Raw genomic sequence first — 72,089 nt, 5'->3', positions numbered from 1 at the left:
GGGTGAGAGCAGATGTGCGTGAAATGGCAGAGATGTGATTGAGAGCAGAGTTGATGGTGGAGGAAGGGAAGCCCCTTTCTTTAAAAAAGAAAGACATCTCCTTCGGCCTGGAATGAAGAGCCTCATCCTGAGAGCAGATGCGGCGGAGATGGAGGAATTGCGAGAAGGGGATGGTATTTTTGCAAGAGACAGGGTGAGAAGAGGAATAGTCCAGATAGCTGTGAGAGTCCATAGGCATCAGTAGATAATATAGTAGACATCAGTAGATAAGCTGTCTCCAGAGATAGAGACAGAAAGATCTAGAAAGGGGAGGGAGGTGTCGGAAATGGACCAGGTAAACTTGGGGGCAGGATGAAAGTTAGAGGCAAAGTTAATGAAGTCAATGAGCTCAGCATGCGTGCAGGAAGCAGCACCAATGCAGTCATCGATGTAGCGAAGGAAAAGTGGGGGACAGATACCAGTATAGGTTTGGAACATGGATTGTTCCACAAAGCCAACAAAAAGGCTACACATGGCTACACCTTTAGTTTGGAGGAAGTGGGAGGAGCCAAAGGAGAAATTATAAAAAATACCAAGAACACATGAGGTTAAGTCTCCTTTGCCTAGAAATTCAAGAACTTAACAATTTTTTTGAGGTTCATGTGATTTCAAAATCATCTTTTTTTGGGAATAAATACTATCATAACCCTTTGGGTCATAACACGTCACTTTAGGAATACTGCTGCAAAAACCACACAAGTTATGCATGTACTACACTCTCTATGGGGTACTACAGGGAAGCAAAGATATTCTGGAAGCAACCGTACTTGAACACTCCAGGGTAAACCATGTTTTACTGTCCCTTACTAGATTGGAACCTGTAAGGTAAGTCCCTCAATTAACACTGATAACTCAAGTCTCCAATATAGAACAACAGACCCGCCCTCACACCTAATTTATCCAAATCCCTATGCATGAATTCTCAAACCTCCAATGTCCACCAAGGCAACCTTATGCTTAATGCTCCACCCCTGCCACACCCAATATTCTTCCAGAGTCCCAACTTGCTGATCCACCACTTTTAAAATCCTCTATCAATCACATGCCTCACCTGCTGATCTTCTTTGCAGAGCACCCCTCTCAGTCAATGGTCACCCAAACCCCCAATTCCACCTTCTCACAATGGCTTACCCACTTTTCATCCCTCCAGTCGGTTACCTCTCCACCCAGCAGGCCCTTCCCATGTTTCCCTCATGAACTTGACTTCATTCCTGTGTGGTAAACTTTTAATTATATATGTATTCAATGTTGGGTGTCCATTAGAGAAATGTGATAGGTGCCTTGATTCAGTATCAGTTGGATGCACCCCAGAATTTCCAGTCACATGATCCAGAATATATTTGGATTTTTTTTCAGTATGCATCTGGGAACAATGTGAACAATGCTATAAAAGTTATTTCTTGTAACAATACAAACCTCTGAAGGATTCCTGAAACAATCAAATTACAGGAATGTTGTGTTACTGCATAAATATCAATTCAAATAATAAGATCCCAATCTAAGCCCTGCCAGACTTGCAGAGAACGGAGAAACAAGGTTAAAATGGTGGACAGGTAGAAGCCTGATTTCCTTTCCCTCCATTTTAACTATTAGGACTCTGAGAGCAGATGGCAAAGCTGTTATCTTGTAGCAGCAGAGACCTGGCTTCAATCCAGATCTCAGGTGCTGTCTGTCTGAAATCTGTATGTTCTTCCTGAGACTATTAGGGATTTCCTCTAGGTGCTTTGGTTTCCTCCCCCATCCCAAAGATATGAGGGTTGGCAAGTTAATTTGCCACTACAAATTGTCCTTAGTGTATGTAATCTATTGAGAACTGATAAGGAAGTGGGGAGAATAAAACAATAAATTAGTGTAGGATTCACATAAATGGATGTTTGATTGTCATTGTGGATTTGGTGGACTGAAGACCTGTTTCCCTGCTATCTTTCCCCATTACTCTTAACTAAAATGTGTGCATTACCTGATGGCATCATCACTGCAGCAAGATTTTATCATAAAATCACAAGTGGCCCATGCAGCTCCAAATGTACAAACTCCACACAGCTGTGGAGTCAGGTAACCAGCCTCCCCTCCATCACCTCTATCAAAGCTTTTTTAAAATTGTCTTCTTTCCCCACTTCCAACTGGGCAGATTTTTAAAAAAAAAGCCTGAAAGCACGTACCACCAAGCTCCAGGACATATTTCTATCATTGTTACAAGACTATTGAATGGTCTCCAATACAATAATATGGACTTCTGACTTCACAATCTACCTCATCATGGTCTTACACCTTACTGTCTGCCTGCACTTCACTTTCTCTGTAATTGTAACACGTTATTCTGCATTATATTGCAACTTTTCCCTTGTACTACCTTAATGTATTGATGTAATGAAATGATCTGTATGGAAGGCATGAAAAACAGATCTTCATTGTATCTCAGTACGTGTAACAAAGCTAAACTAATTTGCCAATTTCGAAAACTATACTTCACATTGTGCAGAATGGACTGGAGACAAGTTTCTAGTTGTTCTTCTATCCCATCACGAGCCTTGTTAACTTAATAACATTGTTACAAATCCCAAATTGAAGTTTCTAAAGACTATGGACAACAATTTATACCTGCTTTAAGACTTTGCTAGAATCCAAAATAAATTCAACTGTCCTGTTCTCTCCCAAAAGCAGTATGTCTCAATTTGAGATGTTTTTCTGCTTATTTATAGCAGTTGCAATAGCCCACCCCACTGAAAAGGTGTTCTTTGTTCCAACATCTATTTTAAAAATGTTCTTCTTACCTCCCTCCTCACATCTTTAATAACAATTTTAAGTTGATAACTTTTTATCATGAACCAAGTCAATTCTTTTTGTAACTTTCATAACTGTCATTATTTCAAGGAATTAGTATTACATTTCTCTACCGTAGTGAGCTTAAACTAGTATTATCAAACTCTCCTTATGATTATGGTCTCCAACAATGTAAAAATTGGAGCAGGTTATCTAGTAACTCAAGCACCTTTTGTGGATCTGTGATGTACTGCATATTGCTTAATAGTTTTCATTAGCAATTTCTGGCAATTTTATATTTGAACAATTGTGCCTGAGTCCCAGCTAGGGCAGCTGAGGAAATGGTAGAGAGAGGGATAGGGGAATTGCAATGAGGATCAAGTACAGCAACAATCTACATGGTGGAGAAGCAATAATGGATTGGAGATTCCAGCCTTTAGCTGTCAAATCACAAGGTTAAGATAGAGATTATTGAATGGTGACCAGGGTTTTATGCAAACAGACCGAAAGATGAAAGGCAAGGAATGGTTTTATTTGAAAGAGGTGTCAATCTAGTACTAGACTGGGAAGTCTTTGTTGTCCTTGGAGTCTTGTGATAGTTGCTCTGGGACAGGGAATTATGTTGTCACAGCAGAGATTCAAAGGTCAACTTCCAGACTGAAGTGAAACAACTAGGAAAGTGTATGGTTATGCACTTTGACAGAAAAAATAAACGGGCAGACTATTATTTAAATGGGGAAAGAATTCAAAGTTCTGAGATGCAACGGGACTTGGGAGTCCTCGTACAGGATACCCTTAAGGTTAACCTCCAGGTTGAGTCGGTAGTGAAGAAGGCAAATGCAATGTTGGCATTCATTTCTAAAGGAATAGAGTATAGGAGCAGGGATGTGATGTTGAGGCTCTATAAGGCACTGGTGAGACCTCACTTGGAGTACTGTGGGCAGTTTTGGTCTCCTTATTTAAGAAAGGATGTTCTGACGTTGGAGAGGGTACAGAGAAGATTCACTAGAATGATTTCGGGAATGAGAGGGTTAACATATGAGGAACGTTTGTTCGCTCTTGGACTGTATTCCTTGGAGTTTAGAAGAATGAGGGGAGACCTCATAGAAACATTTCGAATCTTGAAAGGCATGGACAGAGTGGATGTGGCAAAGTTGCTTCCCATGATGGGGGAGTCTAGTACGAGAGGGCAAGACTTAAGGATTGAAGGGCACCCATTCAGAACAGAAATGAGAAGAAATTTTTTTAGTCAGAGGGTGGTGAATCTATGGAATTTGTTGCCACGGGCAGCAGTGGAGGCCAAGTCATTGGGTGTATTTAAGGCAGAGATTGATAGGTATCTGAGTAGCCAGGGCATCAAAGGTTATGGTGAGAAGGTGGGGGACTGGGACTAAATGGGAGAATGGATCAGCTCATGATAAATGTCTAACTGGGAAACAGCTATCCTTACAGTTCATTTTGGAAGGGAATTATTTTTCAGTCACATAACAGTAATACACAATTTAATTTTGAACCAAGTACAATTGGCTCAAACAACAACAAGTTGGGTGCTACGGTAGCGTAGCGGTTAGCATGATGCTACAACAGCTCAGTGCATTCTGGAGTTCAGAGTTCAATTCTGGTGCTGTTCAGTAAGGAGTCTATGTACGTTCTCCCCATGGAATGCATGGGATTTGCCCAGATACCCCGGTTTCCTCCTACAGTCCAAAAAAGTACTGGGTAGGTTATTTGAAGTAAGTAAGTTAGATTTGGTCCACTTATAACAAATTAGCCACATTTTTTCACACCCTTCCCAATTATCCTCACCACTGTCATTGAGAATAGTGCCAATTCACCACGAATTGTTTTACATGAAAAATGTAAAATAATCTGATACTTGCAGAATAATTTTCTGACATGCTTTTTGTCAGAAAACAGTTAACAAACAGGAAGAATTTCATAAAAGAATTGGGACCAGGACCACCGTTCCCTCTAATCTGAGCAGGTGCGCGGCCACGCAGTAACTGAAATATTCCAGTGTACATAACCTTTGTTGCTGTGCAGCTGGAATTTTCTTTAGTATAATGTTAATATAATTTTGAAATTAGGCTAATATAATTTTTAAATCTATATTAATATAATTATGAAATACCCTGTAAATAATTATATGTTAATGACTATTGTCCAGAAATGCTCTAAATAATAAACATACCACAACCTTTACTTTGAAACATTTTAGAGCTTCAACATATTTATCTTGTCAGTGTTTCTAGTTACAACACTGTTACGTATTGTAACAGTAAACACAGAATGGGAGTTGATTGCTTATTGACATCGTTTAAAGTTCAAAGTGCAAAGTAAAATTCATTATCAGAGTACATACATGTCACCATATAGAACCATAAGACCATAAGACATAGGAGCAGAACTGAATTAGAGCTACTGGCTTGCCTTTTTCATAACTGCATTAATGTTTTAAGCCCAGGATAGATCCTCTGAGAGGTTAATTCCCAGGAACATGAAGCTGCTCATTCATTCCACCACTGACTCCTTTCCGAAGTCCACTATCAATTCCTTGTTCTTGCTGATGTCAAGAGTGATGTTGTGATACCATTGAATCAGCTGAACTACCTCACGCTGCCTTGTCACCATCTAAAATTCTGAAACAATTGGTATAATTAGTGAATTTATAGATGGTGGTTGACTTGTGCTTAGCCACACAGTAATGAGGGTAGAGAGCAGTGGTCTAAGCACACAACTTTGAGATGCGTCAGCAAGGAAATGTAAGTATCAATCCATACTGACTGTGGTAACCCAATATGAAGTCAATGATCCACTTGCAGAGGGAGACATAGGTGAGGGGTTAATGGTGTTGAATGCCCAGCTGTAATTGATAAGCAACAGCCTGATGTATGTTTCACTGTTGTCTAGGTGCTCCAAATCCAAGTGAAGAACTGGTGAGATTGCTTCTGCTGTAACTAGTCCCTATTTACAATGTCCTTCTACTTCTACATGTCAAAATTAATCCCCATGAACATTCTCTTCTGTTAAAGCTTAATCTCATGAAACTGAAGGCTTATAAAAAAAAACTACAAAAAAAATTCTAAATAGAATTTTTACAAAGGTCTACCATGTTGCTTACATTTCCGATCTCATACCCAACTGATATCACGGAAAACATTTTAGGTTTAAATCCTTATTAGAAGGGATTAATAGCAACTATATATGATATCATTATGAAAATACAGCCAGGTATATCTGATAAAATTTAAAATAAATGGGAAAGGGAACTTCAACTTCACTTATCTATAGAGAAATGGGAGAAAATTTTTCAATTAGTTAGCTCTTCCTCCTATATGTGCTATAGATACGCTGATACAATTTAAGGTACTGCATGGGGCCCACATGTCTAAAGATAAACTAGCTTGTTTTCACTCCCATATAAATCCCATTTGTGACAGATGTCACTCTGAGGTGGCTTCTTTGATTGATATGTTCTGGTCTTGCCCTCTCTTGGAAAAAATTTGGAAAGATATTTTTGATATCGTTTCAACAGTTTTGCGTTTTGATTTACAACCCCATCCTATTACGGCAATTATTGGTTTGCCAATGATGGACATAGATCTTTATCCTCTTCAGCCTATCAGATGATCACATTTGTGATCTTTCAGGAAGGTCTCAAAGCTCTACGCTTCTTTTTGGATTCCAGACCTAATCGGTTCCCCCCTACCACCGCTCTGCTCCGTCTAGTGGAATAAGTCCTTACTCTTAATAATTTCTCCTTTGGCTCCTCCCACTTCCTCCAAACTAAAGGTGTAGCTATGGGCACTCGTATGGGTCCTAGCTATGCCTGCCTTTTTGTTGGGTTTGTGGAACAATCTATTTTCCGTGCCTATTCTGGTATCTGTCCCCCACTTTTCCTTCACTACATCGACGACTGCATTGGCGCTGCTTCCTGCACGCATGCAGAACTTGTTGACTTTATTAACTTTGCATCCAACTTTCACCCTGCCCTCAAGTTTACCTGGTCCATTTCCGACACCTCCCTCCCCTTTCTAGATCTTTCTGTCTCTGTCTCTGGAGACAGCTTATCCACTGATGTCTACTATAAGCCTACTGACTCTCACAGCTATCTGGACTATTCCTCTTCTCACCCTGTCTCTTGCAAAAACGCCATCCCCTTCTCGCAATTCCTTCATCTCCGCCGCATCTGCTCTCAGGATGAGGCTTTTCATTCTAGGACGAGGGAGATGTCTTCCTTTTTTAAAGAAAGGGGCTTCCCTTCCTCCACTATCAACTCTGCTCTTAAACGCATCTCCCCCATTTCACGTACATCTGCTCTCACTCCATCCTCCCACCACCCCACTAGGAATAGGGTTCCCCTGGTCCTCACCTACCACCCCACCAGCCTCCGGGTCCAACATATTATTCTCCGCAACTTCCACCACCTCCAACGGGATCCCACCACTAAGCACATCTTTCCCTCCCTCCCCCCCCCCCTGCTTTCCACAGGGATCGCTCCCTACGCGACTCCCTTGTCCATTCGTCCCCCCCATTCCTCCCCACCGATCTCCCTCCTGGCACTTATCCTTGTAAGCGGAACAAGTGCTACACATGCCCTTACACTTCCTCCCTTACCACCATTCAGGGCCCCAAACAGTCCTTCCAGGTGAGGCAACACTTCACCTGTGAGTGAACTGGGGTGATATACTGCGTCCGGTGCTCCCGATGTGGCCTTCTATATATTGGCGAGACCTGACGCAGACTGGGAGACCGCTTTGCTGAACACCTACGCTCTGTCTGCCAGAGAAAGCAGGATCTCCCAGTGGCCACACATTTTAATTCCACATCCCATTCCCATTCTGACACGTCTATCCACGGCCTCCTCTACTGTAAAATGAAGCCGCACTCAGGTTGGAGGAACAACACCTTATATTCTATCTCGGTAGCCTCCAACCTGATGGCGTGAACATCGACTTCTCTAACTTCCGCTGGTGCCCCGCCTCCCCCTCGTACCCCATCTGTTAATTATTTTTATACACACATTCTTTCTCTCACTCTCCTTTTTCTCCCTCTGTCCCTCTGACTATACCCCTTGCCCATCCTCTGGGTCCCCCCGCTTGTCTTTCTCCCTGGGCCTCCTGTCCCATGATCCTCTCATATCCCTTTTGCCAATCACCTGTCCAGCTCTTGGCTCCATCCCTCCCCCTCCTGTCTTCTCCTATCATTTTGGATCTCCCCCTCCCCCTCCCACTTTCAAACCTCTTACTAATGTGACGAGAATACACATAAAACTAAGATGTTTGCTGGCCTGGGTTAGCATCAGTGACATCAGCAGTTGGTCTGCCACCTGTCCTCAGGGGAAGGAGAGATAAGGAACAATGGAGCAGCGTCTGGAGATGTGTAATAAAGGGACGGGTGAGAGAGCTGTCTGGAGCGGCTCCCCCTTTGAACCCTGAACTATTTGAAGTGATGGACAGGCGATCTGGAGATGTGTAATGAAGGGACGGGCGAGAGAGCTGTCTGTAGCGGCTCACCCTTTGAACCCTGAACTGTTTGAAGTGATGGACAGGCGATACCCCAGTAGGGGGATAAAAAGGGACAGGCTCGCTAAGGCAGGACACACGACACCCGAGGTAACAAGACCCTGGAAGCGGTGTGCCTCTCACGAGTCGGTGGGAAGTACCGGACAACGCACAGGGTGGAAAGATACGATCAGCGGGAACCCGGTGTGTGTCCGCCCTTGCTTGGGTGCCGAGTTCACTGCAGAGGATCGACCGCATCTGGAGGAGGGTTCACAGTCGGTGACCTCAGGTGACATCATCAAGGACCTGCCCAAAATCTGCTTGTGAGCAATTATCGCTGGTCTGTGAGTGGAAGCCGTTTCTGAATGATCAGTCGTTCCCGTTCTCTCTCTCTCTCCCCCCACGTTGTCCATCACCATGGCAACGATTACTGCGAACTGAACTACTAAATTGGACTGAACTTTGTGTCACTCTGAAATTGGTCATTTACCCCTAGACAACGATAGAGCTTGATTGATGCTGTTAACTTAATTCTGTGCACATGTGTGGTTATCATTGCTGAACTGTTGCATTTATTATCGTTTCGATTACTGTGTTGCTTGTTTCTTTAATAAAACTTTCTTAGTTCTAGTAATCCAGACTCCAACTGAGTGATCCATTTCTGCTGGTTTGGCAACCCAGTTATGGGGTACGTAACATAAGTGGGGGCTCGTCCAGGATTTTGAACGCTAAATTTGGGACGGAGTAAATTGGTTGGGTTAAAATTCCCGAAAGAAAGAAAAGACAAACAGCAGAAATGGAGGCTGAGGAATTTATAAAGGCGCCGACCTTGGAGGCACGAGAGGATGCCAGGAAATCGGAATTGGTAGCTGTGGCCAAACGGTTGAATCTTGCTAAGGTGAAGTCGACAATGAGGAGAGAGGAGATACACAGAGCTATTGTAGAGCATTATGTATCTAAGGGTGTGTTTCCCCAAGGCGAGCTGGAGGTGGTGTCTATTGAAAAACCTGCCGGAGACGCGGTACAGGTGCAGCCTGAAAAACTGAGACTCGAGCACGAGTTCCGGGTACGACAGTTGGAGCTAGAAGAGAAGGAGAGAGAGAGAGACAGTTGGAGAGAGAAGAGAAAGAGAGGGACGGACAGTTGGAGAGAGAGGAGAAACAGAGGGAAAGGGAATTCGAATTGGAGAAGTTAAGGTTAAGGGCAGAGCAGGGGCTCGTGCCAAACCAAGGTGGCGGGTTCCGGGCGACCCAGGAGGTTAGGCTGGTTCCCCCATTTGACAATACCGACGTGGATCGGTACTTCCTCCACTTTGAAAAAGTGGCTATAAGTCAGGACTGGCCGAGGGATAAGTGGGCTGTGTTACTTCAGAGTGTACTGAAAGGGAAAGCCCAAGAAGCTTACTCCGTTTTGTCCGCGGAAGATGCCCAGAGGTATGAGGTGGTAAAAGAGGCCATCCTCAGGATTTATGAGTTGGTCCCGGAGGCATACCGGCAGAGGTTCCGGAATGCGAGGAAGCAGTGGGACCGCACGTATTTAGAGTTTGACATATTGTGAGCGTTGGTGCGCCTCAAAGGGGTAGAGGGGGATTATGACAGACTGCTACAGCTGATCCTCATTGAGCAGTTTAAAGGTTGTGTCCCTGAGGATATGAGACCCTACCTCGATGAGAAAGAGGCAGCCACGTTAGCCGCAACTGCTAAGTTAGCAGATGAGTATGCATTGACGCATAAAATGAAGTTTGCCCCGAGTAAAGGCTACCAGAAGGGTCGTCAGGACGGCGGGGAGAGTCCGCCGGAAAAGTCAGAAAGTAAGCCGGGGACTAGTGAGAAGGATAAGGTAGACCGGGAGCAGTCTGGTAGGAAGTCTCCTGGGGTCGTCTGTTATAATTGTGGGAAAGTCGGATACTTTGCGTCCAGGTACTTTGCCCCAAAGAAGGAGACAGGAAAAGGAAAAACAGCGATTTTGAATGGCTGTATCGAGCTGTTAAGCGAACCGCTAGGACAGGACAGGTCTGCCAAAGTTCAGGAAGGGCGCGAGAGGTTTATCTCGGCCGGATTGGTGTCAGTGAAGGAGGGGTTGAAACCAGTTCCAGTGCGGATCTGGAGAGACACGGGAGCGTGTCAGTCACTAATACTGAAGAGTGTATTAGAGTTTAGCTCAGAGACCCAGACTGGGGAGGTCAAGGTCAAAGGTGTTGGGGAAGGGACAGAGTCAGTCCCTTTGCACCAGATACACTTACAAAGCAACCTGGTCTCTGGACTAGTCACGATCGGGGTGAGGTCCGAATTACCGATGAAAGGCGTGGAAGTCTTGCTCGGTAATGACATCGTCGAGGGAATCGTGTTCCCAGCCGTGAGATTGACAGGTCAGCCTGCCAGCATTGAGGCCCCGCCCATGGACTCACAGGTTCATCATGGGACTGCGGTAGTGAATTTAGCTGACACGTTTCTGCCAGTCTTGTACGAGACGGGGGGTAGAAAAGGAAAAGGAGTGTAGTGAGACAAGAGGTAGTGAGGGAGCTGGGACAGACGTAGCAGTAGCCAGGAAAGAATTTGTGCCGACGCAGGAACGAGACGAGGGGCTGATGGTTTCGGCAGAGACAGCTCTCTCTGACACAGACTTAACAAGGGAACTAGAAGGCTATTGTGCGGAGGAGGAAGTGCTAAGGTAAAAAGGGAAATCAAGTACAGTACCCGCAGATGAGGAGTGGGGGGTGGTGCAAAAGAGTTATGGGGATGAGGTTTTTAACATGGCCCACGAGGTACCCCCCGGTGGACATTTTGCGGTGCTGGAGGAAACAGTTGGTGGAATCATGAAAGAGGTTTACCGACTGCCCAGGAGGAAGGATGTTATTGATCATGACCGACGCGAACTGAGACGGTCACAGGCTTTTGATATGCTAACAAACCTAGTCGGTGTTAGCGTGGAAATCAATGAAGCTAGGGGCCCCCTGATAAGAGGAAAAAACCATTTTGAAAAGATTCGTATGGGATCGATCAGATAGGAGAAGGCTATTGTTTTGGCCAGGTCTACTGATAAGGTCTCTCCCTTAATCCCCGAACAAAGCGAATCTTTAGCAGAAGTAATTAAACGACTCGCACCCGTGTGGTTGATTGTCCCGAGGCGATGCAAAGAACTGGGACATTGGGTGATGTCTGTTACAATAGGCCAGCCTAGTAAACAACAGCCATATATAATGAGTAATTCAGTGACTAAAGGGCTGATGAACACAGAGGTGTGTATTGGCAATTTAATACGGCTGTCTGAAGCCAGCTTGATAGTGAACCTTGAAAAAAATGAATTCGGCCACACAAGGGTCACTTACCTGGGAATTGTGGTGACACAGGGGCAGCTGGCAGCGATGCAAGCTACAGTGCAGGCTATCGCTGACCTCCCAACCCCGACAGACAAGAGGGCCCTCAGAAGGCTCTTGGAGATGGTGGGGTACTGTAGGAAGTTTTGCAATAACTCTGCAGTCACTACCCCTCCCCCTCCTACTAAGCCCTTGCGAGAGGAAACTAGGTCGGAATGGGACGACCCTTGTTATTGTGGTCCGGGACAAAACCAAATGAGAGGTTACATTGATCGCAATTCATCAGTGTTTTTGGCCACTATGAAGTTTGCTGAGTTGGAGCCTGGTCTAAGGGATTATTAATAACACCTATAAAAGGAACAGAAAATGTGATGACTGTCTGTCAAGGTGTTGACAACTTCAAATTCTCTGTATTAGCCAAATAGCTGATAAAGATGTATATTTGTGTGTGTATCAAATAATGTATTCATGTTTGTAATTTTTACCTCCCGGTAAAAATCCTTAAAGGGGGGAAGTGTGACGAGAATACACATAAAATTAAGATGTTTGCTGGCCTGGGTTAGCATCAGTGACATCAGCAATTGGTCTGCCACCTGTCCTCAGGGGAAAGAGAGATAAGGAACAATGGAGCAGCGTCTGAAGATGTGTAATGAGGGGACGGGTGAGAGAGCTGTCTGGAGCGGCTCCCCCTTCGAACCCTGAACTATTTGAAGTAATGGACAGGCGATCTGGAGATGTGTAATGAAGGGACGGGCGAGAGAGCTGTCTAGAGCGGCTCCCCCTTTGAACCCTGAACTGTTTGAAGTGATGGACAGGCGATACCCCAGTAGGGGGATAAAAAGGGACAGGCTCGCTAAGGCAGGACACACAACACCCGAGGTAACGAGACCCTGGAAGCGGTGTGCCTCTCACGAGTCGGTGGGAAGTACCAGACAACGCACAGGGTGGAAAGGTACGATCAGCGGGAACCCGGTGTGTGTCCGCCCTTGCTTGGGTGCCGAGTTCACTGCAGAGGATCGACCGCATCTGGAGGAGGGGTCACAGTCGGTGACCTCAGGTGACATCATCAAGGACCTGCCCAAAATCTGCTTGTGAGCAATTATCGCCGGTCTGTGAGTGGAAGCCGTTTTGAATGATCAGTCGTTCCCGTTCTCTCTCTCCTTCCCCCCACATTGTCCATCGCCATGGCAACGATTACTGCGAACTGAACTACTAAATTGGACTGAACTTTGTGTCGCTTTGAAACTGGTCACTTACCCCTAGACAACGATAGAGCTTGATTGATGCTGTTATCTTAATTCTGTGCACGTGTGTGTTTATCATTGCTGAACTGTTGCATTTATTATCCTTTCGATTACTGTGTTGCTTGTTTCTTTAATAAAACTTTCTTAGTTCTCGTAATCCAGACTCCAACTGAGTGATCCATTTCTGCTGGTTTGGCAACCCAGTTACGGGGTATGTAACACTAACTCTTCCTTCAGTTAGTCCTGACCAAGGGTCTTGGCCTGAAATGTCGACTGTGCCTCTTCCTAGAGATGCTGCCTGGCCTGCTGCGTTCACCAGCAACTTTGATGTGTGTTGCTTGAATTTCCAGCATCTGCAGAATTCCTGTTGTTTACATTTGTGACATTAATGGCCAGAAGATCCATTTTATCAAATTGGAAAGAGACCAATCCCCGTACTACATTTCAGTGGTTTTCCCAAACTATATCATGTTTAAATTTAGAAAAAATTATAAGTGTCATTTTTGATCCTTCGGTTAAATTTGAAGAGACCTGGAAGCTATTTATTCAACACTTTCATATGATGTAGTTTGACCTTTTCTGAAACCTTTTTATTAACTTCGAATATATGAATAGAAGAGCGGAGTTGACGACATTAATAAATGTATTCGATCTAATATATTGGTTCAGCCCTGTTTTGTTCTCTTTGGTTTTTTTGGGGTTTGGTAATTTAGCTCTTTTTTTTTTAATTTTTTGTTTGTTTTTTGGGGGTTTTCTTTGTGATATCCTTTTCTTTTTATTTCTTTTCTCTTCATGTTTAATTATATTAGGAGTTTGGAAGTCTATTACACTTGTACTATTTGTAGTTTCTTTTATATATGTTTATTACCAACAATGTAATTCCAATCTCTTTGTATCACTATTGTTATTATGTCTATTAACATGAAAACTAATAAAAGGATTAAAAAAGAAAGAAAGAATGTTTACAAAGGTCAGAATGTTACATTGCAAAGAAGTTTAGGCAATTCTTCAAAACTCATGAAGTTAAGTATAAATGAAATTTTAAAGCCATGAAATTCTCCTTTTAACCAGTGTGTTGTCTTTGAGTGCTGCCAAATGATATTTAACCAAAAACTCAATCAATTTCTTGCATTGTTCCTGAAAAGTACAATATTTTCTTGTCCAGACATGTACAATGACATCAAATAGTTGTTACATCAATGAGCAAGATTCATTCTGCATGCATGCCTACAGCCAGCATAAGCCAGACCTCACAAGACGGGTAAGGTCTGCTTTAGGATAGCTTAAAGCGACTAGCCAGAATTGGTCAATAGCCACAATATCTACTACATGGATCCTACTGCAAACAGGTCCACTTTAAGGCTTATACATACTCCGTCCTCCTTCTCCCAAACACACTCATTTTGAATGTCTTTCATTTCCCTTATCACAAGATGGCAGGCAGTTTCTAACTTCTCTATCTACTAGCCAATCACATCCTTGGACAACAAACCACAAAAGGTTGTTGATAAACACCCCAGGCCTACTTCCCTCCAATTTCCACATCTCAATTCCAAGTTCCAAGTTAGTATAATGCTTCAAACTGAAGTTCAAACCTTCCCAGCTCAGGCTCCATTTTCCAGTCTTTTCTCAAGTGTACTCCACACCAGTGCCCCAATATGACCTGGCTGAGAAAAGTTTGATATGGGACCTTCATATTGCCATCCGGAGGACTGGGGAAGATACAGCATATTCGGGGGGCGGGGGAAGAGGCAGGATGCTAGGAAGACAGAAAAGCAGCAGGATAGGAGAGGATTAGGAAGAGATAGTGTTGGGAAGATGGGAGAAGAGATGGTGTTGGGAAGATTGGGGAAGAGGCTAGATGCCTGAAGGACTAGGGTAGCATCCACACTTTCCTTAAACATCTGAGAATTGGATTAAATGCTGCTCAGTATGTCCAATATAAGGACTGTGACTGAAATGACTTGTCTTTTCATGCCAGTGTGCATCCACAGCCTAAATAATGAAGCTCATTCACCTGTCATTTACTCACATGAGACATTGTAATAATGTATCTCCTGTCATTCAGCTGGGCAAGTAGGCTGACATCTCCATCACTGGCAGCCAAAGTCTCAAAAGGGGCATTAAACCACGTGGAGTAACACCAACTCTATGCTTAAGTTGTATTATGTAGTATAATTATGTTTCATCATTTAGGCTGCCCTGTCTTCCCAGTATCCTGCCTATATCACAGCACCCTAATATATCTGCATCTTCCCTGGTCCTCCTGATATCCTACCCTATTGTCAATCTTTCTGATATTCCACCTCTTCCCTAAGCCTCCCACATCCTCCTTCTTTCTTATTTTCCCAAACTTTTATCTGATTCCTCCCAACTTTTTGCCTCTTCCTCATATCATGAACCTTTCCCCTGCCCCTCTGAAGACTTACCTCTTCCCAATGCTCCCCATACCCTGTCTCATCCTAGCCTGGAGTTCCAGCTCTGTTGAAACCATCGTGAAGTCCAGAGGCAGAGCTGGGTACTGTCCCCCAATTGGCCATGGGCCTGGTACCTGAAGAGAGGCTACATCCTGTGGAACAGCATGCTACTCAAGGGTGTTATCAGGAATCCATTCTTCCTTCCAGTGCAATACTAGTCAGTCATTTTGTAGGACTACCTTATTAATTTCTTTGTTCAGTTTCCAAGCTGTAAGATCGCCATTGTCCTTAGTAAACCACAGTTAGGCCCATATTGACAGTGTATCCTCATGTCCTATCAAAGCTTGCACCCCCTAGGACACATACTCCTTTGCATCTATCCAATGACCAGTCAAGCATCCTTCCTGCAACCTGGCCATTCTGCTTAGACAAGGCTTTCCCTCCTCTGCCTGTCACTGTCCAGTCATTCCCAAGTACTTACCTAGGAGAAGCCGCCAGCAGTGGGTCAGACACATTTAGTCCTTTGGAGTCCTTTTCCCAAGAGTAGCAATGGTTAATACTAGAGGACATCATTTTAAGGTGAATGAAGAAAAATTTAGTGGAGATGTCAGAGGTAGGTTTTTATAGAGAGTAGTAAGCATCTGGAATGCACTGGGTGGTATTGAGGCTGATACATCAGGACCATTTAAGATACGTTTAGGTAAGTACATGGATGAAAGATAAATGGAGGGTTATAGACTGTGAAGGAAGGAAGGGTTAGATTGATCATACAGTAGGTTTATAAAAGTTGGCACAGTATCATAGGCAGAGGGCCTGTACTGCGCTGTACTGTTCTATGTTCTATGAAGGGTCTCAACCCAAAATATCAACTGTCTATTTCCTTCCATTGATGCTGCCTGACCCGTTGAGTTCCTCTAGCATTTTGTAATCCAGTTCTTTCCTGCTTGGGACAAGGTATGTCCCAGCTGAAGTCAACTTGCCTAGACCTTTGCAGAACTGATACTAAACCAGGTGGGTGATGGGCAAATGGCCCACTTCAGCCTATTTGCCATTCTCAGAGAGCTAACAGATTTTTGGGTCAGAAAATCCAGTCCAATATCAATTAAAAGTAACTCCCTTCTTCTGTATTGCTATTTTTTGTAATTTACTTTCAACCTATGGTGACAGCTCCTCTGCCCGCGCAGATTTGGAACTTCCACTGGGCGATCATAATCCATGTGAAGTATTATGGGCAATTCCCATTCATTATTTTGGGAAATGATTCAGAAAATAAATGGAATACATAATCTATGTGGTGTCAGAAAAAACTCAGTAAAAATGTATTTCACAAGAAAATAAGGTCAGAAATAGGCCATCTGGACCTTCAAGCTGCAGGACTCAACTCCTGATTTGTGAAGTCCAAGTCAATGGCCAACATTAATTATTTGTTTCTGTTCTATATTTTTTAAATGTAAAGCTATATCTTACTTCTTACACTGATCATCCTACACACATGACTCCCATTCAAATATGTGCCTATCCATTGTATCTGCTGAAATAGGTTCTCAATTGTATAGCTTAAAATGATGCAAGGAAGAACAATTTGAGAAATGTAAGAGAGAACTGCAAACACCTCCCAGTTCATAGCACCAAGCCACGAACGGAAAAATAGGGCAGTAATGTGTCATCTGAAGGAAAGATGTAATATTAGGTATAATATTTGTATAGCATTCTTTTCCTGCAGCTGGATCAGAAATATTAAAACAACTGAGGTCCACAATGAACAGAGATTAAAATTAGGATTTTAAAGGAAGGTGCAATTCAGTCAATTAATGAGGTGATGTCAGAAATGGTAAAAAAGGGAACAGTTTAATAAGATAGAGTAAGAGCAAAACTACATTTGAACAAAGTTTAAGAAACCCATTACAGAAAGACGTTATATTTATAACACTAAACATACACCACTGTACCCTTTAGCCCATGCTGTAGTGTTGACTCTTTAACCTACTCTAAAATCAATCTAACCCTTCCCTTCCACATTGTCCTCCATTTTTCTTTCACCCATGTTCCTATCAAAGAGTCTCTTAAATGTCCCTAATGCTTCTGCTTCTGCCACCACCCCTGACAGTGTGTTCCATGCACCCACCACTCTCTCTATTGCACACCTACCTCTGACATTCCCCCATACTTTCCACCAACCACCTTAAAATTATCCCCTATCATATTAGCCAGTTCCACCCTCAGAAAAAGTCTCTGGCTGTTCACTCAAACTCTGCCTTTTGTCATCTTGTACACCTCCATTATGACACCTCTCATCCTCCCATGCTCCAAAGCGAAAAACCCTAGCTCACCTAACCTATCCTCATAAGACATGCTGGTAAATCTCCTCTGCACCTTCTCTAAAGCTTCTATGCCCTTCCTAAATTTGCATTTAGCAATTAAGTTAATATTTTGAAGCAAGAAAAAACTGGTATTGTAAATTGCAAAGTTCCTCTGTTTATGTTCATCGTTTTTGGGTAGACTGCATCAATAATAGCTTTAAAAATTACCTCCAAGTAGCTCATCACTACATATCTCTATATTGCTTTGTATTTTTCAGATATTTTAACAACTATTGTTGCTGCCTTTCCTACACATAACAAATATCCATTGAAATTTAACAAAGTCTACAGTTTTATTGCAAAGAGTATCTTCAGACCTCATTTACAAATCAATAATGCAATATAGATTAGAAATAAATTGTGAATGTTTAAGTTCACATTTCACAATCTAAGCAAGCTGTGGATATTTCAGCTTTCTTGATGATAATTAAGGTGCATTGTTATCCAGACAATGAGAACAAGAAAAGACCATGGAAGATGAGTAAGTCTGCACCGTACAAAGACAATGGTACTGTTTTATGAGACAAATACCCTCAGTTATGAATCCATTGTGGACAGGTCAGCAGGTTAATTTATATGGTTAAGTGACATTTCAGAGATTCTGAATGCATTTTGCATATTTGGCAAGTATTAAAGGAAGACTGTCCCCGGGGTTGTCTAATATAAAACTGAATCTACAATTCGCTTTGTACTTTCCTAAACAAGACTTCCTTCTTCAAGCAATTCCTTTCAATAATCTTTTTTTTCACTTTCTGGAGGGACATTTAATAGTACTGTTATGACATCATTTTTGTGGCGTATATGATTCTGGAATGACTGACTGATGAAATCTTCACATTTTTTTTCTAAATACAGTTAGGTCATTTGCCATTTTCATTTGGCCCATTACCAGTAATTCGTTTAGCTAGGCATAAATAAAATAACTATACAAAGGATAAATGGTGTTTTGATCAAATTGTAATTCATAAGTTTCAGAAATATGCAAAGGACTTTTGTAATGACCATTCATATTGCAAATTATGAAACACTGGTGCTACTAGAATTGGCCTTACCCACACCCCCCCCACCATGATCTAGAACTGAAAACAATTTAGCATGTGAACTTTTAGTATGGTTCAGGATACATGTGGTGACCTTCTTGACCGATTGGCTCACTAATAATGTCTAAGTGTAGATAAAACACAAACAGGAGTACAGTCCTAAGGAAATTTAACACAACTTTAAGTGAAGTTTATTGTCATTTAACTACATACATCTATATAATGTATATAGAAATGAGAACATTTCTTCAAACATGGGTGTAAAGCACGTAACACATGGTAACTTATGAAGGTAAGGATAAAATGTACAGATGAATCATACATAAATAACAAACTAAAGTGCATTAATATTAAATATTGGAAGGTACAGAACAGATTAACCAGTGATACATCGAATACGATGCGGCCGGAGGAAGAAACTGTTTCTCATCCTGACCGTTCTTGTGTTTATGTATCGGAGTCTCCAGCCTGATGGTAGAAAGTCAAAGAGGATGCTGGAGGGATGGGTGGGATCCTTAATGATGCTAAGGGCCCTGCGTATGGAACGCTCCTGAGAAATGTCCCTGATGGATGGTAGGGAGACCCCTATGATCTTCTCAGCTGTTCTCACACTCCTTTATAGGAACTCCCAGTCCGATGCTTGGCTGCTCCCATACCAGAATGAGGAATGAGATGCAATTTGTCAGGATACTGTCAATGGTGCTCCTGTGAAATGCAAACAACAGGAATTCTGCAGATGCTGGAAATTCAAGCAACACACATCAAAGTTGCTGGTGAACACAGCAGGTCAGGCAGCATCTTTAGGAAGCGGTACAGTCGACGTTTCAGGCCGAGACCCTTCGTCAGGATGCATTCTGACCCTTCGCCTGTGAAACGCAGTCAGGGTTGGGGGAGTGGGGAGGGAGCCTCTTTTGCCTCAATCTTCTTAGGAAGTAAAGGCGCTGCTGTGCTTTCTTGTTCAAGGAGGTGATATCAAGGGACCAGGTGATGTGAACTCCCAGGAACTTGGTGCACTGAACTCTCTGTGTATTCCAGAGGGGGATGGTTTGTCTGCAGCTTCCTGAAGTCCACAATGATTTCCTTTGTCTTCTCCACATTCAGGCATAGGTTGTTTTTCTCACACCAATCCAGTAGCCACTCCACTTCCTCTCCATACTCTGTCTCGTCATCGTTCTTGACAAGGCCAACCACTGACGTGTCACCCACAAACTTGGTGACACAGTTTGAGCTGGATCCTGTGACACAGTCATGCGTCAGCAGTGTGAGCAGCAGCGGGCTGAGTGTATAACCTAGGGGAGCGCCGGGGCTCAGTGTAATGGGACGAGAGACATTGCTGCCCACACGGACTGACATTGGCCTTACTGTTAAGAAGTCCAGTATCTACTTAAAAATAATTCTAGACTTCAAAAAAAACTGATGAGAAACATATTGAGAAATTCCTTCAACCTAATGTCAGACCTGAAAATATTCCAATGTGCAAAGAAAAGAAAAATATTGACGGAGAGGAGGCAGCTATTGGTTTCCAGATGCTGCCAAACTACGTGCAGAGTTAGTACTGCAACATTCCAGAGTGTGCAAATCTTCCAAATTTATATGTGGATTCGGACTTGAGATGGACAAATAAATCAGTATCTTTCTCATGCACACTCTAATCTCATCTTCCTCTCTTGTATTATATATTCTTCTTCTTAGGCAGTTCCTTGGAAAGGAATATCATCTACCTTCATTCTATTTTTTGGGTTCTGAAGAGACTGATAGGCTATGTGCGATCACAAACATCTCCACAGAAGGACAGGTGGCACCCTGCAAGGCAGGCAGCTTGTGATTGGTGCACTCTATTACCATTCATGAAGGGCTTCTGCAAGCTCCCAATTCATGTGCTCGAGGCCCTCAATACCATCTTAAACGTTCCTTCTCCACATTGAGTAGATACAGAGGCATAAGAGACTGCAGATGCTGGTTCTCAGTCCTGATGCAGGCTTTCATAAGACCATAAGATAGAGGAGCAGATTTAGGCCACTTAGCCTGTCACTTGTGTCACACAGGTGAGAAACTGCTAGAAAGGTCAGCAGTTTAATGAACAAGGAGGAAATTAAAAGAGAGAGAGAGAGAGTATGGCGTGAGCTGAGACACAAGCTGGGAAGTCACTATGGTTACAGCTCATAGCGGTTGATCTAACGGACACTGGAATTTTGGATGGATTATAAAAATTGGATCCTTTGGTCTGATAATGACAGAGGAGACACGACACGAGAGAACTGCGGAAGCTACCCGAGAAACCACTGGTGGAGTTTAAGACCACCACGAGGGTGGAGGCGACGGACTGATTAATTTCGACCCGTGATTACCAGTGCAGGTAAGAGCTTGCCTGTGGGGGTCTGCTGGTGGTGAATCCGTGCCGTGGGTTAGTAGACCGTTCCCTAGAAGGGGCTCTGTCCATCTGTGTCTGTGTGGGGGTCATACCAAGTGACTCTGAAGACCTCAAAAGCAAGAACAACGAAAGCTGCCAACTTGAACATCAACTTTCTCTCTCTTCATCAATTCAACTCGACACAACACAAAGTGAACTGAACTGCTTAAACTTACCTGACACCATAAGACTGATATCCACCTCCTGGACTATTATTTTTGTATCCACACACACACATTTACAGATATATATAAAATAGTTTATAACCTGTATTGTATTATTCAGTTTTAATGAAATTAATTCGTAGTAGTAATAAATATAGTCTTAATTTATAGTAAACCAGACTCTAGGTGTGTTCCATCTATGCTGGTCCTTTTCAACCCGTCACGAGGTTCGTGACACTTGAAATTTGATAGGGAGAAAGTAAAGTCTGACATAGCAGTATTTCAGTGGAGTAAAGGAAATTACAGTGGTATGAGAAAGGAGTTGGCCAAAGTAAATTGGAAGGAAATGCTGGCAGGGATGTCAGCAGAGTAGCAATGGCTTGAGTTTCTGGTAAAGATGAGGAAGGTGCAGGATAGATGTATTCCAAAAACAAAGAAATACTCAAATCGCAAAATAGTACAACCGTGGCTGACAACAGAAGTCAAAGCAAATGTGAAAACAAAAGAGAGGGCATACAACAACGCAAAAATTAGCAGGAAGATAGAGGATTGAGAAGCTTTTAAAACCCTTCAGAGAGCCACTAAAAGAGTCATAGGAGGGAAAAAATAAAATGTGAAAGCAAGCTAGCAAACAATATCAAAGTGAATAGTGAAAGCTTTTTCAAGTATGTAAAAAATAAGAGAGATGAGAGTGGATACAGGGCTGCTGGAAAATGAGGCAGGAGAAATAGTAACGGGGGACAAGGAGATGGCAGATGAACTAAATGAGTACTTTGCGTCAGGGTGAGAGGGAAGAGAAGTGAGTGCAGTTACTACTACAAGGGAGAAAGACTGAAAGACCTAACAGTATACAAGTCACCTGATCCAGATGAACTGCACCATAGGTTTCTGAAAGAGGTAGTGGTACATAGAACATAGAACATAGAAATCTACAGCACACTACAGGCCCTTCAGCCCACAATGTTGTGCCGACCATGTAACCTGCTCTAGAAACTGCCTAGAACTTCCCTGGCGCATAGTTTTCTATTTTTCTAAGCTCCATGTACCTACCTAAGAGGCTCTTAAAGGACCCTATTGTACCTGCTTCTACCACTGCCACCGGCAGTGCATTCCACGCACCCACCACTCTCTGTGTGAAAAACTTACCCTAATTATCCCCTTGGAACCTATTTCCAAGCACCTTAAAACTATGTCCCCACATATTAGCCATTTCAGCCCTGGGAAAAATCCTTTGGCTATCCACACGATCAATGCCCCTCATCATCTTATAAACCTCTAACAGGTCACCCCTCATCCTCCAACGCTCCAAGGAGAGAAGGCCAAGTACACTCAACCTATTCTTATAAAGTACGCCCTCCAATCCAGGCAACATCCTTGAAAATCTCCTCTGCACTCTCACATCATATCGACAACCTTCTGTCACAACCACGGATTCAGCAGCATAGCAGATATGGCAATTGTGCTTGTGAATATGCACATGTCAGCTAATTATTTCATAGTGAAACTATTTAACTCCATTCATTCTGTCGTAGTGTTGGCGAGACTCGAACACAGCATAGCAATGTTTCGCTGCCTGCTTGCATTAGGCCTTGCCTGAGAAATTGGACTGTCAAGTCAACTGACTCTGAAGATAGCAATAATCGTTTTATCCTTAGTTGTTATTTTCAGCCGCAGTGTAGGCTTCGTTTTCTATTTGAGAGTTTTAGTTAACAGCCCTGTTTGGCCTAGCGTTTATTGTTTTCTTTTCCCTTTAACACTGTTCGCATTAAAATCTGTGGAATATCAACTGTTTTAGTGTCTTTCACTCCGTGCTTCAGCCATATCCAAACCGGGTGACACTTTCTTAATGTCTATACACTCAAACATTTCAGTCCGCTGTAAGTCATCCCCACAATTGCCAAGGTCTTTTTCACTGTTGAATACTGAAGCAAGGTATTCATTAAGTACCTCTGCTACTTCCACCAACTCCATGCACACATTTCCACTATCCTTCCGTACAAACTCCCTACAAGCTGTCACTACTTGTGAGCCAACCATCCCATCCTCTGCCTCTTCACTTCAGTTCCCACTCCCCTGCAAATCTAGTTTAAACACTCCCCAATAGCATTAGCAAACCTCCCTCCCAGGATATTGGTTCCCCTCCAGTTCAGATACAATCCGTTCCACTTGTACAGGTCACCCCTTCCCCAGGAAAGGTTCCAATGATCCAAGAACTTGAAACCCTGCCCCCTGCACTATCTCCTCAGCCACTCATTCCTCTATGTTATCTTCCTGTTCTGACCTTTACCGATTCATAGCATTGGGAGTAATCCGGAGATCACCACCTTGGAGGTCCTTCCTAACTCCCTAAACTTACTGCGCAGGACCTCTATCCCTCTCCTGCCTACGTCATTGATACCAACAGGTACCATGACCTCTGGCTGCTCACCGTCCCCTTCAAGAATATTCTGCAACCGCTCAGAGACATCCTGGGCCCTAGCACCCGGGAGGCAACACACTATCCTGGTGTCTCTTCTGCTGCCACAGAATCTCCTATCTGTCCCCCTAACTACTGAGTCCCCTATGACTATTGCTCCACCTGACTTCACCCTTCCCTTCTGAGGCTCAGAGCTGACCACAGTGCTATTGGTCTGGCTGCTGCTGCCTTGCCCATTTTACTATTTTTACTATCAATAAAAATGTAACAGACAGATTGAAATAAATGAAGCATTTTAGAAAACCTGTTCAAAAATGATTAATATTAATCCAAAAGACAATTGAACAATTATATCAGTTCTAAATATTACTGTTATTGTACCTCAAATATAACATAAGAAATGTGAACAGTACAGCTACAACACCTAACTTGCATCTCCGCTGTTTCTCCTACTTTTGTTCTCACCCTGTCTCCTCCCAGAGATGGTGTTCTCCAGGTCCTCATCTTTCACCCCACGAGCCTTCTCATCTAGCATACTATCCTTCATCAATTCTGCCAGACGAAATGTGATCCTACCACCAACCATGTCTTCTCCCTCGTCTTTTTGACCTTGGGCATGGACAACTCCTTCCCTAACACCCATGTTCATTCATCTCTCCACATTCATTACTCCTGGCACTTTCCTCTGCCCTTGCAATAGATAAAATATTCCAGCATTTGTTGTGTCTATGTCTAAAGGCTTTTCTCGGACATTTAACTTTAAAGACTCTCTGCGGGACTCTTTCTCAAAATATACCAAAGAGGATTTACTACCTTCTTGTATTTTGACTCGCACTAGAATCATCAAGTACCCCAACCCTATACTTCTGTAGAAATCCTCCACCCGAGAGTGCTGTGATTGGTCCTATTCTCTTACATCTTATCCTCTTGCTCTTCACATACCTGTAGAATGCCTTGGGGTTTTCTTTAATCCTGCTCACCAAGACCTTCTCATGGCCCCTTCTGGCTCTCCTAATTCCATTCTTAAGCTAGCTTCCAAGCAACCTTGTAATATTCTAGAGCTCTAACAGTAGCTAGTTTCTTGAACCTTTGGTAAGCTTTTCTTTTCTTTTTAACTAGATTTTCTACATCCTTTGTATACCACGGTTCTTTTACCCTACCATCTTTTCCCTGTGTCAATGGAACATACCTATGCAGAACTCCATGCAAATGTTTCCTGAACATTTGCCACATTTCTGCCGTGCATTTCCCTGAGAACATCTGCTCCCAATTTATGCTCCCAAGTTCCTGCCTAACAGCATCATATTTCCCCCACCCCAATTAAATGCTTTCCTAAATTGTCTGCTCCTATCCCTCTCCAATACAATGGTAAAGGAGATAGAGTTGTGGTCACTACCTCCAAAATGCTCTCCCACTGAGAGATCTGACACCTGACCAGATTCATTTCTCAATACCAGATCAATAGAGCCTCTCCTCTAGCTGGCTTATCTACATACTGTGTCAGGAAACCTTTCTGAACACACCTAACAAACTCCACCCGATCTAAACCCCTTGCACTAAGTAGATGCCAATCAACATTAGGAAAATTAAGTAGAAATTGTGGAGATTGTCAACATGCCACACATGAGGCTACGTCCCAAGTTAAGAGCTCATGGTATTAGAGGAAAATTACTGGCATGGTTAGACCATTGGCTGAATGGTAGGAGGCAGTGAGTGGAAATAAAAGGATCCTTTTCTGGCTGGCTGCCAGTGACTAGTGGAGTTCCACTGGGGTTGGTGTTGGGACCACTTCTTTCTTTGCTGTATATCAATGCTTAGATGATGGAATAGATGGCTTTGTTGCCACGATTGCAGATGATACAAAGATTGGTGGAGGGGCAGATAGTGTTGAGGGAAGAGATAGACTGCGGAAGGATCTAGGCAGATTACGAGAGTGGGCAAGAAAGTGGGGAATGAAAGACAGCATTGGAAAATGTATGGTCATGTACTTTGGCAGTGGAAATAAATGTGCAGACTATTTTCTAAATAAGAAGAAAATCCAAAAATCTGAGATGCAAAGAGACTCGGGAGTCCTTGTACAGAACACCCAAAAGGTTAACTTGCAGGTAGAGCTGGTGGTCAGGAAGGCAAATGCAATGTTTGCATTCATTTCAGGAGGTCTAGAATACAAGAGCAAGGATATGATGCTGAGGCTTTATAAGGCACTGGTGAGGCCTCACCTTGAGTATTGTGAACAGTTTTAGGCATCTCTTCTAAGAAAAGATGTGCTGGTGTTGGAGAGGGTTTAGAGGAGATTCACAAAGATGATTCTGGGAATGAAAGTGTAATCATATGAGGAGCGTTTGATGGCTCTGGGTCTGTACTTGCTGGAGATTAGAAGAATGAGGGGTGATCTCATTGAAACCTTTTGAATGTCGAAAGGCCTAGACAGAGTAGATGTGGAAAGGATATTCTCCCTGGTGGGGGAGTCTAGGACAAGAGGGCACAGCCTCAGGAGAGAGGGGCGTCCATTTAAAACAGATGTAGAGAAATTTCTTTAGCCAGCGGGTGGTGAATTTGTGGAATTTATTACCACAGGCAGCTGTGGAGGCCAGGTCATTGAGTGTATTTAAAGCAAGGGTTGATAGGTCTTTGATTGGACATGGCATCTAAGGTTACGGCGAGAAGGCCAGGGAGTGGAGCTGAGGAGTGGAAAAGAGGATCAGCCATGTTTGAATGGTGGAGCAGACTCGATGGGCTAAATGGCCTAATTCTGCCCCTATGTCTTATGGTCTTATGGTCTAAGTCTGCTCCAACATTTCATCCATTTCCCCCTTAGCCCCAAACTCCTGCTTTCTCCCCATATTCCTTCACGTTCTGACTAATCGAGAATCTATCAACCTCTGCTTTAAATATACATGAAGCTGTGGCCTCCACAGCTGCCTATGGCAACAAATTCTATAGATTCATCACTCTCTGGCTAAAGAAATTCCTCCTCATCTCCATTCTAAATGGACATCCTGTCATGGTCCCTTTAAATTTACCTTGTTTATGTTACGATCCGGACCATTTTTTCCCTGTTTTCCCGTGTCCCTCGGCTTGGGTGATTAGAGGCAATTAATGCTCGGCTGAACTGGTAGTTTATAGTCTCCGGCTTTCAGCCGTTCGGCGCGGGAGCATCTGTAAAGTCACCAAGGTACGACGTGCCAATGACATCTGGCTGGAGCAAGCCTAGACTCCGCCCGAAGCGAGTGCCGGTAATTCACCTTTCCTCACCAGAGCAACCCTGTCCAGTTACCTCGCGAAAGCGAGCCTGCAGAGTTTCCTCACTGAGGTGGGTCTGTCAGTTAACCCGCCGGAGGGAACCAAGAACCGCTGTCTACTGTTCCCGGGCCGAGTCGAGAGCTCGCCACTACCCGGAGGTTCCAAGTCAAGTCCTGGCTCCGGGGGCATCCAAGCTCCAAGTCAAGTCCTTTCCCTGGCGGCATTCTAGCACCAAGTCGGGTCCTGGCCCTGGCGGCATTCAAGTACCAAGTCGAGTCCTTTCCCTGGCGGCTTCCCAGTTCTGAGTCAAGTCCTAGCCCTGGCGGTCTGTGATTCCTGTCCTACCCCCTTGTCTGAATCCCTTCTCTGCCCCTCTCACCTCTAGCCCTCGTCTGCAGCCCCCACCTGCACTTCGGTCTAGTTCCATTACCGGAGCTAGACAGGTACTGTCTGGTGTTCATTCGTGTTGGTCTTGTCTTGTCTTGTTCTCGCCTCCGTGGGGTAAGTCAGGCCATCTTGCCGTTGTCCCGCGGGGAGTCATGTCTTGTCTTGTCTTGTCCTCACCTCCGTGGGGTAAGTCAGGCCGTCTTGCCATTGCTCCGCGGGGGGTCATGAGTCCCGGCCCTATGTCCTGTACCCAAGGAGGGGTCCCGACTCTGTGTTCTGTGTATGTGTCCGTGGTTCCATGTACCTGCTCCCCGAGACCGAGGCTCTGTTTTCCATGTTCCTCCTCTCCCTAGCCCATGTCATGTCCATGCCTGGTTCTGGGGTCCGAGCCCGAGGCAAGACCCAGGTACTGGGTCCTTGCCCAGTCTCGGGCTCAGAGTCAATACCCTAGCCTCTTCATGTCTCCTCTAGTCCTGGGAGCCGATTCCGAGTCCTAGCCCAGACCCTTGGTCCCAGCCTAGTCATGGTCCTGAGACCTTATCCTGTTCGCTATTACTGCTTCTGCTTTGCTCTCCTGGTATCAAACAATAAACTAAATCTGATTAACCTCACAAGATGTGTCTTGCACTTGGGTCCATCCTTGCTCCCAATGCCCCACCATTGTGACACATCCCTCTATTCTGAAGCTTGACCCTCTGGTCCTAGACTCCCCCAGCATAAGAAACATCCTCTCCACATCCACTCTGTTGAGGCCTTTCAACATTTGATAAGTTTCAATGAGATCTCCCCTCATTCTTTTGAATTCCAGTGAGTACAATCCCAGAGCCTTGAAACACTCCTCACACGACAAGCCATTCAATGCCAGAATCATTTTCGTGAACCTCTTTTGAACCCTTTCCAATATTAGCACCTTCCTTCTTAGATAAGGGACCCAAACCTGCTCACAATACTCCAAGTAATGCCTCACCAGTGCCTTATAAAGCCTCAACATAGATCCTTGCTTTTATATTCTAGTCCTCTTAAAATGAATGCATTTGTCTTCCTCACCACCAACTGAATCTGCAAATTAACCTTCAAGGAATCCTACATGAGGACTCATAAGTCTCTTTGAACCTCATATTTTCTCTCCATTTAGTCTACACTTTCATTTCTTCTATCAAAGTGCATGGTCATACACTTCCTGACATTGCGTTCCATCTGCCACTTCTTTGCCCATTCTCCTAATCTGTCTCAGTCCTTTGCATCCTCCCTGCCTCCTCAACACTCTTGGCTCTTCCACTTATCTTCATTTTATCTGCAAACTTGGCCACAGAGCCATCAATTCCATCATCCAAATCATTAACATATAATGTAAATGAAGTGGTCCCAATACAGACGCCTTTGGGACACCACTAGTCACCAGCTACCAACCAGTAAAGGCTCCCTTTATTCCCATTCTTTGCCTCCTACCAATCAACTAATGCTCTATCTATGTTAGTATCTTTCTTGTAATACCATGAGCACTTAACTTGTAAAGCAGCCTCATATGTGGTACATTGTCAAAGGTCTTCTGAAAATCTAAGTACAAAACATCCACTGATTCTCCTTAGTCTGTCCTGTTAGTTATTTCTTCAAAGAATTTCAACAGCTTTGTTAGGCAAGATTTTCTCTTAAGGAAACTATGCTGACTTCGGCCTATTTTATCATGTGCCTCCAAGTACCCCAAAAACACATCCTTAACAATCGACTCCAACATCTTCCCAACCACTGAGGTCAGACTAGCTGGCCTATAAGTTTCTTTTTTCTGCTTCTCTCCCGACTTGAAGAGTGGAATGACATTTACAATTTTCCATTCCTCTGGAACCATGCCAGAATTTAGTGATTCTTGAAAGATCATTACTAATGCCTCCACAATATCTTCGGCTATTTCTTTCAGAACCTTGGGATATTGACTATCTGGTCCAGGTGACTTATCTAACTTCAGATCTTGCAGTTTCCCAAGCACCTTCTCCCTAATAATAGTAACTTCACACACTTCATTCGTGAGGCAGAGGCAGAAATAGAGAGGAGTTACAGAGAGATAGTCACCCCTAAGAGTCAGGAGACAGGCAGCTGGTGACTGTCAGGAGAGGAAAGGGGAATAGACAGAATGAGCAGAGCACCCCTGTGGCCGTCCCCATCAACAATAAGTATACCGTTTTGGATACTGTTGGTGGGGACGACCTACCAGGGACAAGTTGCAGTGGTCGCGTCTCTGGCACAAAGACTGGACTCTCAGCTCAGAAGGGAAGGAGGGAAAAGAGGAGAGCAGTAGTGACAGGGGATTCAATAGTTAGGGGGACAGATAGGAGGTTCTGTGGGAGAGATCAAGAATCCTGGATGGTCTGTTGCCTCCCTGGTGCCAGGGTCCGCAATATTTCATATCGAGTTCTCGGTATTCTCAGGAAGGAGGGTGAGCAGCCAGATGTTGTGGTCCATGTTGGGACCAATGACGTATAATGGAAGAAGGAGGAGGTCCTGTAAAGAGAGTTCAGGGAGTTAGGTACAAAATTGAAGGACCGGACCTCCAAGGTTGCAATCTCAGGATTGCTACCCGTGCCACGTGCTAGTGGAGCTAGAAACAGGAAGATAATGCAGCTAAATACGTGCCTAAGGAGTTGGTGCAGGAGGGAGGGCTTCATGCTTCTGGACAATTTGGCCTTGTTCCAGGGAAGGTGGGACAACAGGACGGGTTGCACCTGAACTGGAGGGGGACTAGCATCCTTGCGGGAAGGTTTACTAGTGCTGCTCTGGGGGGTTTAAATTAGATTTGTAGGGGGAGGGGAACCAGAGTGTTAGAGCAGATAGTGAGGTGGAGGAGGATAAAGGTCATGCGAGAACTGCAAGTATAGTGCATGGAGTAAAGCCAGATCTAACATATAAAGAGGCTTTGAGGAAAGAGAAGCAGAATAAAGGGTGTAAAGGTAGTAAGGTAGAAGAGCTAAAGTGGGCGATCAGTTTAATTCTATTTCCCATTTTACCCATTTTCACCCATTTTACCCATTTTCACCCATTTTAATTCTATTTCCCATTCCCATTCAGACATGTCAGTCCACAGCCTCCACTTCTGCCATGATGAGGCCACACTCAGGTTGGAGGAACAACATCTTGTATTTTGTCTGGGTAGCCTCCAACCTGATGGCATGTACATCAATTTCTCGAACTTCCAGTAATTGCCCCCCACTTCATCATTCCCACATTTGTTTCCCTTTCACACCTTATCTCCTTACTTGCCCATCACCTCCCTCTGATGCTCCTTCCCCTTCCCTTTCTTTCATGTTCTCCTGACCGCTGCTATCAGATTCCCCCTTCTCCAGCCCTTTATCTCTTTCATCAATCAACTTCCCAGCTTTTTACTTCACCCCTCCCGGTTTCACCTATCACCTACCACCTTGTACTTCCTCCCCTCTCCACTTTCTTATTCTGACTTCTTCCCCCTTCCTTTCCAGTCCTGATGAAGGGTCTCGACTGTTTATTCCCATCCATAGATGCTGCCTGATCTGCTGAGCTCCTCCAGAACATTATGAACATATTTATGATCAATAGTTTTCGTGGAATTTTGGATTAAACTGTTTCTTCCACCCCCCCCCCACCCCATTTACATTAAATAAAAACTTGCCCACAGTGAAGATTGTTCTCCACAGTACCTCCATTGATCCTGTGTATCAAGCAGCTTCAATCTATCTTCAGGAGACACCACAAAGCAGCCACCAAAAAACATCACTAAGCTCCTCAAGCCTCTCCAACCACACAGTACAGTGGCCAACAGGTTGTACAAATGGTAAATTTACAGAGGATTGTAAAACAATCCAGAAACGTTTGCAACCAAATTTCATGTAAAATAAGCAGCAACACACAACTTAATTCCTAAGAAGATTTATGTTAAGTGCCTGTGGAGCTTCTCTGAACTTAACTAGGAGGCACACCACTGGAGGCTCAGACATAGAATCATAGAAAGATATCGCAAAGAAACAGGCTCTTCAGCTCATCAAGTCCACACCAATCGTCATGCACCTATTTTCACTCTAATGCAAGCCAAACCAATGTTATTTTCCCCATATTACAATCGATTCCCCCCAGGTCCTACCACTCATCTACAGACGAGAGGCAATTTACAGTAGTCAATTAATCCACCAACTCAAATGACTTTGGGGTGAGAATTGGAACACCCAAAGGAAACCCACATTTTCACAGGAAAACATGTAAACTTCATGTAGAGTGGGAAATTAGGATTGAACACGGGTTGCTATGAGGTACTAACTGGGCCACCTTAAAGTTTAACAGGGGACAAATACAGAATACAGATTCCTCTCTGTGCATGTGTCAAACTGCATCATTCACTCAACATGAGTTAAGCTCCTATCAAACTGCCAAATCAGAGATGGAGACAAACTGTAAGAGGCAAAGAAACTCCTAGTACCAGTTATATTGACAAAATCCAGGTTAGGCAGCGGTCTCAGTAAATTTCCTTACAGTTGCAAGGGCCTAGTCAGCTCCTGGTCTCATCTCATCTTCAATACCAAGGGTTTCTGATTGAATCCATATATTGAATATATTGAATCTAGTAACCTTTCTTCAATCCCAGTTAATGTGCTGAGTCAACTTCTCTTTCTCCAGCTGTTCATCATCATGGCCGAAAGTGAGGCAGGAGGGGTACTACAAGCCAGGCTGAAACGCAGAAGAATGAAGCCTCCTCTACCCAGCATCTTGTTTGCGAATACGCAGTCTCTGGAGAACAAAACTGACAATCTGAGGGCAAAACCACTGTATGGAGAGAAATGAGAGCCTGTTGTATTCTACATTTGACCTAGACTTGACTTTCTCCAAACACAGCAGATATAGCAATCAGACCCAATGGCTTCTTGATTTACAGAATGGACCAAACTGCTGATTCCGATAAAGTAAAAGGTGGAGGTATGTGCTTCTTGATAATATCTCAGTGGTTCTTCAATGTGGTGGTTTTCTCGAACTCATGTTCCCCCGACTTGGAACACCAAGCGGTCAAATGCTGTCCATTCTATTTACCAACAGAATTCTCATCCATGATCCTGACCGCAGTTTACATACCACCACCAGCTGACTATAATCAGGTGCTCTCTGTACTGCGTGACGCCATCTCCAAACAAGAAACAGTCCATCCCAATGCATTTCAAGTTATAGTCGGGGACTTCAGCCAGGCTTGTTTGAAGAAAACCATGCCCAATTACCATCAGCATATGACCTGCAGCACCAGAGGTCCCAACACACGAGACCTCTGTTATACTAAGATAAGGAAAGCCTACTATTCCATGCCCAGACCACATTTCGGTAAATCTGATTATTTGGCTATCCTTCTCCTACCTGCATACTAAAGAGCTAAAGAGCAAAGCTCCAGAGATTAGGACAACAAAGAGGTGGTCGTGGGAGGCAGAGGAGCAGCTGCAGGATTGCTTCAAGTCGGTGGACTGGGTCACGTTCAATCACTCATCTATGGATCTGAATGAATACACCGTGGTTGTCACAGACTTTATTAAAATAGTTGTAGATGAGTGTGTGCCCACAAAGTCATTCAGAGTCTTCACCAGTCAGAAACCCTGGATGAACTAGGAGATCTGAAATCCACAATCTGCTGGGGTCAGGTCAGAGGCATTCAACTGTGTGACCAAGAAAGTTACAAGAGATCTCTGGAAAGCCATCTCACGGGCGAAGTGGCAATTCCAGACTAAACCTGAATCAACAAAGGATGCTCAACAGTTGTGGCAGGGCTTGAACACTATCACCTTATAAAATTAAATCAAGCGACATAAGCAACAACAGGGCTTCACTTCCAGGTGAACTCAATTCCTTCTTTGCTCGTTTTGACATGAAGGAACATGAAGGAACCATCACAAACTCCTATGATTTCAGTATCTGAGGCTGAGTGAGAGCATCCTTCAGGAGGGTGAACCCACAGAATCCACAGAAAGCATCTGACCCAGAGAGGGTACCTGGGCCAAGTTTTAAAGACCTGTGCTGATCAACTAGCTAGAGTGTTCACTGATATCTTTAACCTCTGGATCCGGCAGTATGTGGTACCCACCTGCTTCAAGCAAGCTTCAATTATACTGGTGCCCAAGAAGACAGTGGTGACCTCCCTCAATGACTATTGACTGAGGTGCCCAGTTGCACATATATCCACAGTGATATGGTGTTTTGAGAGGTTGGTGATGAAACATATCAATTCCTGCCTGAAAAGTGACTTAGATCCACTCCTGTTTGTCTACCAGAGTGACAGGTCCACAGCAGATGCCATCTCATTGGCTCTTCACTCAACCCTGGAATGTTTGGACAGCAAAGATGCATACATCAGGATGCCCTTTATTGACTACAGCTCAGCATTCAGCACCATCATCCCCTCAAAACTAATCAATAAGCTGCAAGACCTTGGCCTCAGTACCTCTTTGTGCAATTAGATCCTGGATTTCCTCCCTTGCAGACCCCAGTCAGTTTGAATTGGCAACATCTCCTCCCACAATCTCCATCAGCACAGGAGCACCACAGGGATGTGTGCTTAGTTCCCCGCTCAACTCACTTTACACTTATGGCTGTGTAACTAAGCACAGCTCTAAAGCCATATTCAAAATTTGCTGATGACACCACTGTTATAGGCCAAATCAAAGGTATCAAAGGTAGTGATGAATCAACATATGGGAGGGAGATTGAAAATCTGGCTGAGTGGTGTCATAACAACAATCTCTTACTCAATGTCAATTAAGACCAAGGAGCTGATCATAGACTTCAGGAGAAGAAAACCAGAGGTTCATTAGCCGGACTTCATCGCAACTTTAAATTCCTCGGTGTTATTACTTCAGGGGATCTGTCCTGAGCCCAACACATAAGTGCAATTATGAAGAAAGCACAGCAGTGTCTCAACTTCCTTGGAAGTTTGTGGTGATTTGCCATGACATCTGAAACTTTGACAAACTTTTATAGATGTGTGGTGGAGAGTATATTGACTGGCTGCGTCACAGCCTGATATGGAAACACCAATGCACTTGAATGGAAAATATTACAATAAGTAGTGGATATGGCGTAGTTCATCCCCATCATTGAGCACATCTACATGAAGCATTGTCACAGGAAAGCAGCATCCATCATCAGGGCCCCCCCACTACTCAGGACATGCTCTCTTCTCGCTGCTACCATCAGTAAGAAGCTACCCGGATAACTTCAATTCAGTCACGTAAGCTGAAATGGACTCCCTTTCCTTTTGATTCCGCTTATGAAACCTAAGGTATTCCGCAATCAACAATGGTTTAGGTTCTAAATGTCCCTGCATTACCTTCACAAGAGCAGCAAAGCTCATAAACCATAAAACCATAGAAACCATTTGGCTGGTTTGGCTGCACTAGTCAAACTTCTAAGCAAACTGTCTCCCTTTCCATCTATTACACTCAACAAAACTGACACTTGCTTTATTGGCTATTTCATTTGCTTTAAAGTACTCCTCAAGTCACTCAGTATACAATATCCAGTTATCTGTTGTGTAATTGAACATGTCTATCTTTCCAAAGTAGCTAGCCATTTCTGCTTTTTTAAATTTATGATTATTATCACCTGGTACTCACTGTTTATGAACCCGTGAATTCTGTCCATTTTCTGCTTTTTTTCTTTAACTCAAACATCTCACTGCGTTTCAACAGGTAGGTAGTTGTCTCGGATTCATTTTGAATCTTCCTCATCACCACTGTTATGTTTTTGTAACTCCAAAATTTCATTGATTAAAAAACACAGGGAGACTGGAGTAAACATGTACTCTTCATTTTCTCTTTAGTGGGGCGTGCACTGGCATTAATGACATAATGGCATAATGATGTATGTCATTCATGTATTTTTACATATAACCTGTAATGAATTATGTAAACAACAAAGGATGCTAAATCAAACAATATATTTACAATATTATTCAAACATTGCTGTAATATTAAATACACACAAATGAGCTGCCAAAATTTCTTCCACTTTTAGTTGGTCATAGGGTCAGTCCACTCCAGGTGCACTCACTGTCCAACCCAAGATGAATGTTGGTTCTGACTCTACTTACACTCCTAGATACTAAAACTTCAAGCAAAGAGTACAAGATTATAAAGATTGCCATAAAATTCTCCCTTCCATTCACTGGTTTTGGAAACCCATAATTCAATGTCCTGCTTTTAGATTGTATAATGTACCACATGGCATTCCCTCATTTTATATACAGTATACATTTTGTCCCTCAAACCTGGAGGAATGTTTTATGGGATGAGGTAGGAATAATATAATCCTTTCCATGGCCTTAAACTAAATCAATTTCCTGCAATAAGAGGCTCTGCAGGCAGTAAATGCAAGGATCGTTAACTGAACGACTCAGACTATTAACTGGAGGAACTCAGCAGGCCAGGCAGCTTCTATGGAAAGAGTACAGTCAATGTTTCAAGACAAGACCCTTCATCAGGTGGATCTCGGCCCGAAGTCGACTGTACTCTTTTCCATTGATGCTTCCTGGCCTGCTGAGTTCCTTCAGCATTTTGTGTGTGCTACTCAGATTTCCAGCATCCGCAGATTTTCTCTTGTTTGTATTAACTGGAGGACTTCACATTAGCAGCACCTCACTCACACGGTTCCTCCCAGGATCCAAAGTTTAAGCCTGTTGCCAGGAGACTTTATAAAGAAGCCATGATTAATATCACAAAATAGATGGGTGGGTTGCATGATATATTTTTAAAATATCTAGGGATACGAGTAAGGGCAGGAAAATAACATTAGTGTAAATTTTCAGCCATAATTTGACTGGATAATACAGCAAATAGGAGGGGCTAACCTGCCTTCTCCAGCCTTTATTTTTTGTGCCATGAACATGCGCAGAACTCGCCTCTGCCTCGGATTAAAAACTGGCCAAATAATTAGCAACATTTGTCGGAAAGCGAAGCAAACCCCAAAGTAAATATCTCTCAGCTGGCTGGTGATTTCAGAGTGGGTGCATGCGTGAATGTGGTTTGGAACTTGTTGAGGGAAAAAGAGTGGGGAAGGAGCAGGAATTGCTGGGAGGGGGTCGCGTGGGTCCGGTAATGGCAGACAAGGTGAGAGGGGGTGTTGAAGGAAAGAGAGTGGAGAAGGAACGGGATAGGGATTTGGGATCAGAGGTAGGCAGCTGGGGAGAAATGGATTATTGCAAAGGGAGAAATAAAGGGAAGGAGGAGATCGTGAGGGGACGGAATGAAAACCGAGACAAAGGAAATAAAAGAATAAGAAATGACAGTGGAGAGAGCTCTGAAAGTGAGGAAGATGAACAAGTTCAGGGAGAAGGTGTTGTCATAATTAGGTTTAATGAGAAGGCTCAGGGACACATGAAGAAAATTAACCCGTTTGTGCTAACAACAACTCTGGCAAATAAGATTGGGGAAATAGTATTTGCAAACGTCCTTAATGATGGCAACCTATTGGTAAGATGTGTGAATGAGGAACAACTTGAGAAAGCACTCAAGCTAAAAGAGATAGGAAAATGCAAGGTGGAATACACAGGGAGGGTGGGAGCACAAAATAGTGGTTGTAAAGGAGTGATTACTGGGATACCAATGAGTATAAATATGGAGGAGTTAAAGAGGAATATCAAAGGAGGAAAAGTAATGAATGTTCAAAGACTGAAAACAACAAAGGAGGGAATGAAAAAGGAAAGTGAAATAATATTGATTGAATTTGAAGAAGAGTGCCAAGGAAGGTGTTCCTGAGTTTCATGAGTTACCCAGTAAGGGTGTCTGTGCCAAAGCCACTGAGGTGCTATAATTGTCAAAGGTTTGGACACATAGCTAAAAACTGTAAAAGGCAGAGGAGATGTGCTAGATGTGGGGGTGATCATGAATATGGAAAGTGCGGAACAGGAGTGCAACCAAAACGCTGTAATTGTGGAGGAGCTCATAATGTTGCATATAGTGGGTGTGAGGTTGTGAGACGGGAGAATAAAGTTCAAGAAATAAGAGTGAAAAGAAAGATCACTTATGCAGAAGCTGTAAGAATGTCAAGAGAACAGAATAATGCTTCTAATGAACAGGGAGCAATAGGGATGTGAGAGATGCAACAAAGAACAAAAGACAGGATTTATGTAGACAAAAAGGCTCTAGTAACATTCATTGCAGAAGTGATTAATAGTACGTCTGAGGTAAAGTCAAAAAGTGACAAAATTCAGCTGGTGGTCAAAGCAGCAGTAAACCATTTAGGGTTAGTAGGACTGACAGGGGAAGAAGTGAGGGAGAACCTCACCAATCAGTCAAGCCAGGAAGTGTCATGTGTTGGTTAATACTAATTATGGTGATTCTTTTACAATGGAATGCAAGGAGCTTACTGGCCAATAGCCAGGAATTCAAGCACTTTATTAAAGAAATGGTTGTAAAACCGGATGTAGTGTGTATTCAGGAAACTTGGTTGAAACCAACTTTAGACTTTGTGGTATATGGCTATACAATGATAAGGAAAGTTAGAAATCTAGGGGGAGGAGGGGGTTGTGCTATGTTAATCAAGCAAGGTATACCATATAGGGTACTGGAAAAAGGAGATGATCAGGAATACATAGTGCTGGAAGTGTGGGAGAGAGGGGAGGGAGTGGTTATAATTAACTACTACAATCCATGTAAAAGTTTGGATTTGGACAGCCTATTAAAGATACAAGGACAAAACAGACATAAAGTAGTGTGGTGTGCAGATTTCAATGCTCACAGCACAATATGGGGGGATCAGATTACAGATTCAAATGGAAAGGTAATTGAAGATTTGATGGAAGAAAGGAATTTGGTGTGTATGAATGATGGTAGCGGCACAAGGATAGATATAACAACAGGAACTGAGTCAGTGTTAGATATTACGTTAGTGTCTAATACCTTGGCTGGCATTAGTAACTGGGGAGTTTGGACTGCTTCAACAGTAGGCAGTGATCACTACCCAGTTTTATGTTCAGTGGGTGAAAGAGTTGAAGTAAGACCAGGTGGCGGAACCCCAAAGTGGGTGCTTGGAAAAGCTGATTGGGGTAAGTTCCTGAAGTTGAGTGAAGAGGCATTGACAAAGATTGATATTTCTGGAAATATAGATGAATTAAACGGTCAGGTGACTTCAGCAATTATCATGGCAGCAGAAGGATCTATACCCAGGAGTAAAAATAGGATGAATAGAAAACTGTTACCATGGTGGTCAGAGGAATGTTGTCAGGCTGTAAAAAACAGAAATAGAGCATTCAGGCTAGTTAAAAGAACCCATAATATGCAGCATTTGATTCAATATAAGAAGGCACAGGCAGTGGTGAGAAGAACTATACGTCAAGCTAAAAGGGAAAGTTTGAAGTTTTTGCAACAAAATAGGAAGAACAACACCTGTGGGAGAGGTATGGGGAATGATTAAGAGGATCAGGAAGGGAATGGGAATATCTAGTAATGATATCTGAGGAGGAAACAGCAGCCTCCAGTAGGGATAAGGCTGAGATCATGGCCAAGTCATTTGTACAGATACACAGTTCAGAAAATTTGTCTGAAGAAGTGAGAAGGAGAAGGGAAAGAACGATGAATCAACACCCAGGTGTGTTAAACAGGAGGAAAGAAACAGATGATATAATTGATGATCAATTTATGTTGGCAGAAATGGTGAGAGCAATAAAGAGATCGATACCAACATCCCCAGGGAAAGATCTGATATGCGATGTTATGCTAAAAAATCTAGGAGAACATAGAACACAGAACATAGAATAGTACAGCACAGTACAGGCCCTTCGACCCACAATGTTGTGCCAACCCTCAAACTCTGCCTCCCATATAAGCCCCCACCTTAGATTCCTCCATATACCTGGCTAGTAGTCCCTTAAACTTCACTAGTGTATCTGCCTCCACCACTGACTCAGGCAGTGCATTCCACCCACCAACCTCTCTCTGAGTAAAAAACCTTCCTCTAATATCTCCCTTGAACTTCCCACCCCTTACCTTAAAGCCATGTCCTCTTGTATTGAGCAGTGGTGCCCTGGGGAAGAGGCGCTGGCTATCCACTCTATCTATTCCTCTTATTATCTTGTACACCTCTATCATGTGTCCTCTCATCCTCCTTCTCTCCAAAGAGTAAAGCCCTAGCTCCCTTAATCCCTGATCATAATGCATACTTTCTAAACCAGGCAGCATCCTGGTAAATCTCCTCTGTACCCTTTCCAATGCTTCCACATCCTTCCTATAGTGAGGTGACCAGAACTGGACACAGTACTCCAAGTGTGGCCGAACCAGAGTTTTATAGAGCTGCATCATTACATCGCAACTCTTAAACTCTGTCCCTCGACTTATGAAAGCTAACACCCTGTAAGCTTTCTTAACTACCCTATCCACCTGTGAGGCAACTTTCAGGGATCTGTGGACATGTACCCCGAGATCCCTCTGCTCCTCCACACTACCAAGTATCCTGCCATTTACTTTGTACTCTGCCTTGGAGTTTGTCCTTCCAAAGTGTACCACCTCACACTTCTCCGGGTTGAACTCCATCTGCCACTTCTCAGCCCACTTCTGCATCCTATCAATGTCTCTCTGCAATCTTTGACAATCCTCTACACTATCTACAACACCACCAACCTTTGTGTCGTCTGCAAACTTGCCAACCCATCCTTCTACCCCTACATCCAGGTCGTTAATAAAAACCATGAAAAGTAGGGGTCCCAGAACAGATCCTTGTGGGACACCACTAGTCACAATCCTCCAATCTGAATGTACTCCCTCCACCACCACCCTCTGCCTTCTGCAGGCAAGCCAAATCTGAATCCACCTGGCCAAACTTCCCTGGATCCCATGCCTTCTGACTTTCTGAATAAGCCTACCATGTGGAACCTTGTCAAATGCCTTACTAAAATCCATATAGATCACATCCACTGCACTACCCTCATCTATATGCCTGGTCACCTCCTCAAAGAACTCTATCAGGCTTGTTAGACACGATCTGCCCCTGATCAGACCATGATTCTCTGAATGCCTATAGATCCTATCTCTAAGAATCTTTTCCAACAGCTTTCCCACCACAGACGTAAGGCTCACTGGTCTATAAGAAGGAGTGCTCTTGAAGTTGCTGCATTTTTATAACAGAGTGTGGGAGGAGGGAAGATTACCAAGTGCATGGAAAGCAGCAGTCGTAATTCCAATAAGGAAACCTGGCAAGGATCTTCAAAACCCATTAGCTACAGACCAATAGCATTAACATTAAATATATGTAAGATAATGGAAAGGATGATAACAGAAAAGTTATCGTATGAGCTTGAGAAGAGGGGAATGCTGGCAAGTTATCAGAGTGGTTTTAGGAATGGAAGGAATTCCATGGACTCAGTGATAAGGTTAGAGACTGAAATAAGAAAGGCCCAGGCAAATAAAGAATCAGTAGTTGCAGTGTTTTTTGACATTGTAAAAGCCTATGATATGATGTGGAAGGAAGGATTATTAATTAACCTGCACAAGATGGGGGTTGGTGGGAGAGTTTTCAACTGGATTAAAGATTTTTTGTTTGGTAGAAAAATTCAAGTTCAGATTGGATCAGAATTATCAAAACAGTACATAGTGGGAAATGGCACACCTCAAGGTAGTGTGATTAGCCCGTTACTTTTCATCATTATGATCAATGCCTTCACAAAGGTACCAGTGGATATAGGTAGGTCACTGTTTGCGGATGATGGGGCCTTGTGGAAAAGAGGCAGGAACATGGAGCATATAGTCAGGAAACTACAAGGAGCAATTGATGAAGTGGTGGAGTGGCGATGATTGGGGATGTAGATTTTCAGTAGAAAAAACTCAAACTGTATTTTTCACTAGGAAAAGAATTGAGGTAGGGAAGAAGTTAAGGATGTATGGGATTGAATTAGAAAGGGTTGGATCATTTAAATTTCTGGGAGTTATATTTGATCCACGATTAACATGGGCAGACCATATCAGGAAAGTTGAGGAGAAATGTAAAAAAGTAATAAATGTGATGAGATGTTTGACTGGTAGGGAATGGGGAGCAAGTTGTTCAGCGTTGAAGAGAATGTATGTGACTTCAGTAAGCTCTGTGTTGGACTATGGAAATATAGCATATGGATCAGCAGCTAGGTCTCTTATAAGGAAACTGGATGTGATTCAGGCTCAGGCTTTGAGAGTGTGCATTAGGGCTTTTAAAACATCACCAGTGTCAGCCCTACAGGTAGAAATGGGAGTAATGCCTTTGGAACTAAGAAGGATGCAACTGATGGCAAACTACTGGGCTAACTTGCAGGGGCACAATGATTCTCACCCTACTAAAGGAGTGTTGCAGGAGTGCTGGGAAAATAGGAGGTTTCAGAGGGATACCTTTAGTTGGGTAGGGAATGATATCGCGAAAGAATGTGGAGTGTTTGATCTGAGGATAGGTCCTTCAGTAGTTTATCCGGTTATAGCTCCATGGAAGCTTGTATGGCCTGACATAGACTGGCATTTGTTAGAGGTAAAAAGGAAAGGAAAATATAAAACTGATTTGGTAAGTGCATTTAACTGTCATGTGATGGAAGAGTATAGTGATTATACTCAGATTTATACGGATGGTGCTAAGGAACCTGAAACAGGAGTGACACATATACAATTTGCTGGTGAACGCAGCAGGCCAGGCAGCACCTCTAGGAAGAGGTACAGTCGACGTTTCGGGCCAAGACCCTTCGTCAGGACTAACTGAAGGAAGAGTTAGTAAGAGATATGAAAGTGGGAGGGGGAGGGGGAGATCCAAAATGATAGGAGAAGACAGGAGGGGGAGGGATGTAGCCAAGAGCTGGACAGTTGATTGGCAAAGGGGATACGAGAAGATCATGGTACCTCTTCCTAGAGATGCTGAATTGGAGGAATTTATAGTTCTGTATAAAATTAAAGATCAGACGGAAGGGGAAGTAGGATTTAGAGCCCTTAATCCTTTGAAAGTGGCAGCAGCATTACAGAACCAAATAGGTAAAGGATTCCAGGCCAAGATTTTGTCTAATGGATTGCTGAAAATTTGTTGCAAAGATATTGACCAACATAACAGTGCTAAAATGGTGGGAAAATTGGTTGTGAAAGTGGAGTGTATTACTCCGAAAGAAGGGAAAGGAGTTAGGGGGGTAGTGTATGGTATTTGGCCTGGCATGACTGAAAAGGAAATTTTGGACAACATTAAAGGTTTTCGAGTGATTGAAGCCGAACGATTAAAATCGAGAGAAGGTGGTGATTGGGATTCTCCTGTTCTTCTGGTTTTTGCAGGTGATGTTCTTCCAACTAGAGTCTATCTTGGGTGCATGTCTTATCAAGTTAGAGAATACATTAGGCCTCCCTTATGCTGTTATAATTGCCAGAGATTTGGACATGTCGAGGTAAAAGAAGATGTATGAAATGTGGAGAGAATCATGATATTAAAGCATGTAAGGCAGCTGTGCCTAAATGCAGTAACTGTGGAGGGGACCATATAGTGGCGTTCAGAGAATGTTAGTAAGGCAAAGCAGATTCAGGATGTTAGTATCCAACAAAAAATACCATATGCTGAGGCAGTAAAGAGAGTTGATAGACAGCAAAGGATAAGTAAAGAAAAGATTGGAATGATGGGGAGTCAGTTTTCTCCAACTATGGTTCCTTCAGGCATGTTGTTGATGACTTTTTCGGCGTTTGTTGTTGACGTACTGGTCGGGGCTAAAACTACAGCCAAGAGGTCGGATATGATAAAAGTAGTTGTTGGAGCTGCAAAGAGATTCCTTGATATGAATCAGATTTCGCCGGAAAAATTACATGAGTATATGACAGACAAACAATCACTGAATACTTCCCAGTTGTCGGGATCAGAGAGTACGGAGGAGCTTTATGTGGGTGAAGAGGCCAAGAATTAGTATTTCAATGTTTTTAATATTACAATGGAATGCAAGAAGTTTAACTGCAAATGGTCAAGAATTAAAAAGATTTGTTGGAACTTTTAACGACAAGCCTGATTTGATGTGTATACAGGAGACATGGTTAAAACCTCATTTAGATTTTGTGATCCCTGGATATGATAGATTGAAAGCTGACAGAATGGGTAAATCTGGTGGAGGATGTGCAACTTTCATAAAAACAGGACTCCAGTTTAGAAGACTTGATTTTAAATCTAACCTTGAAATTGTGGCTGTGGAGGTTTGGAGCTCTCGTGGTCAATAACTTTGATTAACTTTTATAATCCAGATAATACGATATTATCAGATTTGGATGAAATTATGAATAAGGTAAGATCCCCAATAATCTAGGCTGGAGATTTCAATGCCCATAATCCTATATGGGGTAGTGAAAGTAAAGATAGTAATGGAGCGGTAATAGAGGAGTTTCTAGATAAATACAACATGGTACTGCTAAATGACAGATTTAATATTGTAAAGAATACTTGTAGTCACTTAGACTTATCTATCACTTCCTTAAACATAGCTAGGGTTGGGGAATGGGATGTTATGGACAGATACACACTAGGAAGTGATCACTATCCTATATTATGGAGATTTGGTAGAAATTTGATAGTAGAAGTTGAGGAGAGGTCTGCTAGGTATAATTTTTCTTTGGCCCATTGGGATGAGTACCAGGAGAAAGCTGTGGATATAATAGAAGAGATTAATAGTGAGGGCTCCATAGACGATTGGAATGAATCCCTCTGTTCTATAATTCATAAAGTTGGTCAGTTGACTATTCCGCTACGGAATGTTCCTAAGGCTCGAACATTAGTTCCGTGGTGGAATAAAAATTGTGATATAGCAGTAAGAAACAGAGATAGAGCTTACAGGAAATTAAGAAAGTACCCAGTGTTAGATAATGTTATGAAGTATAAAGAGGAAAGAGCAGGAGCAAGAAGAGTAATTAAAAATGCAAAGAGGGATAGTTGGAGAAGATTTTGTGGAACCCTATAAAGCAGCTATGGACGATCATTCACAGAATGTCAGGGATATATAGGAAACCATCTATCCCAGCTTTGCTGGAAGGAGATATTGAAGCTGTAATCAATAAGGAAAAGGCTGATATGTTTGTAGAGGTGTTCCAAGCATTACACAGTTCTGGAGAGTTAGGTGATTTGAGAAAGGAAATTATGTTGAAGGAAAGTTGGAAATTGGATAGGAGTTTGGATGATAATAGCTCCATAAATTTGTTTTTCTCCCTTCAGAAATTGCAGGAAGCTGTCCAATCAGGTTCAAACACTTCTCCTGGTATGGATAGACTGTGTCATGCATTGCTTAACCATTTAGATGACTCTGTATTGATCGGAATTCTAGCATTGTTTAATTCAGTGTGGAAAGAAGGAAAATTACCAGTAGAATGGAAGCATGCGGTGGTAGTTCCAGTTTTAAAGCCAGGTAAGGACATGTCTAGTCCTAGTTCGTATCGGCCTATAGCTTTAACGTCAGTGCTTTGTAAAACTATGGAACGAATGGTCACCAACAGACTTGTTTATTTTCTGGAAAATAAGGGACATTTTGCTGCCTATCAAAATGGTTTTAGAACTGGAAGATCAACAATGGAATATGTTGCCCTTTTAGATCATGATATAAAAAAGCATTTCAAAACAGAGAAGTAATGGTAAGTGTATTTCTAGATATTGAAAGAGCGTATGACTCACTATGGAAGGATGGCTTATTAATTAAACTCTATGGTGCGGGAATTAGAGATAGGATGTTTAATTGGATCAAAGATTTCCTTAAGGAAAGGACAATTCAAGTAAGAATAGGTGGAACAAGCTCCAAGTCAGTTAAAATTGGTAATGGTATCCCTCAGGGAAGTGTCATTAGTCCAGTTCTTTTTAATGTCATGACAAATGATATCTTTGATCAGGTAGAGACAGGATTTGGCAAATCATTGTTTACAGACGATGGTGCAATCTGGAAAAGAGGAAGAAACATCAAGTATTTATTAAGTCAGGTACAAAAGGCTTTAAGATCCGTTGAAAACTGGGCTACTAAATGGGGTTTCAGGATCTCTGCTTCTAAGTCCAAATATATGATTTTTGGCTTTAGAAGAAAGATTGTGAATTGTGTCTATATGATTCTCTGCTAGAAAAAGTTAAGGTATTCAAATTTTTAGGTGTCTGGTTTGATGAAAGATTTTCTTGGAGGGTTCATATAGATAAAACAATTGGAAAGTGTGAGAAAGGTTTAAGCGTTATGAGAAGTACTGCTGGATGCGACTGGGGAGCAGGGCGGGAAACTATGTACTTACTATATCTAGCTATGATTAGATCAGTTATAGATTATGGTTGTATTGTTTATGGTTCCGCTGCTACGGCAGTGCTTGGAAAACTAGACACTGTGCACTTAGACACAAAGCACTTAGACTCTGTTGTGGAGCTTTTAGAACAACATCAGTCCCAGCACTATGTGTGGAGATGGGAGAAGTGCCTCTGCATTTAAGAGGAATTCGGTTGGGCCTGCAGTATTGGGTAAAACTAAATGGATTCAATCACAACTGTCCATCAAAGTGTCTCTTGCAGGGGAACTCAGAGTGCCAAAGTAAAATTAAAAGATATCCATTTGGTTAATAATTGGGCTGTGAAATTGAAACTGACTGAGGAAGATATAGTTGACCAAATTTGCTTGCCTCCCGTCCCTTTTTGGCTCTTGCCAGAACCAGAAGTAGACCTATTCCTCCTTTTTCAGCTTCAAGGAAGCAGAGCAAATTCATCAGCGTTGATCACAAATGAATATTTAAATAATAAATGGGGATCTTATCTGAAGATTTTTGCTGATGGCTCAGTGGACCCAGAGAACAGTAGGGCAGGATTTGGGATGTATGTGTCTCAATTTGGAGTTAAGATTGGACACTGGGTTTCAGATGGTGTTTCTGTCTTTGCAACAGAATTATTAGCAATCCTCTGGGCCTTATGGTGGATAGAAGACTCTCGAACATGGGGAGTTATCGTCTGTTCGGATTCTGCTGCTGCCTTAGAGGCTATAAAAGGGAATAAATCAAAAGCTCGCCCTGACACAGTTCAAAGTTGCTGGTGAACGCAGCAGGCCAGGCAGCATCTGTAGGAAGAGGTACAGTCGGCGTTTCGGGCCGAGACCCTTCATCAGGACTAACTGAAGGAAGAGCTAGTAAGAGATTTGAAAGTGGGAGGGGGAGGGGGAGATCCAAAATGATAGGAGAAGACAGGAGGGGGAGGGATGGAGCCAAGAGCTGGACAGGGGATTGGCAAAAGGGATATGAGAGGATCATGGGACAGGAGGCCCAGGGAGAAGGAAAAGGGGGAGGGGGGAAACCCAGAGGATGGGCAAGGGGTATAGTCAGAGGGTCAGAGGGACAGAGGGAGAAAAAGGAGAGAGAGAGAAAGAATGTGTGTATATAAATAAATAACGGATGGGGTACGAGGGGGAGGTGGGGCATTAGCGGAAGTTAGAGAAGTCAATGTTCATGCCATCAGGTTGGAGGCTACCCAGACGGAATATAAGGTGTTGTTCCTCCAACCTGAGTGTGGCTTCATCTTTACAGTAGAAGAGGCCGTGGACAGACGTATCAGAATGGGAATGGGATGTGGAATTAAAATGTGTAGCCACTGGGAGATCCTGCTTTCTCTGGCGGACAGAGCGTAGGTGTTCAGCAAAACGACCTGACACAGTTATTGAGATTCTCTTAGTGTTGTTTAGAGTAGGGAAGATGGATTGTAGAGTCAGATTTTCATGGATACCTGGGCATGCTGGGGTGGAGGGAAATGAAATTGTGGATGGCATTGCAAAGTCTTCCTTACAGAGCAGGCAAGTAGAAATTAGAGTTCCCCTAGGCAGAGCAGAATTGAGAAGTAGGATTAAAAAAGGTATAGAGAAGAAGTGGCAGGAGGATTGGAAAAATGAATTAAGGGGCAGGCATTATTTTTCTAGTCACCCACTAGTTAAAAAGGTCTCAGATTGTTACCGTTTAAGTCATAGAGATATGGTGAAATTTACAAGACTTAGGTTGGGGCATTGTGGGCTAAATTATTATTTAAAGATAATAGGAAAACATCCTACTGGATTATGTGACTGTGGTAGTCCAGAGACAGCCCAGCATGTTTCGCTGAGCTGTAATCAATACAAAATTGAAAGAAGCATGTTGTTTAAGAGGCTATCTGGCTTAAATTTATTTTCGTTTTCTATTAAATCTTAGTTTGGCCATCAAGAGAATCAACATCTGATTGAAGAGTTTATTATTCAGTTTATACGTGAGACTATGTTGTATTCGAGAATTTGAGTTCCTTGAAGTTAATTATACATCCCGCGGAGGACGGTAATATGCCCAAACGCGTCTGAACAGCCGGAAATAGAAGAAGAAGAACCTTCCCAAAATACTGCATAATCACAGAGTAGCAGATTGCGGTCCGACATCACGTGTCTGCCCTTGTCGTTGAGCATCCTGGGTGTTGTAGTTCTCATTGCATCATTCAACCTCGTCTTCCAGCAAAAAAGACGACATTTCCCATGATGTGCGAAAATCAACTGCAGTTGCGTTTGCAAGATGAAGATTAGGGGGTTGAGTCTGCGCAGTGGGAGCGTGGAGGTGACCGTGTGGCCTTGGTCATAGCAGCAGCTGGTGAACATTGTTTTATTCGTTTTTTCCTCATTATTTTGGGCCGTTTTCTGAAGCCAGGAATGGCCACGAAAGTTCTGGAGACCATTGGGAAGTTTGGAATCGGGCTGGCTATTGCTGGAGGGATCGTGAACTCGGCGCTTTACAACGGTGAGCTGTCCTCAGCGTGTGGTTTTTGGCGGGGGCCCATTCCTCGGGCCTGCATTCACCTGCCGGAGCTCGGCCTGTCAGCTCTGGGCTAGAGGCTATGTATTCCGCGTCCTCAGCTCTGTAGGTGTCTTTGAACTTTTCCTCTTAGTCTCAGACGAGCGAGTCCGAAGCTCAAGCTGTTTCCCCACGTTGCGTCTCGCCATTATGCAATCTGCAGGTTATTCAAAAATTGCAAACTTATTCTTTCGGGTGTCTAACTTCCAATTTGGGCTGCCGCAGGATAAAGGGAAATTTCGTTTAATAGTTTGGAGTTTGCTGATTTGGAAGATCATGAGTCATTGTCCTGAATTAACATTGTTAACGTTTGATGTTCATCTGCCAAAGTGGCATGTAGTAGCAAAATTTATTTAATAAGTAACAATAAAAATATAAATGTTAAGATATTTCTTTTATGGTGTTGTTACAGCTATGGACCGAAACATCGACTGTTTATTCATTTCCATAGATGTTGCCTGACCTGCTGAATTCTGAATGCATTTTGAGTGCGTTGCAATGGATCTCCAGTGTCCTTCCCCTCTCCTCCCTTTTTATTCTGATGTCTCCCCCTTCCTTTCAAGTTCTGAAGAAGGTTCCTCCAGCATTTTGTGTGTATTTTGCTTTGGATTATCAGCATCGGGAGAATTTGTGTGTCATAGTCATACTTTATTGATCCCGGGGGAAATTGGTTTTCGTTACAGTTGCTCCATAAATAATAAATAGTAATAGAACCATAAATAGTTAAATAGTAATATGTAAATTATGCCAATAGATTATGAAATAAGTCCAGGACCAGCCTATTGGCTCAGGGTGTCTGACCCTCCAAGAGAGGAGTTGTAAAGTTTGATGGCCACAGGCAGGAATGACTTCCTATGATGCTCAGTGCTGCATCTCGGTGGAATGAGTCTCTGGCTGAATGTACTCCTGTGCCCACCCAGTACATTATGTAGTGGATGGGAGACATTGTCCAAGATGGCATGCAACTTAGACAGCATCCTCTTTTCAGACACCACCGTGAGACAGTCCAGTTCCATCCCCACAACATCACTGGCCTTACGAATGATATGATGTTTCTTTCTTTCTTTCTTTTTAAATCTTTTTATTGAATAAGTATACAAAAAGGTAAGCCATATAGGCACTAATACACTGTTAGAATATAATAAAATTACAGGAGATATTAATACAAAAAAAATGATACAAACAATGTAATTTAAACATAACATACTAAGGTAACATAATAGTATACTAATTTTTTATCAATAGAGAAAAGGGAAAAAAACCCCCAAAAAAAAACCACCGTGCAACTAACTAAAAGCAAAGCAAAGCAATGGGCTAACTTGAAACCAAACAGAGTTAAAAAACTTAAAATCACGTCCTCAATCCCGACCTCCATTAAAAACAGTAAAACAAAACAAGAAGGGTATATAAATATAGAGCAAAAAAAGAGAAGAAAAAAAAATTACATTAAATGAAAATACTGAATAAAAGATCTCCAGGTCTGTTCAAATTTAAGTGAGGAATCGTAAAGATTGCTTCTAATTTTCTCCAAATTCAAGCATAATATCGTCTGAGAAAACCAAAAAAAGGTAGTTGGAGCATTAAGCTCTTTCCAATGTTGTAAGATACATCTTTTCGCCATTAAAGTAAGAAATGCAATCATTCTACGGGCTGAAGGAGAGAGATTAGTCGAAATTTTAGGTAATCCAAAGACAGCAGTAATAGGGTGAGGAGAGATATCTATATTCAATACCTTGGAGATAATATTAAAAATGTCTCTCCAAAAAGTTTCCAGAGTAGGACACGACCAAAACATATGAGTTAAAGAGGCTACCTGCCCCGGACATCTATCACAAAAAGGATTAATGTGAGAATAAAAGCGAGCTAATTTATCTTTGGACATATGTGCTCTATGAGCAACTTTAAATTGAATTAGGGAATGTTTAGCACAGATAGAGGAAGTATTGACTAATTGTAAAATCTGCCCCCAGTCATCCACGGAAATGATAGACCCCAATTCCTGTTTCCCAATCTACCCTAATCTTATCAAATGGAGCTTTCCTAAGTTTCATAATAATACTATAAATCATAGCCGATGCACCTTTCTGACATGGATTAAGGTTAATTATAGTATCTAAAATGTATGTAGGAGGAAGCATTGGAAAAGAAGAAAGTATAGTACTTAGGAAATTTCTAACTTGTAGATATCTAAAAAAATGTATTCTTGATAAATTATATTTATTAGATAATTGTTCAAAAGACATAAGGGAACCATCTAAAAATAAATCCAAAAACCGTGAAATACCCTTAGTCTTCCAAATTTGAAAAGCACGATCCGTAAAAGAGGGAGGAAAAAATATGTTACCTAAAATAGGAATCACTAGCCCAAATTGGTTAAGATCAAAAAATTTTCTGAATTGAAACCAAATACATAAGGTATATTTAACTATCGGGTTAGATACCTGTTCGAGGCGTTTCAAATCAAAAGGAAGAGAGGAACCTAAAATAGAGCCAATTGTATAGCCCTGAACAGATTGTAATTCCAATGCTACCCATTTAGGAATGGATAGTATATCCTGGTCAAGTAACCAAAATTTCATATGTCGAATATTAATTGCCCAATAATAGAATCTAAAGATAGGTAATGCTAAACCTCCATCTCTCTTAGCTTTCTGTAAATGTATTTTACCCAGTCTTGGGTTTTTATTTTGCCAAATAAATGAAGAAATTTTTAAGTCAACTTTATCAAAAAAAGATTTTGGAACAAAGATTGGTAATGCCTGAAATATATATAGAAATTTTGGCAAAAAAAACATCTTAACTGCATTAATACGACCAATCAAAGTTAGATATAAAGGAAACCATTTAGATGAAAGTTGAATAATATGGTCAATTAAGGGTAAAAAGTTAATCTTAAATAAATCTTTGGATATGATGTTTATAGTTAATCTGTTAATTGTGGCGGTTTATGAATAATTTTTACTCGTGTTCTGATACCTCTATATTATATCTGAATGCCAACTTTCTAGAGACTACTTTAATATTGTACTGCAGTATTTTTCTCATTTGTGTTCAAGTCTTGGAGTGGGATTCCAATGTTGCTGAGAGTGCCAACTGAACTTGGTTCTGAGATTTTTTTCCCCCGGTCATTGATTAGAAGTGTTGAGCGTTAAGTCAACTAGAACCCTTGCAACTATATAGCAGGCTTCCAGCTCGAGAAATGTGGTATTGCATTCAGTGAAGGAGGCCTAAATAAACAATGTTTCTTGGGTGATATATATTAAAAATGCCACTTAAAATGAACCAACAAGCATTTTAAAAAAAAAAAGCACCTGTCTTTCATTTCCATAGTTGATGCTGGACACAGAGCAGTGATATTTGATCGATTTCGTGGTGTTCAAGAAGTTGTTCGTGGTGAAGGCACACATTTCCTTATTCCATGGGTACAAAGGCCAATCATTTTTGACTGCCGATCACAACCAAGAAATGTTCCAGTTGTCACAGGTAGCAAAGGTCAGTATAAAAATTTCTTTTTTTTTGGTCAGTGTTAATTGTTAAGAATTTGTGGAAATATACTGAGAATTCGAAGAATTAATGTGCAGTTGAATTGATAAAATGTTAATATAAATTTTTGCTGAGATGAACAGTTCGACCTCTTCATATTAAATTATAAGATGCCAGCAGTGGAGTATAAAATTGAATGTGTCATACATTATACTAAAATGATGAAATTTGGACAAAGGTCTTGAATTACACAACTTTGTTTTCCTGTGTTACAGATTTACAGAATGTAAATATCACACTGCGTATACTGTTCAGACCAGTGACTGACCAGTTGCCCAGGATTTACACCACCATTGGTGAAGATTATGATGAAAGAGTTCTGCCATCTATCACAACAGAAATCCTGAAGTCTGTTGTTGTGAGTACCTTAACAGTTTATGATGATGGGGAATAAGGATAAATACTTCAAGAATTAAAAATACTTGTACACTTATGGCACATTACAAATCTAGCGTTCTTCCATTGGATCTGTTAATGATGGGAATATTTCACCACTAACTCAATATTAAAGCTATATTTTAGCTGCTTTACTGTGTAATAGTTTTTGCCCCTTAAATTTTTTATCACCTACAAGTTGCAGAGCTAGAAACATGCATATTTGTTTCTGCAGTTGGTTATTGCACTTTGTCAACCTGTTTCAAAACAATGTTGTGCGGATCTTTTAACCAAGATCAATCTAACTCTTCCCTCCTACATAACCCTCCATTTTTCTTTTTATCCATGTGCCTATCTAAGAATTTCTTAAATGCCCTTAATGTATCCCCTCTACCACCACCTCCGGCAATGTGTTCTATGCACTTAACATTCTGTGTGTGTACAAACACCTGTCTCTGATATTCACCCCTTCAGTCACCTTAAAAATCTGTTTTCTCATGTTAGCCATTACTGCCTCTACTCAGAGACCTCCAGACAGAACACGCTTCATCTAGTACCACCCTGCCTTCTGTGGGCAATCCAATTCCAACTCCATGCAACCAAGTTTCCCTGGATCCTATGGCTCCTGACCTTCAAATGAACATGGAGAACCTTGTCATATTCTTAACTAAAATCCATACGCGCTGCATCCAGTACTCTACCTTCATCAGTTTGTTTTGCCATGAACTATCCTTCCCCCATATGCTCAAATGCGCTACAATAGTTTGCCCACCATTGATGTAAGACTTGTTGGTCTATAATACCCAAAATTATCCCTTCTACGTTTCTTCAACAAAAGATAGCCATCTTCCAATCTTGTACTACTCCTGTGGCCAGTGAGGACATGAAGATTGTCTAGTGGCACAACAGTCTCCTCCTTCACTTTTTTTTGTAGTAACCTGGGGCATATCCTGTCCGGCCCTGAGACTTGCCTATCCAAATGTACTTCAAAGTTCCAACACATCATCTTTCTTCACCTTGACATATTCCAGCATATTAGCCTGTACTAAGCTGACCTCATTTGTCAAGGTCCCATTCACTGGTGAATACTGAAGCAATATTCATTAAGGACCTCCCCTACTTCCTCTGAATCCAGGCATGTTTGTTCTTTTATCCCTGATCGGTTCTACTGTCTCTGTAGTTATCCTCATGTTCTTCACATACACGCTTAATGCAACTTCCCATGGCCTTCTCATGTCCCCTTCTAGCTGTCCTAAGTCCCTTCTTAAGCACTTTGCTGATTACCTTAATACTCTCAAGAGCACTATCACAAACAAGAGAAAATCTGTAGATGCTGGAAATCCAAGCAAGACACACAAAACGCTGGAGGAACTCTAGGACTAAACAGTCGATGTTTTGGACCGAGACCCTTCATCAGGACTGGAGAAAAAAATGAGGTCAGAGTAAGAAGGTGGGGGGAAGAGAGGAAGAAATGCAAGGTGGTAGGTGATAGGTGAAACCAGGAGGGGGGGGGAGGTGAAGTAAAGAGCTAGGAGGTTGATTGGTGAAAACGATATAGGGCTGGAGAAGGGGTAATCTTATAGGAGAGGGTGGAAGATCATGGAAGAAAAGGAAGGGGGGAGCATCATAGGGAGGTGATGGGCTGGTAAGGAGATATGGCGAGAGAGGGAAATGGGAATGGTGAGGGGGGAGGAGGATTACCAGAAGTTTGAGAAATTGATGTTCATGCCATCTGGTTGGAGGCTACCCATAAGGTGTTGCTTCTCCAACCTGAGTGTGGCCTCATCACGGCAGTAGAGAAGACCATGGATTGGCATGTTGGAATGGGAAGTAGAATTAAAATGGGTGGCCACTGGCAGATCCCACTTGTTCTGGCAGGTGGAGCATAGGTGCTCAGCAAAGCGGTCTTTCAATCTACGTTTGGTCTCACCAATTATACAGGGGGCCACACTGGGAGCACCAGACATTGTAGATCCCAACAGATTAACAGGTGAAGTGTTGCCTCACCTAGAAGGACTGTTTGTGGCCCTGAATGGTAGTGAGGGGGCAGGTGTAGCATTTGTTCTGCTAGCAAGGATAAGTACCAAGAGGGAGATCAGTGGGGAGGGACAAATGGGCAAAGGAAATATGTAGGGACTTTCTTCTGGCACTCGTTCTGCTTGCAAAATAAGTGTTACACCTGCCCCTACACTGCCTCCCTTACTACCATTCAGGGCCCCAAATACCCCTTCCTGGTGAGGCGACACTTCACGTGTAAGTCTGTTGGGGTCACCTGAATCTGGTGTCCTTGTGTATCGGTGAGACCCAACATAGAATTGAAACCGCCTCGCCAGGCACCTACGCTCCATCCACCAGAAAAAGTGGGATCTCCCAGTGGCCACCCATTCCAACATGTCACTCCACGGCTGCCTCTTCTGCCATGATGAGGCCACACTCAGGTTGGAGGAGCAACACCTTGTATTCCGTATGGGTGGTCTCCAACCTGATGGCATGAACATCGATTTTTCGAACTTCCTGTAATGCCCCTTGCCCACTCACCACTCCCATTTCCCTCCCACGTTACCTCCTTACCTGCCCATCACCTCTCTGGTTTTCCTCCCCCTTCCCTTTTCCCAATGGTCTTCTAATCTATCAGATTCCTTCTTCTCCAGAACTGCATCTCTTTCACCAATCGACTTCCCAGCTCTTTACTTCAACCCCCCCACCCCAGGTTTCACCCACCTTCTTAATCTGATTCCTCATCTTTTTTTCCAGTCCTGATGAAGGGTCTCAGCCCAAAACATAGAATGTTTACTCTTCTCCTTAGATGCTACCTGGCCTGCTGAGTTCCTCCAGCATTTTGTGTTTGTTTCTCAAGAGTCCTATTTGATTCATGCTTCATAAACCTTAAGTATCCTTCCCCCTTAACTCTTGACTAAATGTTCCACCTCTTGTCAACCATAGCTCCTTCAGCATACTATTTTTTCCCTGCCTCAGTGGGACAAACCTGCCCAGAACCCCATGCAAGTGCTCCCTAAACAATCTCCATATTTGCCTGAGAATATTTGTTCCCAATTTACACACCCAAGTTCCTGCCTAATAGCATCATAATTCACCCTCTCCAATTAAATATTTCCACATACCATCTGCTCCTGTCCTTATTCAGGTCAACACTAAAGGTCAGGGAGTTGTGGTCTGTCTCCGAAATGTTCACCTGCTGAGAAGTCTGTCCCCTGACCGGGTTCATTGCCTCGTACAGATCCAGTATGATCTCTCCTCTAGTCTGCCTCTCCACGTACTGTGTCAGGAATTCTTCCTGGACACACCTAACAAATTCCACCCCATCTAAACCTCTTGTACTAAGGAGGTATTAATTAATATGAGGGAAATTGAAGTCACCCATAACAAGAACCTTGTTATTTTTGCACCTTTCCAAAATTTGCCTTCCAATCTGTTCCTCATTGTCCCTGTTCCTACTGGAGAGTCTATAGAATACTCCCAATAGTCTGATTGCTCCCTTCCTGTTTCTGACATCCGTGCTGACTCAGTGTATCCAAAACAGGTATTGCAAATTGTTCCAATGCCATATAAATGCACTATAACAAAAGGAGATCAGAGGGACAAGATTTTCCCCACACAGAAATGATTATCTGGTATCAGCTGCCAGTGGAAGCAGATGCGATTGCATCTTGAGAGATGTTTAGGCATACTTTATAGGAAAGATGCAGAAGAATATTGATCTTATGCAGGCAAAAAGGATTAGTATAGGTAGGCATTACATTGGTATCAACAGGGTGGGTTATAATGGCTCATTTCTGTGCTATAAATTTCTGTGGTTCTGCTATATTTTCTCTGATATATAGCATACGAAGTTTCACTGACTTTCAGGTAGGTGGAAAGGGTTATGTATTCAGCCTTTTGCAGGATATTGGATTGGACATTTTAAAATTTGTGCACTAGCCAGATGTGCTTTATTGTTTTCAAATGTCTCCTGAAAAAATTTGTATCTGCTCTTGGCATTCCTGTTTATTCCAACAATATTCTAAATCATTTCAACTGTGAAGCTAACGTTTCAAAGTCCACCATATAAAAGGACTGATTTAAGTTCTGCACAACAGCAATGTATTGCATCCATATGCAGACAGGCAGGAATGAGTATTAATCATCTGAACAAGTTTTCAAATAGAAATGAGCCATTCAGCCCAGCCAGCTACACTGCACTCTTGTTTTTATCCATCAGTTTAAGCCATGTATGTGTTTGTCTTAGATCAGTAGTTTTTCCACATTTTGTCATTGAATTGTAAAATTTTAAATTGGAATCATTTGGATGCATTTATACAGACAACTTAAAACAAATATCCAGAGTTAGCGAGTTTCATATTGTCATTTCTACTCTATAATTATTTGCTAAGCAAATACAAAATTGTGTATGTTCCAGGCTCGATTTGATGCTGGTGAGCTAATCACGCAGAGAGAGCTGGTCTCCAGACAGGTTAGCGAGGATTTGACAGAGAGAGCTGCGACTTTTGGACTCATCCTGGATGATGTGTCACTGGTAATATTTGCATTTTCATCTGCTATCTTCCCTGCATTCTTATGGCTTCTTGGGTTATTTAACCTTGATTCAGTATTTTAATTATCCGCATTCTTTAAGAAGAAATTTTAAATTATGGTTCAGTAAAGCTCAGTCTTGCAATTTCTGTGATATATTTTGTTCCAGTAATGAATTTGATTGCTTCTGTTATCTTAGGCATAGCTAAGAGTGGTAGGGAGGTGACAATGACACGTTTTTGCTGAAAAGCTGCATGAAATATGTATTCCAAGCTTAAAGTCAACAACTTACAGCCATCTATCTTCAGAAAATACCACTGTAATCTGATTTTGTGAAAAATGTCATTATAACATTTAATTTCATTGGAGTCCAGATCTTTTTATGCCAATATAATTTGGTCTGAATTATCAACATTTGAAATAAGGAACAGCAATCTCATAGCTATCAGTAAGAAACTTTGAGTTAAATGAAAATTTTAAAAATGTGCAAAAGCTGGAAATCTGAAATAAAGACAACTTGTTGGAAAAAAAACATAACAGGTCAGGCAGCAATTGTGAAAAGAGAAACGGCCAACATTTCAGTCACAAACAAGAGAAAACCTGCCAATGCTGGAAATCCAAGCAACACACACAAAATGCTGGAGGAACTCAGCAGGACTGGAGGAAAAAAAGCTGAGGAGTAGATTTGAAAGGTTGGGGGAGAGGAGAGAGAAACACCAGGTGATAGGTGAAACTTGGAGGGGAGACATGAAGCAAAGAGCTGGGAAGTTGGTTAATGAAAGAGACATGGGAGAAAGAAGAAAGGCAGGGGGAGAGGAACACCAGAGGGAGACAATAGGCGGGCAAGGAGATAACATGAGAGAGGGATAAGGGGATAGGACATATTGGAATGAGAAGGAGAATTAAAATGGGTGGCCACTGGGAGATCCCCCTTGTTCTGGCAGATGTAGTGTAGATGCTCGACGAAGCCACCTTCCAATCTATGTCGGGGCTCACCGATATACAAGAGGTCACACTGGGAGCACCAAACACAGTAGATGACCTCAACAGACTCACAGTTGAAGTGTCGCCTCACCTCGAAGGACTGTTTGGGGCCCTGAATGGTCGTGAGGAAGGAGGTGTAGCACTTGTTCCACTTTCAAGGATAAGTGCCAGAAGGGAGATGAGTGCGGAGGGACAAATGGACAAGGGAGTCGTGTTGGACACGATCCCCGTGGAAAGCAGAAAGTGGTTGGGGGGGGTGTGTTTACTGGTGGGATCCGGTTGGAGGTGGCAGAAGGTGAGGACTAGAGGAATATTCTCCTTGGTAGCGTGGCGGGAGGATGGGGTATAGACATGTGTGAAATGGAAGAGATGTGGTTGAAGGCGGCATTGATGGTGGAGGAAGGGAAGCCCCTTCCTTTGAAAAAGGAAGACATCTCCTTCATTCTAGAATGAAAAGCCTCATCCTGAGAGCAGATGCAGTGGAGTTAGAGGAATTGAGAGAAGGGCATGGCATTCTTACAAGTAACAGGGTGGGACGAGGTATAGTCCAGGTAGCTGTGAGAGTCCGTGGTTTGTAATAGACATTGGTGGATAAGCTGTCTGCAGAGATAGAGACCGTAAGATCGAGAAAGGGGAAGGAAGTGTTGGAAATGGACCAGGTGAATCTTGAGAGCTAGGTGGAAGTTGGAGGCAAAGTGAATGAAATCAACAAGTTTAGGTCTGTGGCCGTTCATCTGTTCTGAAGGTGAATGGACTCACTTAAAATATTTATCGTTTCTCTTCACACATGCTGCCTGACACACTAGGTTCTTCCAACATTTTCCTTTTCTAAAGTTCTGTGTAATTTCATCACTGAACTAGATTCTAGACCACCCAACAGTCTGCGGGATTTAGAGGAACAAATTCACAGAGATTGTGGACAGTTGCAAGAAACATAAGGTTGTGATAGGCGATTTTAACTTTCCACATATTGACTGGGATACCCATGCTGTAAAAGGAGATTGAAAAGAGTTTGTCAAATGGGTTCAGGAAAGTTCCCTTAATCAGTACACGCAAGTCCCAACGAGAAAGCGTGCAATACTTGATCTGTTAGGGACTGAGACAGGGTAGGTGACAAGTTTGTGTCAGGGAATACTTTGCATCTAGTGATCATAATTCTATTACTTTCAAGGTAATTATGGAGAAGGATATGTTCAGTCCTTGGGTTGAGATTCTAAATTGGAGGAAGACCAATTTTGATGGAGCGTGGATTGGGACAGATTGTTTTCTGGCAAAGGTGTACTTGATAAAGTGGGGTGCTTTCAGAAGTGGAATTTTGAGAGTATAAAGCCTGTCGGAATAAAAGGTTAAAAATAATAGGTGTAGGGAACCTTGGTTTTTAGTAGTAATGGGGCCCTGGTTAAGAAGAAAGATGAGCAGATGGCTCTTGGGGTTTAAGTTCATAGCTTCCTGAGAGTGGCTACATAAGTTGATAGTGTGGTTAAGAAGGCATAGTCAAGGCATTGAGTTCAAAAGTGAAGAAGCTTAATAACATTTTCGACAGCATCTGGAGTATTGCATACAGTTCAGGTTGCTCCATTATAGAAAGGATGTCAAAGCTTCGGAGAAGGTACAGAAGAGGTTTACCAGGATATTGCCTGGATTAGAGGGCATGTGCTATCATGAAAGGTTGGAAAAACTTTGGGCTATTTTCTGTGGATCGAAGAAGACTGAGGGAAGATCAGATAGAGCTTTATAAGGTTATGAGAGGCATGGATAGACAATATCTTTTTCTAAGGGTTGAAATGTCTAATGCCAGAGGGCATGCATTTAAAGTGAGAGGGGGTCATTTGAAAGGTGATGTGAGGGGCAAGTTGTTTTTTTTTAACCTAGAGTGGTGGATGCCTAAAATACGCTGCCTGGGGTGGTGGTAGAGGCAGAAACATTAGAGACTTTTAAGAGATGTGTAGATAGGCACATGAATGTGAAGAAAATGCAAGGATATGAATGTTGTGTAGGCAAAAGAGATTAGTTAGACATTTGATTGCTGATTTAATTGGCTCAGCACAATATTGTGGGCTGAAGAGCCTGTCCCTGTGCTGTACTGTTCTCTGTTATATCTGCAGGTGTAGGTTGGGATAGGTTGTTTTCTGGCAAAAGGATACTTGGTAAGTGGGAGGACTTTTAAAGTGAAATATTGAGGGTACAGATTTTGCATGTTTTTAGAATAAAAGACAAGGCGAACAGGTTTAGGGATCCTTGGGCTTTGAGGGGTATTGAGGCTCTGGTTAAGGAGGCACATATCAAGTATAGGCAGTTTGGATCAAATAAGTTGCTTGAGGAGTGTAAGAAATGTAAGAGAACATTTGAGAGAAATCAGCAGAGCTAAAAGAGAACACTTTGCTCTGGAGATGTGAATGAGGATCCCAAGGGCTTCTAAGTGCAAAAGGATATTAAGGGACAAAATTGGTCCTCTGGAAGATTGGAATGGTGAACTATGCATGGAGCCAAAATGGGAGGAATTTTAAATGGATTGATTAGGGATAGTCATCATGGCTTTGTGTGTGGCAGATCGTGTCTAACCAATCTTAGTTTTCTCAGGATGTTACCAGGAAAGTTAATGAAGGTAAGGCAGTGGATATTATCTACATGGACCTCAGCAAGGCATTCCACAAGGTCCCACATGGGACGTTAATCAAGAAGGTTCAGTCACTTGGCATTCTGGATGAGGTGGTAAATTGAAGCAGATGTTGGCTTTGCAAGAGACGCCAGAGAGTGGTAGGTAGTAGATGGTTGTTTCTCTGACTGGAGGCCTGTGACTAGTGGAGTGCCGCAGGGCTTGGTGCTAGATTGTTCGTCATCTGTATTAACAATCTGGATGATAATGCAGTTAACTGGATCAGAAAGTTTGGGGGTAGCACCAAGATTGGGGGTATAGTGGACAGCGAGGAAGACTATGAAAACTTGCTGCAGAATCTGGATCGGTTGGAAAAATGGCAGATGGAATTTAATGCAGACAAGTGTGAGATGTTACACATTGAGAGGACCAACAACGGTAGGCACATGGTGAGAGGACAGGCAATGAGGAGTGTGGTAGGTCAAAGGGATCTGGGAATACAGGTCCATAATTCATAGGGTTGTAAAAAAAAGCTTTTGGTGCATTGGCCTTCATAAATCAAAGTATTGAGTACAGGAAATAGGATGTTATTTTGAAGTTGTTTAAGACATTGGTGAGGCCTAATTTGGGGTATTGTATGTTGTTTTGGTCACTTACCTACAGGAAAGATGTAAATAAAGTTAAAAGAGAATGTAGAAAAATTACAAGGATGTTGCCAGGACTGAAGGACCTAAGTGATATGGAAAGATTGAATAGGTTTGAATTTTATTCCTTGAAACTTAAAAGATTGAGAGGAGATTTGATAGAGGTATACAAAATTATGAGGGGTATAGATAGGGTAAATGCAAGCAGGCTTTTTCCGCAGAAGTTGGGTGAGACTACAACTGGAGCTCATGGGATAAAGGTGAAAAGTTTTAAGGGGAACATGAGGGGAAACCTTTTCAGTCAGAAGATGGGGAGAGTTTGGAACAAGCTGCCAGCACAAGTGGTGCGTGCGAGCTTGATTTCAATGTTTAAGGAAAGTTTGGATAGGTACATGAATAGTAGGGGTATGGATGGCAGATCAATGGGACTAGTCAGTTTAAATGGTTTGACATGGACTAGATGCGCCAAGAGGTTTGTTTCTGTGCCGTAGTTTTCTCTGACTCTTTAATTATAAGAAATTCGCAGAACAGAGAAGTGGTACTGGAGCTCCCATGCTCTGGAGGTGGTGTATAGCTGCTTGATTAAGCCACTCAGCAGTAGTACAGGTTGACCACCACAAATCTGGAATGATTGGGACCTGTGGATTAGTGATTTTGCTGAATCACAAATGGTTAGGTTAGGATTAAATAGATAAACACCTCTAACCCACTTGATGATCACCTCAACCTTGGATATTACAGAAAAAAGAAATGATAAGTGAAAAGCAATTTTTTCACTGGTCTGTCTGTCAACTGCACTTAGTAGCCACTTCATAAACAGGGAGCGATATTTAGCCTTCAAAGATACCATAAACATTATTCTTTACCAAGAGTTCTGTTTTTGGGTGCACAGAGTGGTTATCTAAAATCAGCATCCTCTGTAGTCAGTGTTCATCTTGGAGTACAGTGTTGGTTTCGTCCACAATGCTTGGGACTTAAATTTTCATCAGAAACTAACTTACTTGACGAACTCAGCAGCCACTTCCTTGTCTGCTGACAGTTTTTCACCATAGACTGCACGAAATTTTATGCCATGTCGCACTCATCACACTCGTAATCCAGTCCTAATTCTTCATGAAATAATTTTGCTTGTTCCTTCATCATCACTTCTGACAGTTCTACACCTTTGCTGATGTGAAGTTTAAACCACTTTATGATAACTTTGTCAATTTGTAAACATCTTCCATCTTTCATTGTTTTCCTTATGCGCATCTGTTTTTTTGATTCGCTGTCAGCAAAGAACTGGCACAACTTTTCTTTCTATTTCTTTATATCATAAACTGTGGAAGAGCCAGTGTTACACAAGACACAAATGCTTTTCACAAACACACCACTGTTGAGTTTTTCAGAACTTCCACCTTGTCTGCTATAGACGACGAATAGTGTTTGCACTTTACACCACGAGAAGTACTTCCTTTATTCAATGAAGACGTGACTGGGGCTAGATAAGCACAGGTTATAAAAGTAAATGTAGAATAACAAAGGAATGACTTGCTCCTTTTAAAGACAGTGCCAACAGCTGATTTTGTTAATAGCGCCACCAAAACAGTGGTGACGAGTTGGCACAGCGATGCGGGAAATTAGGCTGGCGCAAATTATGTTCGAACCAGCGGTGGAACTGGATTACTGAATGTCAGAGTTGAAGTGGTCGACCTGTATTATAATATGCTTCTCTTAAGATCCCCCACGCAGTAAATTTTGATTATGAACAGCTGTTTTGGTTTTCATATTTATTAAGGCGATAACACTAATCAGTACTAAAAGCTATTTTTAATTCCATTGTGTTTTTATTTCTCAATTAATTCTGCAGTTTGTCTCATTTGAAAGTTACCATCACCAGAAATGCTCCTCGTCTTATTGTGATTTGATGCTATTGTTAAAACAGTCCAATATTAATCCTACTTATCCATGTTCTCTTTCCCATCCTGTATTTATCCAGTTTTCTCTTGAAAGTTGTAATAATCTTGTGTCTGTTGTCAGTATCCCTCGGCTCTCTAGTACTTTCAATTTGGATTGTATCCAGGCTTAGCAGAACTTGATCTCTCAATTTTCTATCACAAGGTTGAAGTAATAAAAAAAATCCATCAAAGATCAGTAGCCTCGGCTTGCACATATTCTGATGATTGTTAGAATAATATTGAAATAGAGAGAGTTTTGTTATATTGCAATAGCAATGCCACAGATGCATTGGGGAGGAAGGAACGTAGATTGAATTACTTCAAACGCTGCAGACTTGGAAAAGAGTGAGTGAAAAGTGCCTAAAGTCAGTGAAAAACATTTTAGCATTTGGGCTAATGAAGGCTGCTTTACTGAGCTTTCACTTTAGCTTGTTCTGGTGAAAATGGAAATTTTCAGAACCTGCATTTAGCTGACCTTTTAGATCAGAGTTACTTCAAATGCCGATTACTCATTGACAGCTATTGGTGCAAATTTTTTGACAAATGGAGTTGCGTATACATGACTGTAATTGATCCGTTACATGTATATAAGAAAGCTTACAGAGAAAAAAAAACAATGTTGGTATTTTTGAAGTATTTAGCTAACCTAATATTAGGGTGCGTATGGTAATACATAATTATACCTTGGTTATGCAGTCCGATTCTCTGGTGAAAAAGTCTAATCGGTACAAGAAAACGTTTGACAATTCTATGTTGTGAGATTGTACCAATAGGGAAAAATGGTGAGAGTTTAAAAACTTAAATTTGAGAATGTTGAGTTTGAGATTCTAGTTCCTAAAATCCTATACCCCAGTAAATATATCACGACCAGCTACTACTTACCATTGTGACCATGAGCTCACAGTCTCTGCAAGAATTTTTCATTTAAAACTGCAGGATGAAAATGCATAAAGCCTCCTTCCCTCATTGTTGATCAACTGTGAATTCCAGCAATTATACATTCTGAAATTTCCCAGACTTGGTATAATTGGTTTGCTAGCAGTGTTTGATTATTCATTTTGTATTTCTGATCTTGATATACCCACCTTTTTTTCCCTACAGACTCATTTGACCTTTGGCAAAGAGTTTACAGAGGCTGTGGAGCTAAAGCAGGTTGCACAACAGGAAGCTGAGCGAGCCAGATTTATTGTAGAAAAAGTGAGTACTGGGTTGCTATACTAGTTACCTATTTGCAATCCAAACAAGAAAACAAATAGTTTATGAATGAAAAGTAAATCTAGTAAGAAGTTTTAAGCTCATTTGAAGTTGGTCAACCTGGACAATCATTCCCTCTAATCTTACAAATTCTAGCAGCTTGCTCCAACACAGTGGTTCTCAACATGGGCCAAAGGACCATGCTGCAAGTAAAAAAACAAAAAACTTGGAGCCATAGGGGTTTTTGGCCATTTTAATGAAATATTAAAATATATAAATTGCATTTTTTTTTTTAATTGGAACCCTGAATGAACTGAATGGGAAAATATGTTAGATGATGCAAATGAGGCAGCAAAGCGGATTAGCCTGTGCGTGGGTGGAAGGAGGGGGTGCGGCATGTCAATCTTTATCTCTACTCCGGCTTGACCATGCACCAATCACCATTCACACCCTGCGGGACAGCCTGCTGAGCCCTACTCCACCTCCACCCCCAATCACAAACTGCACTTTGGGCAGGGCAAGGCCAATCAGTGAGTATGCAGCAAGATGCTGATTCTGTTCCACTGACCTGTGCGTGTTATAATACTTACAGAGCATGGCATAGAGGCAATGGGGTCATCTGCCAGAAATGGCTAAACTGCAGAGAGGCAAGAATGTGTGAAACACTATCTACCATTACAGCTTCCATTAAATCCCTGATGCTTGGCATATTTTGAAAGGAAGTTCAGTTCACTTTTCTTGATAGTATTGCAGTGTTTCTAAGTGGGAAGATCACATCAGCAAACCACACAACCAGCGGCAACATCCTGCAGATATTTCACAAAAATTCTTCTGTATCTCCTTTCAAATATGATTCTACTATTAAGCTGCATGCAATTGGAACCTGTGAGTTACATCTTGATGGTGTGTAATTGGGCCAATTGAGCAATCTGGTGTTTTGCTGTCTCCGAGGGAGTTCAGTGAGGTTTGGACTGGAGAGTGTAGCCTGGAAGCTTGGAGACCATTTTCGACTCCATTGCTCCCCTCCAATTGAGGGGTCAAGCAAGTTTGAAGTTGATGAGAACGTGAGTGGAGGATGGAAGGGTGTTTGCCATCTGTCTGCGTTTGACCGGTCTTACTTTCCTTCTCGCTAGCTGCTGTCGGAGGAAAGTTCAAGCCTTGGGTTCCGTGCTGCAAGGATTGATTGGCGAGGCTGTGGACTTGTTTTGGGGGGGATTTTGAAGATCGTGTTGCATGTATTTCTGGATTCTGGTTACTCTTTTTGTCGCTGTTTTTGAGCAGTTTGATCGATCAGGACTGGGGCACTTCACTGCTTTGTCTGACATTTTATCTGTCAGAAATATTTGAAAAACCAAATTTATTAAAGTTACAAGAAAAAAACTGCAATCTCATAATATGCAAAGAGGCTATTACTGCTTTCCTTAGAAACTGCAAGCTTTTCAGCAGCAATACTGGACCTTGCGAGTTTAAGTAATTTCCTTCACCATCCACTCTTAAAATAGACAATAGGTGCAGGAGTAGGCCATTCAGCCCTTTGAGCCAGCACCACCATTCACTGTGATCATGGCTGATCATCCACAATCAGTATCCAGTTCCTGCCTTATCCCCATAACCTTTGATTCCGCTATCTTTAAGAGCTCTATCCATCTCTTTCTTGAAAGCATCCAGAGACTTGGCCTCCACAGCCTTCTGGGGCAGAGCATTCCATATATCCACCACTCTCTGTGTGAAAAAGTTTTTCCTCAACTCCATTCTAAATGGCCTACCTCTTATTCTTAAACTGTGGCGTCTGGTTCTAGACTCACCCATCAGCGGGAACATGCTTCCTGCCTCCAGTGTGGCCAATCCCTTAATAATCTTATATGTTTCAATAAGATCCCCTCTCATCCTTCTAAATTCCAGAGTATACAAGCCCACTCGCTCCAATCTTTCGACAGATGACAGTCCCGCCATCCCGGGAATTAACCTTGTGAACCTATGCTGCACTCCCTCAATAGCAAGAATGTCCTTCCTCAAATTTGGAGACCAAAACTGCACACAGTACTCCAGGTCTTGTCTCACCAGGGCCCTGTACAGCTGCAGGAGGACCTCTTTGCTCTTATACTCAATTCCCCTTGTTATAAAGGCCAGCATGCCATTAGCTTTCTTCACAGCCTGCTGTACTTGCATGCTTGCTTTCAGTGACTGATGTACAAGAACACTTAGATCTCGTTGTACTTCCCCTTTTTCTAACTTGACTCCATTTAGATAATAATCTGCCTTCCTGTTCTTACCACCAAAGTGGATAACCTCACATTTATCCACATTAAATGCATCTGCCCACTCACCCAGCCTGTCCAAGTTACCCTGCATTCTCATAACATCCTCTTCACATTTTACACTGCCACCCAGCTTTGTGTCATCAGTAAATTTGCTAATGTTACTTTTAATTCCCTCATCTAAATCATTAACATATATTGTAAACAGCGGCGGTCCCAGCACTGAACCCTGCTGTACCCCACTGGTCACCACCTGCCATTCCGAAAGAGACCCGTTAATCGCTGCTCTTTGTTTTCTGTCAGCCAGCCAATTTTCAATCCATGTCAGTACTCTGTCCCCAATACCATGTGCCCTAATTTTGCCCACTAATCTCCTATGTGGGACTTTATGAAAGGCTTTAAGTCCAGGTACACTACATCCACTGGCTCTCCCTTGTCCATTTTCATAGTTACATCCTCAAAAAATTCCAGAAGATATCGTCAAGCACGATTTCCCCTTCGTAAATCCATGCTGACTTGGACCAATCCTGTTACTGCTATCCAGATATGTCGTAATTTCATCTTTTATGATTGACTCCAGCATCTTTCCCACCACTGACGTCAGGCTAACCGGTCTATAATTTCCTGTTTTCTCTCTTCCTCCTTTCTTGGAGAGGGACAACATTAGCCACCCTCCAGTCCACAGGAACTGATCCTGAATCTATAGAACATTGGAAAATGAATACCAATGCATCCACGATTTCTAAAGCCACCTCCTTAAGTACCCTGGGATGCAGACCATCAGGTCCCAGGGACTTATCAGCCTTCAAACCCAACAGCCTATCCAACACCATTTCCTGCCTAATATAAATTTCCTTCAATTCATCCATTACCCTAGGTCCTTTGGCCACTATAATATTTGGGAGATTGTTTGTGTCTTCCCGAGTGAAGACAGATCCAAAGTACTTGTTCAACTCGTCTGCCATTTCCTTGTTCCCCATAATAAATTCACCCGCTTCTGTCTTCAAGAGCCCAATTTTGGTCTTAAATATTTTTTTACCTTTTCACATACCTAAAGAAGCTTTTACTATCCTCCTTTATATTCTTGGCTAGTTTGCATTCGTACCTCATTTTTTCTCCGCGTATTGCCTTTTTAGTTACCTTCTGTTGCTCTTTAAAAGTTTCCCAATCCTCTGGCTTCCCACTCGTCTTTGCTATGTTATACTTCTTTTATTTTTATACTGTCCATTACTTCCCTTGTCAGCCACGGCCTCCCCTTACTCCCCTTAGGATCTTTCTTCCTCTTTGGAACGAACTGATCCTGCACCTTCCGCATTATTCCCAGAAACACTTGCCATTGCTGTTCCACTGTCATCCCTGCTAGGATATTGTTCCATTGAACTTTGGCCAGCTCCTCCCTCATAGCACCATAGTTCCCTTTGCTCAACTGTAATACTGACACTTCTGAGTTTCCCTTCTCCCTCTCAAATTGTAGATTAAAACTTGTCATATTATGGTCACTACCTCCTAATGGCTCCTTTATCTCGAGGTCTCTGATCAAATCCGGTTCATTGCACAACACTAAATCTAGAATTGCGTTCTCTCTGGTAGGCTCCAGTACAAGCTGTTCTAAGAATCCATCTCAGAGGGACTCCACAAACTCCCTTTCTTGGGGTCCAGTGCCAACCTGATACCTCCAGTCTACCTGCATGTTGAAATCCCCCATAACAATTATAGCATTACCTTTGCGGCATGCCAATTTTAACTCTTGATTCAACTTACACCATACATCCAGACTACTGTTTGGGGGCCTGTAGATAACTCCCATTAGAATTTCTCAGTTCTATCCATACTGACTCTACGTCTCCTGATTCTATGTCCTCCATCGCAAGGGACTGAATATCATTCCTCACCAACAGAGCCACCCCACACCCTGTGCCCATCAGTCTGTCCTTTCGATAGGATGTATATCCTTGAATATTCATTTCCCAGGCCCTGTCCACTTGAAGCCATGTCTCTGTTATTCCCACAACATCACACTTACCAACTTCCAACTGTGCCTCAAGCCCATCCACTTTATTTCTTATACTCCATGCATTCATATACAATACTTTTAATTCATTACTCCCCTCACCTCCCATGTCAATTCCTATTTCACTTGGCCATACTGTACAATCCCTTCTTGAGCTTTCTGCTCTGTTGATTCTGCTGTCATTCTTAACTTTTCTTATTCTCACTTCCCCTTTATCTCCATCCTTACGTTTCCAGTTCGTCCCCTCCCCCCCACTATTTAGTTTAAACACACCCGTGTTGCAGAGGCAAACCTGCCTGCCAGAATGCTGGTGCCCCGCTTAATAAGGTGCAACCTGTCCCTTTTGTACAATTCATTCTCACCCTGAAACATACCCCAGTGGTCCAAGAATGTAAATCCTTGCTTCCTGCACCAGTTCCTCAGCCACACATTCAGATCCATTATCTCCCTGTTCTTGACCACTCCAGCACGAGGAACAGGAAGCAATAGAGAATAGGTGCAGAAGTAGACCAGTCGGCCCTTCGAGCCTGCACCGCCATTCTGAGATCATGGCTGATCATCTACTATCAATACCCGGTTCCTGCCTTGTCCCCATAACCCTTGATTCCCCTATCCATGAGATACCTATCTAGCTCCTTCTTGAAAGCATCCAGAGAATTGGCCTCCACTGCCTTCTGAGGCAGCGCGTTCCACACCACAACTCTCTGGGAGAAGAAGTTCCTCCTCAACTCTGTCCTAAATGACCCACCCCTTATTCTTAAACCATGCCCTCTGGTACTGGACTCTCCCAGCAGCTGGAACATATTTCCTGCCTCTATCTTGTCCAATCCCTTAATAATCTTCTATGTCTCAATCAGATACCCCCTCAATCTCCTTAATTCCAGCGTCTACAAACCGGAGATAACCACCCTGGGAGTCCTGCTTTTCAGCCTTCTTCCGAGTTCTCTGAAGTCACGCTGTAGAATGTCTTTCCTCTTCTTCCCCACGTCATTTCTGCCAACATGTACCACCACTTCCGGATGTTCACCTTGAGGATTCCCTGCAATCGGTCTGTGACATCCTGGATCCTGGTACCAGGGAGGCAACACACCATCCTTAAATCTCGCCTGTTGCCACAGAAACCCCTTTCTGTACCTCTCACTATGGAGTCCCCTACTACCACGGCTCTGCCTGACGTCTGTCTCCTCGGCTTTGCTCCAGCGCCAATTGTTGACTCGCAGACTGGCACTGTCTTCTGTCCCGACAGCTTCCAAGAGGGAGAACCTGTTTACGAGGGGCACATCTCCCGGGGTCTCCTGTACTTCAAGCATCCTTTCCTTGCTCATCGTCGTCCCCCTTCTCTCTTCTGGTATCCTGGGTGTAATGACCTCACTGTAGGTCCTGTCCAGAAAACTCTCGTTCTCCCAGATGAACCTAATGATATAACAGCTCAAGCGAAATTCAAACATGGCAAGGAAAATTTCTAAATAACCGGTGATATTCAAAATAAGTTTCCACAGCTTTGGGAGAAAGCCAAGTTGTTTTTAATTGGATTTTCCACCTCTTATCTAGTTGAATGTGGTTTTAGTCAAGCTCTTCAACTGCTATCAAAAGCTTGTAACTGTCTTGATATGAAAAGAGGAGATCTTTGATAATCTTTAACCAAGTTGCAACCAGATATTCAAAACCACGGTAGTTTGCATCAGTCACAAGGATCCCATAAATACCCAAAGTAAAAATGTTAATGTATTTTTTTGTTGCTGGTTGGAAGAAAATTTTATATAATAAATAAAGTATCCTATTCAGAGCTTTGACCTAGTTTTTATATACACCTGCGGTGCCGATGGTTGGCATCCGTTTGTCTCAAAGGACAATGCGTGATGATCATCACAAGTCTGGCTGGAAGGAATGGAGATTCTGAGATGCCCAGTCATCAAGATCCTCTTGGCCTCACCAGTGTAGTCCAAAGGAAAGCTTGTATAGCAATACGTTTAGCAGCAGCTTGGCTGCCGGAGCTGATGGAAGGATGTTCATTGATGTCCAGCCTCCATAGGGGCTCTACTCCGGATTTGCTGTCTGGGTTTACTCCCGTAACCTTCGTCTCTCCCGACGCTGCCCACAAGGCAGTGGGGCAACTTACCCATAGCTAGGGATCTGGTTCACGAGCACCAGGGCGCATCCACACACCAGTGGGCCTGCATGCTGCATGTGGGCCAGACCTCCTCCCTGTCCTCTGTAATTCAGCCTAAGTCTGAAAGGAGTTCAGTTTCCATGTGTCGCCAGCGAGGAGGCGCTACATGAGGCTTGCTGTTGGAGAGGCTGTGTACTGGCAGGGAAAGACTTGCAAGTCGCGAGACCGCTAGCCAGTGGTGGAAGCTGAAACTGAGAGCAACACGCAGTGCCCACTACATTACCATAGTGGACACATCACAACAACCATTTTGACACCTGTAACATAATATAATATCTCAACCTGTTAAAATATATATATTGACTGAATAAGCATAATCAGTACAGTTGATCAAAAAAAATCTTAAGCATTTAATGGAGACTATAGAAGGTGGGAACCACAGAGGTAAATTGAAGTCACAAGTGGGCCACAAACAAAGGTTGAGAGTCAATGTTGCAGTTAATTGCCCAGTTAAATAACTACCTTGCAGAAAGGTAGTAGTAGTTTTTCATGATAAACATAAATTACAACAAATGTTAATGAAACCATGGGAGCTTTTTTTTTGAGGCGCTGCTCATGTTTTGAAGCATCTTTAACTTGAAGAATTTGGGTTAAATTTCTGTAGCCACAGTGGTTTGAATATGGAATTAGCTGCCAAATGGTGTAATTAAAATGAATAACAGATGCTTTTCGGGGAAGTTGAATAAATTTGTTGGGGAGAAGGGAGTAGAACATGCTGATGTAAACCATTGTGGGAGAACGGTGTGCAGATTAGGCAGAGAAGTAATTTTCATTCTGTAACACATTGCAACATTGTTTTGTTGGATAGGCTGAACAACAGAAGAAAGCAGCTGTTATTGCTGCAGAAGGGGACTCCAAAGCTGCAGAACTCATCGCTAATTCCCTGTCACAAGTCGGGGATGGTTTGATTGAACTGAGAAAACTGGAAGCTGCTGAAGATATCGCTTTCCAACTCTCAAGGTCCCGCAATGTAACCTATTTACCATCTGGTCAGTCAACATTACTCCAGCTGCCCCCACATTAACAAAGAACTTTGTCACAATACATTGTGTGTCCAGAATAGCAAAATTTTATGTATGTCCTATCCCTCAATACCATCTTTGGTACCAAAAGTTTCATTAGTTGACCATTAGAAAGAATTACAAAAGGAAAAACTATCAATAATTTGTTCAATGTTTAATTTTTTAAGCATTCTTTCCTAGTGCTGTAGCGTGACTTATTCTTGTTCTGCTGCAGGAATTGCCAAAATTTAAAAAGTACAAATAACCAAGATCCAAAGTTATGTTATTAGAGTTCTTGGGAAAAGTAATGTTCCAGCAAAATGATATGCAATTTGTGATTAAAGCATGATGTAAAATTGAAATGTGGATTAAAATCAATGACAGCATTGTATTGATCTTTAAATGCAAACTATAGAAAATTCTGTATTCGTTCTGCTTTGAATACTCAGTATAGAAAATTATATTTAATGACTGTCATAATGCATGCACAAGTAATTTTTTAATTCAATAAATGTACTGAAGTCATTAATATTTTGTACTCCATTTAATTTTAATTGTTGTGGTCTACTGCTTTATAAATTGAATGTGCAGCTATGGAACTGAGTAGATGCAAATGTGCAGTGCCCCAGTGAGATGGATTTAATGCTGATTTCTTTATCACCGAGTTCCTTTGTGGGGATGGTGAAGAAGATAGTTAAGATGAACATTTTAATTGTTCCTAGATGTGAAGGAGCCAAAATATCATCCCAAAGATTCTTAACACTAGTAGCTGATTTAGAACAATAGTTCTGGACAT

The 72,089-nt window shown here is 42.4% G+C and overlaps 1 protein-coding gene across 1 annotated transcript; it reads left to right on the top strand.

Annotated features, from left to right (window-relative positions):
- Positions 1-47,777: 47,777 nt before the first annotated feature.
- phb (prohibitin) lies at positions 47,778-71,818 on the top strand. Its single transcript, XM_072248845.1, has 6 exons — positions 47,778-47,996; positions 51,381-51,542; positions 51,809-51,951; positions 56,386-56,502; positions 63,761-63,856; positions 71,101-71,818. The coding sequence occupies exons 1-6, from the start codon at positions 47,909-47,911 to the stop codon at positions 71,314-71,316; spliced, it is 822 nt and encodes a 273-aa protein (XP_072104946.1). The 5' UTR covers positions 47,778-47,908; the 3' UTR covers positions 71,317-71,818.
- Positions 71,819-72,089: the final 271 nt, after the last annotated feature.

Source organism: Mobula birostris, chromosome X (assembly GCF_030028105.1).
Source record: "Mobula birostris isolate sMobBir1 chromosome X, sMobBir1.hap1, whole genome shotgun sequence".
NCBI lineage: Eukaryota > Metazoa > Chordata > Chondrichthyes > Myliobatiformes > Myliobatidae > Mobula > Mobula birostris.
Note: the sequence above shows the minus strand (reverse complement) of the source record. Positions and strands in the feature narration are given on the sequence as shown.

What these genes read in the sequence shown, in the direction of transcription:
- phb (XM_072248845.1), top strand. Translation starts at nt 47,909, where the DNA reads ATGGCCACGAAAGTTCTGGAGACCATTGGGAAGTTTGGAATCGGGCTG. An exon ending in GAACTCGGCGCTTTACAACG is followed by an intron (nt 47,997 to 51,380) that starts GTGAGCTGTCCT and finishes TCATTTCCATAG; the next exon opens with TTGATGCTGGACACAGAGCA. An exon ending in TCCTGGATGATGTGTCACTG is followed by an intron (nt 56,503 to 63,760) that starts GTAATATTTGCA and finishes TTTTCCCTACAG; the next exon opens with ACTCATTTGACCTTTGGCAA.